We start from the raw sequence: 72089 nt of genomic DNA on the forward strand, positions 1-72089 counted from the left end.
TAGCTCCTACCCCATTTTAAAAGAGATTATTTGGTTTTTTAATACTAGTTTCTTTTTTAGTTATTTATATTTGTTGAATTTTAAAGATATGGTGATAAAATATAGAGTTGGTAAAAATCCTTTTTTTCACTCCGTGGTGATGTTTTGTCCTACTAATGTTGTATTATGAGATCCCTTGTATTAATTTTTGATCATACTACCTGAATTATTGGTATTTGTTCAGGAAGTTGTCTCCTATGCCCATGCATCGGGCTATTTCCTACTCTCTTCCATCAGGTTCAGTCAGTGTCTTGTTCTTTGTTGAGGTTTTTGATCCACCTGGACATGAGTGTTCTGCAAGATAGCAAATAAGTATATATTGTATTTTTCTACCTTATCAAAAGTCATGTGTCCATAGGTGTATCAATTTATATCTGAACCTTCCATTTGATTCCATGGCCAATGAATTCATTTTCATGAAAGCACTATGTGTTTTTATTGCTAAAGCTCTTTAGAACCGCTTGAATTCAGGAATACCTCCAGTTGTTTTCCTATATAAGATTATTTTAGCTATTCTGGGTTTTTTATGTTTGTTTTGGTTCACTTTTTTTTCTTATCAAGTTGAATATTGTTATTGTAAGGTTTATAAAGAATTGTGTTGTGTGTTTTGATGGACCCTTTATATTATGAAGGGTATCGTTTCCCTAATTTCTTACTCGGCTTGTTTCTCTTTTGTGTAGAGGAAGGCTACTTATTTATTTGAGTTAATTTTATACCCAGTCACTTTGCTGAAGGTGTTTATCAGGTTTAGTAGTTCTCTAGTGGAACTTTTGGGGTCACTTAAATGTACTATCATATCATCTGCAAATAGTGATATTCTGACTTCTTCTTTTCCAAACTGTATCCCCTTGATCTCCTTTTGTTGTCTGATGGCTCTGGCAAGAACTTTAAGAACTATATTGAATAAGTAGGGAGAGAGTGGACAGCCTTGTCTAGTCCCTGATTTTACAGGGATTGCTTCAAGTTTCTCTCCATTTAGTTTAATGTTAGGTACTTGTTTGCTGTATATGGCTTTTACTATGTTTAGGTATGGGCCTTGAATTCCTATTCTGTCCAGGACTTTTATCATGAAGGGGTGTTGAATTTTGTCAAATGCTTTCTCAGCATCTAATGAAATGATCATGTGGTTTTGTTCTTTCAGTTTGTTGATATAATGGATTATGCTGATGGTTTTCTGTATATTAAACCATCCCTGCATGCCTGGGATAAAGCCTACTTGATCATGGTGGATGATTGTTTTGATGTGCTCTTGGATTCGGTTTGCCAGAATTTTATTGAGTATTTTTGTGTTGATATTGATAAGGGAAATTGGTCTGAAGTTCTCTTTCTTTGTTGGGTCTTTGTGTTGTTTAGGTCTAAGAGGGCATCATAGAAGGAATTCGTTAACACTCTGCCTGTTTCAATTATGTGGAATAATTTGGATAGTATTGGTATGAAGTCTTCTATGAAGGTCTGATAGAATTCTCTACTGAACCCATCTCAACTTGGGCTCCTTTTGGTTGGGAGACATTTAATGACTGCTTTTATTTGTTTAGGATTTATGGGGTTATTTAAATGGTTTATCTGTTCCTGATTTAACTTTGGTACCTGGTATCTGTTTAGGAAATTGTCCTTTTCATGCAGATTTTCAAGTTTTGTTGAATATAGGCTTTTATAGTAAGATCTGATGATTTTTTTAATTTCCTCTGATTCTGTAGTTATGTCTCCCTTTTCATTTCTGATTTTGTTAATTTGGACACACTCTCCATGTCCTCTCGTTAGTCTGGCTAAGGGTTTAATCTATCTTGTTGATTTTCTCAAAGAATCAACTTTTGGTTTTGTTGATTCTTTGTATGGTCCTTTTTGTTTCTACTTGGTTGATTTCAGCTCTGAGTTTGATTATTTCCTGCCTTCTACTCCTCCTAGTGTATTTGCTTCTTTTTATTCTAGAGCTTTTAGGTGTGCTGTCAAGCTGCTGATGCTCTCTCCTGTTTCTTTCTGCAGGCACTCAGAACTATGAGTTTTCCTCTTAGCACAGCTTTCATTGTGTCCCATAAGTTTGGGTATGTTGTACCTTCATTTTCATTAAATTCTAAGAAATCTTTAATTTCTTTCTTTATTTCATCCTTGACCAGGTTATCATTGAATAGAGCATTGTTTAACTTCCATGTATATGTGGGTGTTCTTCCCTTATTGTTATTGAAGACCAGCTATAGCCTGTGGCCGTCTGATAGGATGCATGGGATCATTTCTATCTTTCTGTATCTGTTGAAGCCTGTGTTATGAACAATTATAAGGTCAATTTTGGAGAAAGTACCATGAGGTGGTGAGAAGAAGATGTATCCTTTTGCTTTAAGATAGAATGTTCTATGAATATCTGTTAAGTCCATTTGGTTCATGACTTCTCTTAGTCTGTCTATGTCTCTGTTTAATTTCTGTTTCCAATATCTGTCCATTGATGAGAGTGGGGTGTTGAAATCTTCTACTATTATTGTGTGAGGTACAATGTGTGCTTTTTGCTTTAGTAAGGTTTCTTTTATGTATGTAGGTACCCTTGTATTTGGACCATAGATATTTAGGATTGAGGGTTCATCATGGTGGATTTTTCCTTTGATGAATATGAAGTGTCCTTCCTTATCTTTTTTGATGACTTTTAGTTGAAAGTCGATTTTATTCGATATTATAATGGCTACTCAAGCTTGCTTCTTCAGACCATTTGCTTGGAAAGTTGTTTTCCAGCCTTTCACTCTGAGGTAGTGTCTGTCTTCGTCTCTGAGGTGTGTTTCCTGTAGGCAGCAGAATGCAGGGTCCTCATTGCATATCTAGTTTTTTAATCTATGTCTTTTTTTGGGGGGGGAGGAGTTGACACCATTGATGTTGAGAGATATTAAAGAATAGTGATTATTGCTTCCTGTCATATTCATATTTGGACATGAGATTATGTTTGTATGCTTTTCTTCTCTTTGTTTTGTTGTCAAGATGATTAGTTTCTTGCTTTTTCTAGGGTGTAGCTTGCCTCCTTATGTTGGGCTTTACCATTTATTAACCTATGTAGGACTGGATTTGTAGAAAGATATTGTATAAATTTGGTTTTATCATGGAATATCTTGGTTTCTCCATCTATGGTAATTGAGAGTTTTGCTGGATACAGTAGCCTGGGCTGGCATTTGTGTTCTCTTTGGGTCTGTATGACATTTGTCCAGGATCTTCTGGCTTTCATAGTCTCTGGTAAGAAGTCTTGTGTGAGTCTGATAGGTCTGCCTTTATATGTTATTTGACCTTTTTCCCTTACTGCTTTTAATATTCTTTCTTTCTTTATGCATTTGATGTTTTGACTATTATGTGATGGGAGGATTTTCTTTTCTGGTCCCATCTATTTTGAGTTCTGTAGACTTCTTGTATTTTTATGGGCATCTCTTTCTTTATGTTAGGGAAGTTTTCTTCTATGATTTTGATGAAGATACTGGTCCTTTGAGCTGGGAGTCTTCACTCTCTTCTATATCTATTATCCTTAGGTTTGATCTTCTCATTGAGTCCTGAATTTCCTGTATGTTTTGGACCAGTAGCTTTTTCCGTTTTACCTTATCTTTGACCGTTGTGTTGATGATTTCTATGGAATCATCTGCTCCTGAGATTCTCTCTTCTTTCTCTTGTATTCTGTTGGTGATACTCTTATCTCTGGCTCCTTGTCTCTTCCTTTGGTTTTCTATATCCAGGGTTGTTTCTCTTTTTGCTTTCTATTTCCATTTTTAATTCCTTCACCTGTTTGATTGTGTTTTCCTGGAATTCTTTCAGGGAATTTTGTAATTCCTCTCTATAGGCTTCTACTTGTTTATTTATGTTTTCCTCCATTTCTCTAAGGGAGTTCTTCATGTCTTTCTTGAACTCCTCCAGCATTATGATCAATTGTGATTTTAAATCTTGATCTTGCTTTTCTGGCGTGTTTGGATATTCGGTGTTTGCTTTGGTGGGAGTATTGGGCTCCAATGATGCCATATATTCTTGATTTCTGTTGCTTGGGTTCCTGTGCTTGCCTCTCACCATCAGGTTGTCTCTGGTCTTACCTTGTTCTGCTATTTCTGACAGTGGCTAGACCATCCTATAGGCCTGTGTGTCAGGAGTGCTGTAGACCTGTTTTCCTGTTTTCTTTCAGCCAGTTATGGGAACAGAGTGTTCTGCTTTCGGGCATGTAGTCTTTCCTGTCTACTGGTCTTGAGCTGTTCCTGTGGGCCTGTGTCCTGAGTCCACCAGGCAGGTCCCTTGGAGCAGAAAATTTGGTCTTACCTGTGGTCCTGCGGCTCAAGTTGCTCGTGGGGGGCTGCTTTTGAGCTCTCTGTGAGGCAGCAACCAGGAGAGCCTGCACCGCCTTTTCCTTGAGCCCCTGTGCACCAGGGTCCCAGATGGTGTTAGGTGTTTTCTTCTGGAGTTAGAAATGTTGGCAGAGTTTAGTCTTTTCTGGCTTCCCAGGCATGTCTGCCCCTCTGAAGGTTTAGCTCTCCCTCCCATGGGATTTGGGTGCAGAGAACTGTTGACTAGGTCCCTTCCCCTCCAGGCGGTGTCTGTAGTGCAGGGGACTGAATTACAGTCTTACAGACTGTAAAAATGCACAAATGTCAGCCAAGACTACTTATACCAACAACTTTCAGTCACCATAGATAGGGAAATCATGTTTTTCTGTGACAATCAGATTTTTTTTTTTCGGAGCTGGGGACCGAACCCAGGGCCTTGTGCTTGCTAGGTAAGTGCACTACCACTGAGCTAAATCCCCAACCCTGTGACAATCAAATTTAAACAATATATTTTCATTAATGCAACCCTAGAAAGAATACTAGGAGGAAAACACAAACATAAGGAAGATAACCATACCTATTGAAGCACAAATTTCCACCAGCAAAACCAAAAGAAGAGAAACAGTTTCTCTCTCTCTCTCTCTCTCTCTCTCTCTCTCTCTCTCTCTCTCTCTCTGTCTCTCTCTCTGTCTCTCTCTCTCTCTCTCTCTCTCTCTCTCCCTCACACACACACACACACACACACACACACACACTACCTCCATGAAATCAAAAATTCAATAATTAACAATAGTCATTAATATCTCTCAACATCAATGGACTAAATTCCTCACTAAAAAGACAGGTTAACAGAATGGATGTATAAAGAGGATCCATCATTGTGCTGCACCCAAGAAACACAGCTCAGAAACAAAATGCCTCAGATATTGCCTCAGAGTAAAGTGCTGGAAAAAGTATTTCCAAGCAAACAGAACCAAGCAACAAGCTACTATCTAATAAAATAGTCTTTCAACCAAAAGTAATTAAAGCAGAAGGGGAAGGATACTATACTTATTAAAGGAAAAGCCCACCACAATGACATGTCAATTAAGAACATCTATGCAAGAGCACTCACGTGGTGAAACATTACTAGTCTTTAGGGGGACTCCCTCTATCAAATCTGATTCATATAGTTCTGGAAGATATACAGAGCCTAATCACATTTTCTTATATATTTGGTTGTGAGACTAGCCTTTAATGGCTGAGCCATCTCTCTAGCCCCTAATCACATTTTCTAAAATGCAAAGACAAAACCTCTCCAAAAAATAGCATGTCCCTGAGCCAGTAACCAAATAATCTTTTAGCTTGACTTCTCTCCCAGAGGAATAATATAACCACAAAACACAAAATCACACCCATTTTGAAAATTAAAACAGTCCAAAATGAATGAAGTAAACTAAAATACTGTATGAGCCTATGCTTAGGCTTTTTCCATTTTGTCATGCCAAGAAATTAACCCAAAATTCCCAGGGAACCCACGATCAAAGAATATAAGTTTCCTGCAGATTGTATTATACCATTATTCTGTTATTCTTTCTACCTGGAGCCACAAACGTCGATTCATTAATACCTGTACATAGCAGGCAATTATCACTGCTCTGTACTTGTAGTCAGGGACTAATTTTCTATAACCTAGTTCTGAACTGCAGGTGAAATTCCCCACATGATTTGGACAAAATAACTATATAAATCTGTCATAAAAGCAAATAAACCATCATTTGAATTAAATTATATTCCAATCAACATCTTCTAAGGAAGCAGGCAGCTTCCATTTTCTGGTATTCTGAGCAGCCATCTTGTCTCTATTCATAGCAGGGGAACTCAGAGCCACTTTCTTTATTTCAAGATTCCTGTGATAAGCCATCACATGACCTGACTCTGCCCTACTTCCCAAACCTCCAAATTTCTAACTCAATTTCTAACTATAGGTTAAGAATCTTAAATTTCTAGTTGATTCTTGCCTAATACATTGGACATCATCATCTATAGGGGCAAGTACTAAAAATTGCAACATCCCACATTAACACCTACTCCCCTTGTCCCCTGCAGTACCACTGCTTCCATGGCTAGCCCCATGTAGCAACCACCCATCTCATGGTTCTCTTGTATGGATTCTACTCACATTCCCAGCCATCTGCCCTTTGTGGTTAGCAGTCACAAATCCCTGTGTCCCAGTAAGATCAAAACTCCAGAGGTTTGTGATTTATCAGTCAGATTTGTATCAGTAAATTCTCACCCCACAAACATCCACACAATAAACTCAGAGCCAATTGATATAAACTGTTCACCTAGATAAGACAGACTGTCTTGTAATTATCTATCCCTTATAAGATAATCATAGTTACCTGTGAGTATTTAAAGTCGTGTGGGATCTGGATCATCTTTCTATTCCTCTGTCTTCCTTCCTTCCTCTCTCCCTCTGATTTCTCCTGCCTCTCCAAAACTCTCAACCCACCCTTCTTTTCTTCTGTCCAATCACAGTCTGTAGCCTTGTCTTTCACCTGCAGTCACCTGTTTACAGATAGCAATCTACATGATAAAAATAATCAATGAAACCAAAAACTAATTCTTTGAAAAACTATGAAGATAGGCAAACCCTTAGCCAAATTAACTAAAAGGATTAGAGACAATACTCAAATTAACAAAATCAGAATTGGAAGAGAGGATGAAGCAACAAACATTGAGGTAATTCAAATATATTAGATCTTACTTCAAATGCCTATTCTTCAGAAAATCAAAAAATCTAAATAAAATGGATGATTTTTGGATAAGTCCAAATAACCAAACTTAAAAAGATCAGGTAAACTGTTTAAATATTCCTATACTCCCTAAGGAAAGAAGCAGTCATTAAAAATTTTCCAACAAGTAAGTGCCCAGGGCTAGACCCGATGGTTTTATTGCAGAATTCTACCAACCTTTCACAGAATTGTTAATACCAACACACCTAAAACTATCTCACAAAATGGAAACAGAGGGTACATTGCCAAACTCAGTTTTTGAGGCTACATCAAAAACTAATACCCTGATACCTAAATCACACAAAGACACAACAACAAAAAGGAGACTTTTAAACCAATTTCCTTTATGAACAATAATGCAAAAATAATCCAAGAAGACATCAAAACATCATCCCCCATATTGAAGTATTATTTATCCCAGGCAGGCAGGATTTGATCAATATATGAAAATCCATCAATGCAATCCACAATATAAAATATGAAAAGAAAAGTCACATAATCATCTCCTTAGATGGTATAAAAGCCCTTGATGAAATCCAAAACTCCTTCATACTAAAAGACTTGGAGAGATCATGGATAGAAGGTGCATACTTAAAAATTATAAGGGCACTATATAGCAAGCAAATAGTCAACATCAAATAAATGGAGAGAAACATAAAGCAATTACACTAAAATCTGAGACAAGCAAGGCTGAGCACTCTGTCCATATCTCTACAATATAGCACTCAAGGTTCTAGCTAGAGCAATAAGATAACTACTGGAGATTAAAGAAATAAATATTAGAAAGGAAGAAGTGAAAGCTTCACTATTCACAGATGATGTGAAAGTATACATAAAGACCCAAAAATTCTACCATAGAACTTCTACAACTGATTAATACCTTCAGCAAAGTGGCTGGTTACAAAATTAACTCAAAGAAATCAGTAAGCCTCTTTTATAGAAATGATAAACAAAGAAAGAAATCAAGAAAATAACACCCTTTGCAATAGCTATGAATAATGTCAAATATGTTGGTGTAATTTGAACTAAGGAAAAGATCTATAAGAAAAGAACTTCAAGTACCTGAAGAAAGAAATTGAAGAAGATATCAGAATACAGAGAGATCAGCCATGCTCATGGATGGTAGAATTAGCATAGTAAAATGGATATTTTACCCAAAGCAATCTTCAGATTCAAGTCAATTTCAATCATCATTCCAACACAATTTTTCATAGACCTTGAAAGAACAATTCTCGAGTCTCCTATAAAGAAACAAACACCTCCAGTATGTAGACAGGGCCCCAAGTTGAGGGATGGAATTCCTGAACCACTTTCAAAATTTCCAACCCAGAATTGTTCCTGTCTAAAAGTAATGCAGGAACAAAAATGAAGCAGAGACTTAAGGAAAGGCTGTCAAGTGGCTAGCCCAACTTGGGTTCCATTTCACTGGGGAAGTGAGCATCAGTGTCTGACACTATTACTGATGATATAATCTGCTGACAGACATGAGCCTAGCATGACTGTCCTCTAAGAGGCCCTATCAGCTGCTGAATGAGACAGATGCAGATACTTACTGCCAATCCTTAGCCTGAAGTCAGGACATCTATGGAAAAAAAATAGGGGAATGACTGAAAGAGCTAAAAGGTTTGGTAACCCCATATGGAGAACAATATTCTCAACTACCTCTGACCTGTGGGAGTTCCCAGAGATTAAGTCATTAAACAAAGGGCATTCAGGGGCTGTTCTGAGGACCAGGGAATATATATAGCAGAGGACTACCTACTTTGGCCTCAGTAGGAAAGGATGCGCCTATTCCTGTAGAGACTTGAGATCCCAGGGAAGGGACATTCCCAGTGGGGAAGTGCCTTCTTAGAGGCAAAGAAGGAGGGTTAGGATAAATAAATTTGGGAAGTGAGTCCAGAGGGGGCACAACATCTTGAAAGTAAATAAATAAAATAATTAAAAAACAAATATAGAAAAAGCCAACAACAAAACCAGGATAACTAAACCACTCCTGTACAAGAAAATAACTTCTGGAGGTTCTCCATCTAACATACCTGATTTCAAGCTGTACTGCAGAGCAATAATAATAAACATTTTATGTTATAGAAACAGACAGGTTGAACAACAGAATTGAATTAAAGATCCAGAAATAGATCCACACATATATGGACACTTGGTTTTTTGACAAAGAAGCCAAAAACACACAGTGAAAAAAAAAAGAAATCATCTTCAACAAATGGGGCTGGTCTCACTGCATGTCTGCATGCTGAGGAATGTAAATCGATTCATATCCACCTGTAGGGAGCTGCGAGGTGCCACGCCTCAAAGATGGCGCTGGTTTCTGCCTTCCACCCTCCCAATGGTGAGCGCTCCTTGTAGTAAACAAGTCCTTATATGGCTATTCCTGCCTGGCCTGCTAGCTTCCGCATAGTGACAGCCTATCTGCATGACCCACGTGGCTTGCTAGGATTGGCCAGTGCTAGCTATTTAAGTGTGGTACGGGGGCTCCCCGGGGTCAGAAGATTGAATCAAGGTTCCTGAGTAAAACTGCTTGAAGAAGATCTTTGCTGGTCGTGTCTTCCTTTCTGGTCGAGGTTGGGAGCGGCAAGTCGTGGCCCGTATGGGGACCTCCTGAGATCAGAACTTCTTGCAGTCAGGGCAGAGCTGGAAAGTTCCCAAGGTAAGGTGGGACCATAAGGACCGCAGGAAATAAGCAGCTATAAAGTCTCAGGGTAGTGAGCAAGTAAAGTTCGCGGTAGCAGCGAATCGAAAGTAAAGTTCGCGGCAGCAGCGAACCAAAAGTATCAAGACACGTGGTGAATTTAGCCGTAGCAGCATAGAAAGTTTTTGTCATGGGGACCTCACAGTCTCGTCCAATTTTTCTGGCTCTTCAAGAGCTGTTTGAGCGAAAGAAACTAAAAATAAAAAGGAGCACCATAGAGAGATTTCTGAGCGAATGTGATGCCATTGCACCCTGGTTTGCAGTCTCTGGTAATCTCACGGTGGCAAGTTGGGAAAAATTAGGGAAAGACCTTGATTTTGCCTGAGAACAGGGGATTCTAAGACCTGAGGTCTGTTCAGTATGGCGCTTAGTGCGTAGTTGCCTTGAGGATCAAAAATGTTGTCAGGCAGCTATAGAGAAGGGGCAAGCTGCCCTAGAAATGCTTCAAGAGGAGAGGTCAGAAAAGCAGGGAAGCGCAAAGGAGACAGACTCAGAAAAGACAGATACAGAGGAGGAAACAGACGAAACAGATTCAGAAGAAGAGTTACAAGAGTTGATAGATCAAATACGGAAACAGTCTCTAAGGAATAGACAGAAGAAGAAAAGGAAAAAGCCTAAAATGGTGGAGGAATCTCCTGGGCGGTTCCCCTCAGCTCCTCTTCCCTGCAATGTTGTAGAGGGAGGAAGTAGAGTTTCGGGTAGTATATTCTGCCCAGAAGTGTGGAAGGCAGTGCGCACAGAACTACATCTAGCCTATCCTGTTTATGTGGATTCTAATTAAGAAAGGTATCATGAGCCTTTAGACTTTAAGGTGATCAAGTCCCTGGAGGAATCAGTCAGGACATATGGCATTACGGCCTCATTTACCATAGCTCAGGTTGAGGCCTTACACAGATTTTGCATGACTCCTAGTGATTGGACTAACCTTGCTTGGGCCTGTCTTAGTCTGGGACAGTATTTGGACTGGAGAGCTTTTCTTATTGAGTTTGCCAATGAACAGGCTGCCGCTAACTTGGCAATCAGGGGCAGCCAGGCTGCCTGGGATAGGGATATGCTGCTGGATCAGGGACGCTTTGCAAGTGCTCAGACAGGGTATCCAGGACAGGTTTATCAGCAGAGTAATGAAGTTGCAACAAAGGCATGGAAATCCTTGCCTAATAAGGGAGAAGTGAGTGGAAACCTCACCAAGATCCTTCAAGGACCAATGGAGCCATTCTCTGACTTTGTAGCTTGATTAGTGGAAGGAGCGGGGAGAGTCTTTGGAGACCCTGATACTGCTATGCCCTTGATTTAACAGTTGGCCTATGAACAGTGCACAAAGGAATGTCAAGCCGCTATCACTCCTTACAAGAACAAGGGACTTGAAGCTTGGATGAAGGTCTGTAGAGAAATAGGGGGACATTTGACTAATGCTGGACTTGTGGCTGCTATTATGCAGATGACGCAGAGAAAAGGAGGAAGCTCAGGAGCATGTTTTAAGTGTGGTAAACAGGGGCACCTAAAAGGGCAATGTCCAGAAAGGAGAAGTCTAGTCAGTACAGGAAGTGGCCAATGCCCAAGGCAACCAGGGCTGTGCCCCAAGTGCAAAAAGGGGAACCACTGGGCTAATGAGTGCCGCTCGGTAAAAGACATCAATGGGCAGCCTCTTAGCTCGGGTTTTGATGGAGCATGTCCAAAAAATGTACAGCAGGGCCCATAACCCCAGGGCCCAAAAATATATGGGGCAGTCGAGAATCAGGATGTAGAACAGAGTCAGGAGAGATGGCCGTCCCTTCGCCATCCGAGGGGCCAAGGAGAGCCACTAAGGGCTCCGCAGGACTGGACCTCTGCTCTACCGCCAGACTCGTACTAACTCCTCGGGTGGGGGTCCAGTTGGTAGAAACTGATTTTAAAGGACCCCTTGAGCCTGGCACAGTAGAGTTACTTATAGGGAGATCATCTACAGCTTTAAGAGGACTACATGTCCATCCAGGAGTTGTTGACCCAGATACCGGGGTAGTCAAGATCATGGTAGAATCACTGAAAAGGATTACTGCCATTTCCCCTGGGGACAGAATAACCCAACTATTACTTTTGCCTAGCCTTCATGAAAGATTTGCAGCCCAGTTTAAAACTGCTTGAAGAAGATCTTTGCTGGTCGTGTCTTCCTTGCTGGTCGAGGTTGGGTGGGACATCTACCCTGCACAAAACTCACGTCCAATTTGATCAAGGACCTCAACATAAGATCAGACACATTACATCTAATAAAAGAGAAAGTGGCACAGGAGAAAAATTCCTATAAAGAATATTAATAGTTCAGTTACTAAGATCAAAAATTAATACATGTAATCTCATTAAATTTAGAAGACTCTGTAAGGCAAAGGATACCATCAATAGGATAAAAATGGTAGCCTTCAGAATGGTAAAAGTCTTTTAACAACCGTACATCCAAAAGAGAGCATCAGGTAGAGGGGATGAATGGAAAAAAGACTGGAAAAGAAGACTGGAATTTGGGGTGCCTTTCAGGCCAATGTAAAAAACCTAATGCAATGGAAACTCTATGGGATTTATGAGAGAAATCCTAGTTAAAATATCCTACAGACATGGAACCTGAATAACCATTATCTGTAACCAGGCAAAGGCACAAGCAGAGGGATTAGGATACAAACCTAGCCACAAAACCTTCGACCTACAGTTTGCCTTGCATGCTGAGTGTTCTGGGGCCACAGTCTCACATAATCATCATCAGAAAGATAAGAGAGACTTCATACAGCAACTGATGGGAACAAATGGATAATCCCATAACCAAATATTAAACTGATCATAGGGACTCCTGAAGAAGATAGTAGAAGATGGATTGGAAGAACCAGAGGACTACAGAATCAATTGACTGGTATTCATGGGGGCCTATGTTATGGTTGAGTAGCTTGGTGTTCTTGTAGAATACTCAACAGTGGGAGCAGTGGCTATTTCTGAATCCTTTGCCTGCATGCCTGACCTTTATTTTCCTTTTGTGTTCCTTGATGTGGTAGTACATACCTGGTTATGTAGTTTGTTGTAGGTATACAATATCCCTGAGAAGCCTGCTCTTCTTTTAAGTGATGTATATGGGGTGATTCATGGGAGAGGGGAGAGTCTAGAGAATGGGGAGAGGTCAGAAACTACAGTAACAATGTTATATACAAGAGAAGAATAGCAAAAGTATTGTATGTCACACATGACTTGAATTGAGGTAAAACTGTAAATCCTGGCTTAAAAAGGGTGTGCGTGAGAAAATGTGACTTCTTTTTAGTTTTCTCTAAAAATACCATTTGAAATGTAAGTAAAGAAATATATCTAATAAAAAAAATTAAAAAATAATGACCCTGTATCAGGGGTAATGACTGGTTAAAAAAATAGAAAGGGTGATGAAGCTTGAAAGCTATACTTATCTTTAGTTATAAGTTTAAGTATTTGGAATACTGTTAGAAATTGTGCCTGTTTATGAAAGTGATAGTAGTAGATTCTCTCAGTTTAAATAGATGTTTAGATTTATAGTACCAGGCATAAATTCTTTCTGATTAATTAGTTCTTAAGTCAATCTAGGCAGCTGTTAGCTAGCCTCAAGATATTAGTGCCAGTATTGAAATACTTGGATTATCTCATTGGGCTGGTTCATAGATTTTACAGCTGGTTAGGAGCATTGATTGCTTTTTCCTTTGGTATTTTTCATGGCACCGTCCAGTAATTCTATGGGAGCTAATCTTCAGAGAAGATGTTTTAGTCAAATCCAAGTCAATTTCTTCAGTTTCTGGACCGAAGATTGTCCCGTGTTTGGAAATAGAGTCTAATGGTAATGGTCTACAATGTGTTGGGAGTCTGTTTGACTTGTTGCCAGCTCCACCATCAACCAACAACTGTAAGAAATCCTTTTTATGCCTGGGGAGACTTGTTAGATAATCTATGGTTCATGGGTAGAGTATAAGCACCCCATATGTGGCATTAGACCATATGTGTGTGTGTGTGTGTGTGTGTGTGTGTGTGTGTATGTGTGTATGTGTATGTATGTTTTGTTGGTGTTGCTTTTCAAACATCCTCCTTTATTCCTGTCAATCTGCATTGATAGAGTATCCTTCTTTTCGTTATTGTAGCACTTGCATCTACTATGACACTCTCTAAAATATCTCTGTGACCTCATAGTTCTTTTTAATTTCCTGGCATCTGCAATTTCTTAGTTATAACTCAAATCTAAAGGTTCAGAACTGATATCTATAAATTAGAGGGAACATGTGGCATTTGTCTTGAGTCTGGGTTACCTCATTCAGTGTCATATTTTTTAGTTCTAGTCAATTACTACTTGCAATTTTCATGATTTCCTTTTTTTTACACCTAAATAGAAATCTGTTGTTTAGATGCACCACATTTGCATTATCCTTTCATCACATGAAGGACATCTAGGTTCTTTCCATTTGGTAGCTATTGTGAATGGAATGGCTTGTAACATGACTGAGTATATATCTAAAATGTTCCATTATCATTTAAACCTAAAGTCTTTATTGAATAAAAAATCATTGTTTAAAGTGAATATGATAATGCTCATCAATCCTTAGAATAAAACAACCTCATAGAAAATCTGTACATTGGTCCAGAAATCTTCCATTTCAAGGTCAGTTCATTAAAGTTTTCAAATAAATTGGGTTAAAGATTCCTAAATGCTATTTGATCAAACAATCCCATCACTGAATATTTATAGGCAAAAGGAATTAAATCAGTATTCTGAGGAAATATTTGTGCTTTCATGTTTATTAAATCTCTATTCATAATACCCACGGTATGCAGACAATGGAACTACCTATCATTTGAATGTACAAAGAAATTATTGTCCATATGTTGAAAAAAAAAGAAATCTCATTGTATGTAAATACATTAAACAAAACCAGAGTTAATCATACTAAAAATAAGTCAGGTTCCAAAAGATAGGCTTTTACTTGCATATGGGATATTCATAAATTTATTTCATAAATGGTGAGAGTTTAATGACATTTTTCCCTGGACAAAAGGGAAGAATTGAGGAAGACTAATCGTATACACTGACTAGCAATTATATAATAGTGAATCTGTTGTGCAAAAGGCTGACTGTAGATATCTTAATGTATTATACATTTCAGAAAGCTGGAACAAGAGACTTTCAGTAATTTTTATCCTAAAGAAGTGGTATATACCTTATTTCTAGAAATATTAGTCATTATTTAACTAGTAACAAACATGTGTGTGGATGAAAACATACATTACTAACATATCACAGAGAATGAAGCCTAAAGTTAGTGCATAGCAAGAAACATTTACTGGGTAATGTTTAGAAATGAGTGAGAAGAATGTTTTAACTGTTATCCTTCATAGACAAGATGATGATAATTATTTTCCATGTCATAGGAAGATATTATAATGCTATAAGAGTTAGGTGAAATATACTGTTTTAAAGAAGGATAAACTGAACATTAAACATTAAATCATTGTAGTTGATAACTCTTTTTTCTTGGCTGTATTCAGGTCTTTGTTTTGCTGGTTGATTATTGTAATTGAAATTACATTCAAGGTTTTCTTTATCTTTTCTTTCATTTTCTTAATTTAATTTATTTATTTAGATAAAGTCTCATTGAGTATAATTGGTGGGACTAGAACGTGCAATAGCTAACTAGGCTAGTACCAAACTCATTCATATATATATATATATATATATATATATATATATATATATATATATAATCTGACTCTAGAGTACTTGGCTTAAAGGCATGCACAACAAAACCTGTCAAATAGGATAAGAAATAGTTGAGTATTTTAATCATTACTTTTCCTCATTTCAAAAGAGGAGAATATACTTTAATTTGCTTTCTTTTACGTGCAGCTGCCCATTTAGACCAGCACCATTTCTTGAAGATGCTTTCCTCCCCAACTTCCCCCATTGTAGAGTTTTTTTACTCTCTCAGAAATGAAACATCCATGGGTATGTAGGTTTATTTCTGGGTCTTCTATTTGATTCCATAGATAAGCCTGTCTGTTTCACGCTAATATCATAGTTGTTTTTATTACTATTGCTTTGTAGTACATTTTGAAATCAAGGAATGCGATATGTCTAGACATTCTATTATTGTACAGGATTGCTTTAGCTATACTAGATTTCCTGTTGTTTTATATGAAGTTGAGTATTAATAATTCAAAGTCTGAAAAGAGATGCATTAGAATTTTGATTGATATTGCATAGAATCTGTAGATTGATTATGGTGAGATGACCATTTTGACTATGTTAATCCTTCCAATCCATGAGCATGAGAGATCATTTTACCTCCTGATATCTTCTTCTATTTCTTTCTCCAAATTCTTGCCGTATAGATAGATCAAGATATTATATATTATTTGTGACTATTATGAAATGTGTTGTTTCACTAATTGCTTTCTCAGTCCATTTATAGTTTAATATAAAGGAAGACTATTGATTTTTTTAGAGTTAATTTTATATGTAGGATTTTGCTAACGGTGTTTAGTAGCGCTAGGAGTTCTCTGAGAGAAACTTAAGGTTCCTTAAGGATACTATCATATGATCTATTAATAGCAATACTTTGACTTCTTCTTTAATTTGTATCCCCTTGATCTTTATTAGTAGAATGCAAATAGGTATATGTTTGTCAACCTGCATAAAACTCATGTCTAAGAACTCAAGACATTAGACATCAACAAATCAACTTAACAAATAACCCAATTTAAAAACGGGGTAAAGGTCTAAACAGAGAATTCCCAAGAGTGAGGAAACGAATAGGTTCAGTTAAGAAAATGCTCCCCAGTCTTAGTCTTCAGAGAAATGCAAATAGAAATGACTCTGAGATTCCATCTGAGACCTGACAAAATAGCTAAAATCAAAAATTTAAGTGGCAGCTCTTGTTAGCAAGGATGCGGAACAAGGGCAACACTCCTCCACTGCTGCTGAGAGTGTAAACTTCCACAACCACTTTGAAATTCTATTTGAATTTTTCTCAGAAAATTGGGGATATTTCTACCTCAAGACCCAACTATAACACTCCTGGGCATATGCTCAAAAGAATATTCACCATATCACAAGGACACTTGTTCAACAATGTTTATGTCAGAATTATTCCAAATACTCAGTAACTGGAAACAATCCAGATGCCCCTCAGCTGAAGAATGGTTAAATGAATCATGGTACATTTATATACTAAAACATCATTCAGCTGTGAAAAATAAGGCATCATGAAATTTTCAGGCAAATGGATAGAACTAGACAATATCACCCTGATTGAAGTAACCCATGGATAACCTATGTGGATATTAGTCATAAAGTTCAGGATAACAATGATATAATCCACAGACCCAAAGAAGCTAAGAAACAAGGAGGACCCAAAGGAGGATGTTAAGATCCCACCAAGAAGGGAAAATAAAATAGCCATCAAGGGTGGATAACTGGAGGAAGAGAACTGAATGAGAAAGAGGTGATGGGAAGGCTAACAGGAGAGACCAATGGTGGAGAGAAAAGTTGGGAGGAAGGGAGAAATGGGAGAGAGAACTAGGATTGGGGTGGGCATCTCTGGGATGAACTAGACACCTAGGACAAGTTAAACTCTGTGAAACGTATGATGGTTCCTTGCATGATGGAGTCTTAGCTAAGCCTCTTAGCAATAGGGGTTTTGTAACCTGAAATGAGTGCCTTCTCTAACCAGGAAAGATTTCCAATGGAAGAATGGGGACACCAACCCAACCACAAAACCTTTGAGCCACAATTTTTCCTAACTGTAAGATGGGCAGGGATAAAGATAGAGCAGAAATTGAAGGAATGGCTGGCAAGTCACTGCCTTAGCTTGAGACCCATAGCATGAGAGAAATCTTAACCCTAATACTACTAATGATATTTTCCTATATTTGCAGACAGAAATCTCGCGTAAGGTTGAGAGGCTCCGCCCAACAGATGATGCACAGAGCCATAGTCAAACACTAGGCAGAGCTTAGGGAATTCTGTGGAAGAGGGAAAGAAAGGATTGCAGGAGCTATAGAGGTCAAGGCCACTGCAAGAAAACCCACAGAAGTGCTCACAGAAATGGAATAACCAATCAAAGAACATGAATAGGATACACTTAGGCCCCCTACACATATGTAACAAATATTCATATGGGTCCCCTAAGAACTGGAGAAGGAGCTCTTTCTATCTTTCCTACCTGCTTTTGGACCCTTTTTCCCTAATTGTGATGCTTTGTTAAGCCTCAGTAGGAGAAGATGCACCTAGTCCTACTGCAATCTGATATCCAAGGCAAGTTGATACTCATGGGAGGTCTCCCCTTATCTGAGGAGGAAGGCATGGGGATAAAGAGATGATTGGTAGTATCATGAGACTCAGAGAAGAAGAGATAGAGAAAGCTGCAATTGGAATGTAAAATTAATTGATTGGATAATTTAAAATCTCACAACATAACATTTTATCTGCACTAGGAAGTTGTCTCAGTTCCAAGAGTACTTGTTCTCCAGGTATTAGTGGCCATAATCACGTAACTTATGAAGATATTTGCACCCATAATCATATGGTAGCACCCATGCAACTATCAGAGCATGGCTGCACAGGTGGCTGGAACACTTTACTAGAAACTGTGAAGCGAAAAGAACGGTCAGGCCCTGTGAAGGCTCGAAGCTCCAGTGTAGAGGAATGCTAAGGTGGTGAGCTAGGAGTTGGAAGTGGGTGGGGGAGCACCCTCACAGAAGCATGGGGGAGGGAGGATGGGATAGGAGTGGTTGCAAAGGAGAAACCAGGAAAGGGGATAACATTGAAAATGTAAATATTAAAATGTCCAATTAAAAAAAGGAAAAAAGGAAGGGTCAGTTCCTGTGGTAGAACAGAACACCTATTGTACTTCTCCAGGCTTTAGGTGTTCACATACCTGCCATTCAAGCGCTGCTTCCATGGCCATAGTAGTGTGAGAGGCCCCTTATCATTATTGGCAAAACCTGAGAGAGGAAGTGAGTCTGAATGGGGAGGAGCTGAAGAGATCTCCAGGGAAAGGGAATATTCTCAGGGAACAGATTCAATGGGATAACTGTTTTGGTGAGGGAAACAAAGCCTACTTAATCTTTTGCAAGGTGATTAGGGGCTATCCTGGTGAGTGTACTCTTTGTCAAGGAGTATGTTGCTGAAGATGCTTCATTTGCATAAGGAGGAATCCCAGGTGCTGCTGGACATGACCTTAAAAGAGAAAAGAAATTATAACCTGGCTACCAGACTGTGTGACCTCCTCTTAGGGATGAAGGTGAGGACAGAGATCTAAGTTCACAGGGACATGCAGGCCTGAACCAGGAAGGGAAAAGGCAATTTTACTCTCCTGCCAATCTCAGGATGAGACATACCTAGACTCCATTTTTGTTTAGGGTTGGTATTCCCTGATCCACAGTCTCACAAAAGATCATTCATACGTACATATATTGCACAACATACATACATAGTGTTTCATACGTTTCTACTTTTCTATTTACAAATATCCATGATATTTATTTATATTTTACAAATAAAGACAGGCAAGTGATATGAAAGGCTGTTCCCTGGATTTTTCATGGCTTCTGCAATCATGGGCTCAAACAGCCGCATCAGGCCTATGCAAGATCAAAGCAGTCAAAATTTGAGCATAAGTGGAATAGATCATCTAGATCTCTAGGCCCCATCACACATGGAGGAACTATTGGGAAAGAATATTTGGTGGGATAAAAGGAAATCATCCTTCTTTGTGGATATGAACACCAACACATTTCCCATGCTTGATGGACCGCACCCCTGTGCACCCATTGCAGACATGGAAAATACTGATTGGACTTGCAGGTTATCAAAAGAAAATATTCTATTGTAAATCAGTATTAAGGGAGAATATGTGAAATATTAAAGAAGAAATAGATTGCATTCTTTATATAAATATGAAATTATTAAAATAAAAACACATGATAAAAGTTCCTTCTCTTGCAAAGTACAAATCTCTCATTTGTAATTAAATTGAAGCTTGATGAACAAATTGTATAACTCTTCCTCAGAATACTTTGAGCTGCTTGAATAAAACCTTTTATAAGAAAAGGGGTGAATATAGAGTCACTATTGAAATGGATGTTTTTACAGGTGTCTGTATATCAATCTGATCATATCATCATATAATTGATTTTTCATAAAGGAATATTTAAACAGCTTGCAAATAGAAAATAACAAAGACTCGGTATTCACTTTCATCCGTATAGTTATCCTAGCTCCTAGGAAAGTTTACATTTTTTGTTCACACAATAATTCATTGCTCCATAAAATTCAGACGATTTTGTTAAGGAAACAAAAAAGTTCAGTGTGAGAATTATCAATAACTCTCTCAATGACTAAGACAATACAATTTTGCAGAAAATGTCTAAACATAAGTATTTCAAATGTTTAAAGAAAGATATGCAGTTATGTGCAATAGTTATAAAATATTTTTAAAATAGTATGCAAATATAACAAGTAACCACACACTTTAAATATTATATTACATGTTGAAAATGGCGAAAGCAAATATATCCCTTTTTAAGAACAGGAGGATTTCCTCATCTCTGTCAAACTTTTGGCTGTGAGTTTCTTCATCTGTCTTATCAGTTGCTGGGGTAAAGTCTGATGACAATATGTGTACAAATGATGGGTATGGTAAAAATATCATTATGTATCAGTTCGTTGACTTTTTTGCCATTTATTTTTAGTTCTGTCCTAGATCTCTTGCATATCCAGGCTCTGAGTCCTTGCAGGCAGTAAAAATTGTAGCATGAAGGTTCTGTGGCTCTGTTCATGTATGAATATCTCCACTACAACCCCTGCTTGGTTATAATTTATGACTTGGCTCTAATGGTTCAGGTTCTATATTCCCCAATTACTATGTTTAGCTAGGGTTACCTTCGTAGATTCCTGGGAGTTTAAATTAAACTAGGTTTCTAGCTTATTCCTAAGATGTCCACTTAAGTCCAATTATCTTTTTCAGTACTTTCTCCTACAATTCTAAAGGAGAGGGGGAGTAAATGTTGTTGGAGCCAGATGCATCAAGGACGCCATAAGAAAAAAAAAACCCACACACACAAATCCAACAAGCCTGGCCTCCTAGGGGCTCACAAAGACTGAATTGACAACCAGGAATCCTGCTTGCTTCTTACAGATGCCATCTCTTCAACTGGCTTGCCTTATCCAGCCTTACTATGAAAGTGCTGAGGACCAACCCAGTCAGATACAGGGTCCCTGGGAGGAGGTTGCAGAGGCATAGATACGTGTATTAAAGGGTATGTCTAGTCTTATTGAAACATGTTTGTTTAATATCCAAAGAAAGCCCTGTCTTGTTCAAAAGATAAATGAAGGAGGAATGGATGAGGTGAAGAGAAGAGATGTGGGGATGAGTATTGAGAGAAGAGTGTGGAGGGGAACCTGTGTGGGTATAATATATGATAGAAGAAACCTCTGCATTCATAGTATTATCAAAACCACATAATTTATATGTGCTGTGTAATTTTATGGTCAAAAAGTTTTATGTACCACAGATATAGCAATTATGAAATATTATTTTAACAGAAAAATTTCTTTGATTCTAATTATGCACACATTTTTCTTGGAAAAAGAACCTTTAAACTCAAACATATTTTATGATGAGAAGAGATCTATAAACTGAAGGCTTTAATGCATATTTAAGTAATGCATTTGATGGAATCTCTGCATGTTATAAAATGAAAAAATTATACTGAACATTTTATATTCACTTATAAAATATTTAGAGACTGACTGTTATTTATAATGTTAGCATAGAGAATGCAAATGTTCTCTGAAAATTTAGGTCTAATGATTTTTATCAAAATGCTGCCATTTATTTTCAAAGTAAGCAAAAGTGTAATTTATGAAGAGTATAACTTTTATTATCACAAATTGCTAGTTTCAAGAAATAGGAAGATGCTGACTAAATCAAAACAGATTTCAACCTTCTAATAATCACTGACTTAGAAGATTTTGTGACCTCATCTTTCATACTCATAAACTGGGGCCATGGAGCCAAGATAATTTTTATAGTCAGTTGTCAATATAGTTAGAAATAGAATAATTAAAAATTTAAAATTCACATTTTAATGTCAGCAAAACTATTATTTTCCCATTGACATAAACAGATAACTTTATATATCTGACTTTTTATATTTTGATTTGTTAAGAAAATTAATTACACATACATTTTTCTTTCACTGAATTATTAAAGTACGAACTCATGACTGAGGTATTTATTAATGTATTTCAACCATGTCGCATATCATTCTATAGTCATCATAATTTTTAAACTTGCTGATCAACAAAGAATCTCTAAACTTCCAACACTGGATTAATGACCTTGTTAATAAACTAATCTAAATGCATGCCTCTGGGCATCTTGTAAAGAAGACAGTTTTGAGAAAGCTAGCAGAAGGAAAAAAAGAGCAGCTCTGAATAATACATGCGTTTGTTCCCTTCTATCTCCCAGCCTTCTGTTTGTAATGATATGTTTTGATAGTTGTAAATACCAGGGATTTGTGGATGAAAGATATTGCCTACCTGGAGGTATTTTACCAATCTTGAAATTTGACATATCATTAGATCAGCCCAGTAGCAAAATAAGTAAATTCTTTTCAACCTTAAGCTGAAAAATGGTAATGATTACATATTGGCTTTGGTAGAAATGATAAACATCTTGCCCAACTGTGATTGCATTAATAATTTTGAGCAACAACATGTTTCAGTGAGACATATGAGATCTGTGACGAATAGATAATAAATAACCATTAAATCTTAAATAGGACTGTAACATTTGCTAAAACATTCATGGTTTATGCTAGATACCTTGCAAATTTTGGCAATGTTTATTTTGTGATTTACCTAAGTCTTCAGATTTTGATTGCCCTCTATACCTTAGGGAAATGAATCATAATATTTATCTTAGGAGAGCCAAACAATGTTCAATGTCTTCAGTATGTGCTTGTAATATGATCACAACAAATTTAATTTTTTTCTAAAAAGTTATAGCTTCATAATTTTAGTGATGCCAATGTGTACCTTTTTTTTTCTTTTTCTTTTTTTTTTCTCGGAGCTGAGGACTGAACCCAGGGCCTTGTGCTTGCTAGGCAAGCGCTCTACCACTGAGCTAAATCCCCAACCCTCCAATGTGTACCTTATGTAAGTGTAGATCTCTCAAAGTATATACAAAGATTTCATCCATGTCATGAAGTTGTTGCTATGTCATAATATTTCTAGGGGGTGGAAATATATATGTTTATGCATCCCATCTAGGAAAACTAGAGCAAACCAAAGTAAGTCATTGAAAGTGAACTTGGTGAATCAGTGAGTTTTATTTGGATTTCTTATCTGAGTGTGGTTAAGTGTTAATGACAAGGAACAGAATGACTCAAAGACAGCTACATCAAAAAGCCTATCAGCATAAGTGAGAGCTCATGAAAGCTTAAACTAGATCTTACTGCATGAGGAGAATGTCCCTATAAGATCATCTGAATTTCCATCATGAATCATGGCCTCTCAAAATCTACCAAGGGGTTCATATGATCGATGGTGTCTTTCTGCAGTTCTTGCTGCAATTATGAAGTTTAGAAGACGGTGCCTACTAAATCGGGTCAGTTTCAGAGACTTCTTGACTGTATGAGTTATTTGCTTCCTGAGGTAAGGAGCTTCCTTGCAGGATGGAATGCTTCACCCCATTTATCATACCTTGAGCTTCTTTTCCAGATGATATATTTTATCTTATAGGAAATTTGTAGAAAATGTTGATTCATCTTTATATAAATGCTCTATTTTTCCACATATTGGTAGAATTTTTCCATAAGTTAGTAGAATAATCACAGTATAAAAAGCTGTTATTAAGTGCTACAATTCACCGACCGAGAAAGACTAGGTACCAAGGAAGGCTATAAGGAGGAAGACATAGAATAAATTGTGTAGGTTGACTGAAAGTAGGTGGGGATGGGAGCATGAGGGATCAAGTTTGTGTGTGAGAGGAATGGATGGAAAGGGTATTGGAAAATATGACTGGAATTTAAGGGTATTTGAGGGATGATATGGAAGCATAGTGCAGTTGAAACTTCCAGGATTCTAAGAAGGTGACCATAGCAAGAACTGCTTGTAATGGAGGAGGCCAACCTGAACCAGACAACTATCAGTGGTAATACTGAGAAATAAGTCCCACCAGAAAACCTTCATCCGACAAGCTACCTTGTCTATAAGGGGCTCTGGGGCAACAGAGGCACAGAACTTATGGGAGAAGCCAGTCAATATCTAGTCTATTTTGAAGTAGGCACTGTAATAGGGAACCTTTGAGCAGACCGAAGGCTGGATAGCCTAGAGGCCTAGGGTAGAAAAACTAAAAAGCAAACAATAAACAAAAAACATAATTGCATTGCTAATATGATATAATGCTATACTCATGAACTGGTACCTAGACTACTTGGCAACAGAGAGGCTTGTTCTGGCAGCCGGTGGGAGCAGACCGACAGTCCAAATGTTAAGAAGAGAGAGCCAAAATTGGAGATTTCCACACACTCCCAACTCCTAAAGCCTGGAAAACCTAGAAGAAAAGAGTGAAGAATTATAGCAGCCAAAGGGTTGAGATAACTAGGAGAACATGGCCCCAAGAATCAACTAAGTGGGGCTCACAGGGACTCACAGACTAAAGCTACAATCACAGAGGTTGCATGGGTCTGCACTAGGTCTTCTGCTTATACATTGTGTTTGTTAGTTGGGTGTTTTGTGGGACTCTGAACAGTGGCAATGGGATGTCTCTGAGTCTTTTGCTTGCTGATGGGACACTTTTTATTCTATTTTATTGCCTTGTCCAAGCTGGATAAGAGAATTTGTGCCTCGTCTTATCTCATCTTTTTTGGCTGTCTTAGGTTACCATTTCTGGAAGTCTTACTCTGTTCTGAAGGCAAATGGAGGAGCAGTGGATCTGGTGAAGACAGGAGGTACAGAAGAGGGGACTAGGAGGAGTGAAGGGAGGGGAACCTGCCAATAGGTTTACTGTCTGAGCAAAGAATAAACAAAAATTAAAAAATAATAAGTTGTTTTTAAGATTAAACGCCACATTATTGACATGGCAGTCATTATGTTCATTCAATTTGCCTGTGTTATCCATTTGGGTGCTACCTTCTGTTCAACTAATGCCATGGTGGTTAATCAGTGATTTGAAGCAGTAGATGGTATGCCTTCCTATTTCTGTGGATCTGAATCCCACAGCTTTCTTGGTTCAGACTTCTGTTTCAGCATTAAAGGTGAACTTGTCATTTCATGCTATTTGCTGTGGAGCTCCATAATTGTCCTATTTTTTGTGAGGGGGGATTCTGGAACCAAATGCCCTATTTTCTTTCTCATTGTTAATTGGAAGCCTACTCTCATGCTTTGGCACACAAACATTACAGTACTGCCACTAAAAAAAAAAAATCTATCATAAGAGGTGCTAGCTAGATTCTATTAAGCTATTTATTTTTACTATAAACAATGTTCCAGTACATTAGTTGTACTGTTTGTCATAGAAGCAAGCAACAGGTTCCCCCTGCATTATGCGTAAGCACACAGGCTGTTAGTAGGAGGAAGCAGAAATGATTGCGTGTACCTTTAGAGGATATTCAATCCAATTTTCCTATTGGAATGGGTAGAAAGTGAAAAGACATCTTCAATACAGCTACAGATAACATCATAGCTTTCAGTGCCTTGATCATTACAAAGTGTGTGATGTAAAGAACGTGGCTCCCAGGTCCTATCTGTCATTTCCAATAAGTTCTCCATTAATAAGGTATATTATATTACTTCCCACTAGGAACGATTTTTCTTTCATACCCCCTTTTACTTAAGATTAATACTCTTATCAATGGAATTCAATTCCTAAGAAATCCTTGCATAGAAAATTTATGCCCATTCCATAGCAATATGGGAACTAGTTTAGGTTCTTCCATAAAAAGTTGTTAACTCTGTCAGGATTTTAGTTATCATACTTGAATTTTTAATTAATTTGCCTCACATTTTTCAATTATATCTCATGTATTATAATATTTGTGGTGTTACGATTTTCTCCTCTGTTAACACAAGGTTTATTGTGCATTAGGATTGAATAAATATAATTCACTAAATTGATGAGATGATTCACAAACTTAGAACTAGAATTTGCTATTGATTTTCTACTCTATCTTTCTTATTGTTATTCATTTGTAAGACCTTGAAGTATTTCTTAGCAAACTCAATCTGTGCCTTTTCTTATTATGAAAAATTCGGACTTGTTTTTGTTTCTATGACCTCTGCTTCTCATTAACTGTGATTTCGCTCCAAGGCCTAAGTGAAAAACAAAAATTCTCCTCAGAAAAAAAATAATTTAACATTCTGAAAACATTCTCTCATTAAAATATTTTAGAAATATTATTCCTGTATATTCTTATGATCTATTGACTTTATAAAAGATATTTTAAGATGAGCAATATGAAATATATTTCTTCTCCATTAATATTTTAGTTTATTATGTGTCTATTCTACTCTTGTTAGGAAAAGAGAATTTGGGCACAGTGGTTGTCATGGAAACAAGAAAAACTTTGGATTTCGACTTAAACCTAGGTTAGTTACCAGGTAACTATATAAAGAATAGAAATAATTGCCATGAAAAATGATAAATATGAGAATAATCAGATAACAGTGTTGTCTTTAAGTTCCTTTAAATATAAACCACAAGCTTTTTTTTTTTTTTTTTGTCCTTCAGGTGAAAAGTTTGTTTTTTTTTATATATTTTTTTATTATTATTAACTTGAGTACTTCTTATATACATTTCGAGTGTTATTCCCTTTCCCAGTTTCCGGGCAAACATCCCCCTCCCCCCTCCCCTTTCTTATCGGTGTTCCCCACCACACCCTCCCCCCATTGTCCCCCTCCCCCCAACAGTCTAGTTCACTGGGGGTTCAGTCTTAGCAGGACCCAGGGCTTCCCCTTCCACTGATGATCTTACTAGGATATCCATTGCTATCTATGAGGTCAGAGTCCAGGGTCAGTCCATGTATAGTCTTTAGGTAGTGGCTTAGTCCCTGGAAGCTCTGGTTGCTTGGCATTGTTGTACATATGGGGTCTCGAGCCCCTTCAAGCTCTTCCAGTTCTTTCTCTGATTCCTTCAACGGGGGTCCTATTCTCAGTTCAGTGGTTTGCTGCTGGCATTCGCCTCTGTATTTGCTGTATTCTGGCTGTGTCTCTCAGGAGCGATCTACATCCGGCTCCTGTCGGTCTGCACTTCTTTGCTTCATCCATCTTGTCTAATTGGATGGCTGTATATGCATGGGCCACATGTGGGGCAGACTCTGAATGGGTGTTCCTTCAGTCTCTGTTTTAATCTTTGCCTCTCTCTTCCCTGCCAAGGGTATTCTTGTTCCCCTTTTAAAGAAGGAGTGAACCATTCACATTTTGATCATCTGTCTTGAGTTTCATTTGTTCTAGGCATTTAGGGTAATTCAAGCATTTGGGCTAATAGCCACTTATCAGTGAGTGCATACCATGTATGTCTTTCTGTGTTTGGGTTAGCTCACTCAGGATGATATTTTCCAGTTCCAGCCATTTGCCTACGAATTTCATAAAGTCGTTGTTTTTGATAGCTGAGTAATATTCCATTGTGTAGATGTACCACATTTTCTGTATCCATTCCTCTGTTGAAGGGCATCTGGGTTCTTTCCAGCTTCTGGCTATTATAAATAAGGCTGCAATGAACATAGTGGAGCACGTGTCTTTTTTATATGTTGGGGCATCTTTTGGGTATATGCCCAAGAGAGGTATAGCTGGATCCTCAGGCAGTTCAATGACCAATTTTCTGAGGATCCTCCAGACTGATTTCCAGAATGGTTGTACCAGTTTGTAATCCCACCAACAATGGAGGAGTGTTCCTCTTTCTCCACATCCTCGCCAGCATCTGTTGTCCCCTGAGTTTTTGATCTTAGCCATTCTCACTGGTGTGAGGTGAAATCTCAGGGGTGTTTTGATTTGCATTTCCCTTATGACTAAAGATGTTGAACATTTCTTTAGGTGTTTCTCCGCCATTCGGCATTCCTCAGCTGTGAATTCTTTGTTTAGCTCTGAGCCCCATTTTTTAATAGGGTTATTTGTTTCCCTGTGGTCTAACTTCTTGAGTTCTTTGTATATTTTGGATATAAGGCCTCTATCTGTTGTAGGATTGGTAAAGATCTTTTCCCAATCTGTTGGTTGCCGTTTTGTCCTAACCACAGTGTCCTTTGCCTTACAGAAGCTTTGCAGTTTTATGAGATCCCATTTGTCAATTCTTGATCTTAGAGCATAAGCCATTGGTGTTTTGTTCAGGAAATTTTTTCCAGTGCCCATGTGTTCCAGATGCTTCCCTAGTTTTTCTTCTATTAGTTTGAGTGTGTCTGGTTTGATGTGGAGGTCCTTGATCCACTTGGACTTAAGCTTTGTACAGGGTGATAAGGATGGATCGATCTGCATTCTTCTACATGTTGCCCTCCAGTTGAACCAGCACCATTTGCTGAAAATGCTATCTTTTTTCCATTGGATGGTTTTGGCTCCTTTGTCAAAAATCAAGTGACCATATGTGTGTGGGTTCATTTCTGGGTCTTCAATTCTATTCCATTGGTCTATCTGTCTGTCTCTGTACCAATACCATGCAGTTTTTATCACTATTGCTCTGTAATACTGCTTGAGTTCAGGGATAATGATTCCCCCTGAAGTCCTTTCATTGTTGAGGATAGCTTTAGCTATCCTGGGTTTTTTGTTATTCCAGATAAATTTGCAAATTGTTCTGTCTAACTCTTTGAAGAATTGGATTGGTATTTTGATGGGGATTGCATTGAATCTGTAGATTGCTTTTGGTAAAATTGCCATTTTTACTATATTAATCCTGCCAATCCATGAGCATGGGAGATCTTTCCATCTTCTGAGGTCTTCTTCAATTTCCTTCTTCAGTGTCTTGAAGTTCTTATTCTACTGATCATTTACTTGCTTTGTTAAAGTCACTCCGAGGTACTTTATATTATTTGGGTCTATTATGAAGGGTGTCGTTTCCCTAATTTCTTTCTCGGCTTGTTTCTCTTTTGTATAGAGGAAGGCAACTGATTTATTTGAGTTAATTTTATACCCAGCCACTTTGCTGAAGTTGTTTATCAGCTTTAGTAGTTTTTTGGTGGAAGTTTTGGGATCACTTAAATATACTATCATGTCATCTGCAAATAGTGATATTTTGACCTCTTCTTTTCCGATCTGTATCCCCTTGACATCCTTTTGTTGTCTGATTGCTCTGGCTAGAACTTCAAGAACTATATTGAATAAGTAGGGAGAGAGTGGGCAGCCTTGTCTAGTCCCTGATTTTAGTGGGATTGCTTCAAGTTTCTCTCCATTTAGTTTAATGTTAGCAACTGGTTTGCTGTATATGGCTTTTACCATGTTCAGGTATGGGCCTTGAATTCCTATTCTTTCCAGGACTTTTATCATGAAGGGGTGTTGAATTTTGTCAAATGCTTTCTCAGCATCTAATGAAATGATCATGTGGTTTTGTTCTTTCAGTTTGTTTATATAATGGATCACGTTGATGGTTTTCCGTATATTAAACCATCCCTGCATGCCTGGGATGAAGCCTACTTGATCATGGTGGATGATTGTTTTGATGTGCTCTTGGATTCGGTTTGCCAGAATTTTGTTGAGTATTTTTGCGTCGATATTCATAAGGGAAATTGGTCTGAAGTTCTCTTTCTTTGTTCTGTCTTTGTGTGGTTTAGGTATAAGAGTAATTGTGGCTTCGTAGAAGGTATTCGGTAGTGATCCATCTGTTTCAATTTTGTGGAATAGTTTGGATAATATTGGTATGAGGTCTTCTATGAAGGTTTGATAGAATTCTGCACTAAACCCGTCTGGACCTGGGCTCTTTTTGGTTGGGAGACCTTTAATGACTGCTTCTATTTCCTTAGGAGTTATGGGGTTGTTTAACTGGTTTATCTGTTCCTGATTTAACTTCGGTACCTGGTATCTGTCTAGGAAATTGTCCATTTCCTGAAGATTTTCAAGTTTTGTTGAATATAGGTTTTTATAGTAAGATCTGATGATTTTTTGAATTTCCTCTGAATCTGTTGTTATGTCTCCCTTTTCATTTCTGATTTTGTTAATTTGGACGCACTCTCTGTGTCCTCCCGTTAGTCTGGCTAAGGGTTTATCTATCTTGTTGATTTTCTCAAAGAACCAACTTTTGGTTCTGTTGATTCTTTCTATGGTCCTTTTTGTTTCTACTTGGTTGATTTCAGCTCTGAGTTTGATTATTTCCTGCCTTCTACTCCTCATGGGTGTATTTGCTTCTTTTTGTTCTAGAGCTTTTAGGTGTGCTGTCAAGCTGCTGACATATGCTCTTTCCTGTTTCTTTCTGCAGGCACTCAGCGCTATGAGTTTTCCTCTTAGCACAGCTTTCATTGTGTCCCATAAGTTTGGGTATGTTGTACCTTCATTTTCATTAAATTCTAAAAAGTTTTTAATTTCTTTCTTTATTTCTTCCTTGACCAGGTTATCATTGAGTAGAGCATTGTTCAATTTCCACGTATATGTGGGCATTCTTCCCTTATTTTTATTGAAGACCAGTTTTAGGCCGTGGTGGTCCAAAGCACGCATGAGATTATTTCTATCTTTCTGTACCTGTTGAGGCCCGTTTTTTGACCAATTATATGGTCAATTTTGGAGAAAGTAACATGAGGAGCTGAGAAGAAGGTATGTCCTTTTGCTTTAGGATAGAATGTTCTATAAATATCTGTTAGGTCCATTTGGCTCATGACTTCTCTTAGTCTGTCTACATCTCTGTTTAATTTCTGTTTCCATGATCTGTCCATTGATGGGAGTGGGGTGTTGAAATCTCCCACTATTATTGTGTGAGGTCCAATGTGTGTTTTGAGGTTTAGTAAGGTTTCTTTTACATATGTAGGTGCCTTTGTATTTGGGGCATAGATATTTAGGATTGAGAGTTCATCTTGATGGATTTTTCCTTTGATGAATATGAAGTGTCCTTCCTTATCTTTTTTTGATGACTTTTATTTGAAAATTGATTTTATTTGATATTAGAATGGCTACTCCAGCTTGCTTCTTCTGACCATTTGCTTGGAAAGTTGTTTTCCAGCCTTTCACTCTGAGGTAGTGTCTGTCTTGTCTCTGAGGTGTGTTTCCTGTAGGCAGCAGAATGCAGGGTCCTCGTTGCGTATCCAGTTTGTTAATCTATTTCTTTTTATTGGGGAGTTGAGGCCATTGATGTTGAGAGATATTAAGGAATAGTGGTTATTGCTTCCCGTTATATTCATATTTGGATGTGAGGTTATGTTTGTGTGCTTTCATTCTCTTTGTTTTGTTGCCAAGACGATTAGTTTCTTGCTTCTTCTAGGGTATAGCTTGCCTCCTTATGTTGGGCTTTACCATTTATTATCCTTTGTAGTGCTGGATTTGTAGAAAGATATTATGTAAATTTGGTTTTGTCATGGAATATCTTGGTTTCTCCATCTATGTTAATTGAGAGTTTTGCAGGATACAGTAACCTGGGCTGGCATTTGTGTTCTCTTAGGGTCTATATGACATCAGTCCAGGATCTTCTGGCCTTCATAGTTTCTGGCGAGAAGTCTGGTGTGATTCTGATAGGTCTGCCTTTATATGTTACTTGACCTTTCCCCCTTACTGCTTTTAATATTCTTTCTTTATTTTGTGCATTTGGTGTTTTGACTATTATGTGACGGGAGGTGTTTCTTTTCTGGTCCAATCTATTTGGAGTTCTGTAGGCATCTTGTATGCCTATGGGTATCTCTTTTTTTAGGTTAGGGAAGTTTTCTTCTATGATTTTGTTGAAGATATTTACTGGTCCTTTGAGCTGGGAGTCTTCACTCTCTTCTATACCTATTATTCTTAGGTTTGATCTTCTCATTGAGTCCTGGATTTTCTGTATGTTTTGGACCAGTAGCTTTTTCCGCTTTACATTATCTTTGACAGTTGAGTCAATGATTTCTATGGAATCTTCTGCTCCTGAGATTCTCTCTTCCATCTCTTGAATTCTGTTGGTGTGGCTTGTATCTACAGCTCCTTGTCTCTTCTTTTGGTTTTCTATATCCAGGGTTGTTTCCATGTGTTCTTTCTTGATTGCTTCTATTTCCATTTTTAATTCCTTCAACTGTTTGATTGTGTTATCCTGGAATTCTTTCAGGGATTTTTGCGATTCCTCTCTGTAGGCTTCTACTTGTTTATTAATGTTTTCCTGTGTTTCCCTAAGTGTGTTCATGTCTTTCTTGAAGTCCTCCAGCATCATGATCAAATATGATTTTGAAACTAGATCTTGCTTTTCTGGTCTGTTTGGATATTCCATGTTTGTTTTGGTGGGAGAATTGGGCTCCGATGAAGGCATGTAGTCTTGGTTTCTGTTGCTTGGGTTCCTGCGCTTGCCTCTCGCCATCAGATTATCTCTAGTGTTACTTTGTTCTGCTATTTCTGACAGTGGCTAGACTGTCCTATAAGCCTGTGTGTCAGGAGTGCTGTAGACCTGTTTTCCTCTCTTTCAGTCAGTTATGGGGACAGAGTGTTCTGCTTTCGGGCGTGTAGTTTTTCCTCTCTACAGGTCTTCAGCTGTTCCTGTGGGCCTGTGTCTTGAGTTCACCAGGCAGCTTTCTTGCAGCAGAAAAGTTGGTCTTACCTGTGGTCCCGAGGCTCAAGTTTGCTCGCGGGGTGCTGCCCAAGGGCTCTCTGCGGCGGCAGCAACCAGGAAGACCTGTGCCGCCCCTTCCGGGAGCTTCAGTGCACCAGGGTTCCAGATGGTCTTTTGCTTTTTCCTCTGGTGTCCGATATGTGTGCGCAGAGAGCAGTCTCTTCTGGTTTCCCAGGCTTGTCTGCCTCTCTGAATGTTCAGCACTCCCTCCCACGGGATTTGGGTGCAGAGAACTGTTTATCCGGTCTGTTTCCCTCAGGTTCTGGAGGTGTCTCAGGCAGGGGTCCTGCTGCTCCTGGGCCCTCCCCCACGGGAGCCCAGAGGCCTTATACAATTTCCTCTTGGGCCAGGGATGTGGGCAGGGGTGGGCAGTGTTGGTGGTCTCTTCTGCTCTGCGGCCTCAGGAGTGCCCACCTGATCAGGAGGTGAGGTGTCTTTCCCATAGGGTCTGGGAGCAGAGAGCTGCTGCGGGCCCGGGATCCGCGGGCGTGGGACCTCAGGCAAACACAGGACTTGCCTGGTCCTAGATGAACTCTGCCTCTGTGTGTCCTGATCTCACCAGGCAGCTCTCTTGCAGCAGACAAGTTGGTCTTACCTGTGGTCCCGAGGCTCAAGTTTGCTCGCGGGGTGCTGCCCAAGAAGCTTTTTTTTAATAATAAATGAAGAAGCTATACTCACCCACAATAATCACAGGTCAAAAAAGGTTATTGAAAGATTCAAAGAAAAGTTAAGGTACTGAAGATTAAAAATGACAAATTTTTCATTAAGAAGTCTTTCAGTCAAATGTTGCAGAATCTATCATAGAGACCAACAAATGATGAACATCTCAGTACATATAGACTAGGGTTTAAGGAGTAAGTTTTGGACTTTAGAGAAGTCCCTCCCACCTTATACTCTCAATGCAAAGTATACCTGCATGAGCTTATTTTATTCCAAATAAATACATTCTTTCAAAAAGTAGTATATTAACATAAAAATTTAACTAGATAAATTCTTGGAATGAAAGCAAAACAGGGAAAAATTTTATTACATGCTAAAACCTCACTGTATTTATCAATTGATGTTCTTAGATACTGAGCCATTGGTGTTCAGGAAATTGTCTCCTGTACTGATGAGTTCAAGACTATTTTCCTATTTCTCCTCTATGAAATTCAGTTTATCCAGTTTTATGTTAAAGTCCTTGATCTGCTTGGATTTGAGCTTTGTGCAAGGTGATAAATATGAATCTATTTGCGTTCTGGAAATGCAGATATCCAGTTAGAACAGAACCACTTGTTGAAGATGCTTTCTTTTTTTCCCATTGTATGGTTTTGCCTTGTTCATAAAAAAATCAAGTGTTCATAGGTTTATGGCTTTATTTCTGGGTCTTCAATTTGATTCCATTGATCAAACAGTCTGGTTCCATATTAATACCATGCAGTTTTTATTAATATTGCTCTTTAGTACACCTTGATATCAGGAATGGTGATTCCTCCAGAGGCTCTTGAATTGTTCAGGATTGCTTTGGCTATCTTGGATTTTTGGCTTTTTTATGCAGTTGAGAATTGCTCTTTCGAGGCCTATAAAAGAATTGTGTTGGAAGTTTGATTGAGACTACCTTGAGTCTGTAGATTGCTTTTGGTAAGATGGCTATTTTCCTGTATTAATCATAGTTATCCATGAGCATGGGAAATTTTTCCATGTTCTGATATCTTTTTCAATTTCTTTCTTCAGGGATGTGACATTTTTGTCATACATTTCATTTACGTACTTGGTTAGAGTTACACCAATATAGTTTATATTTTTGTGGCTATTGTGAAGGATATTGTTCCATAATTTCTTTCTCTGCTAGTTTGTTATATGTATAAAGGAAGACTATTGATTGGTTTGAGTTAATTTTATATTCAGCCACTTTGCTGTAGTAGTTTATCAGCTGTCAGAGTTCTTTGGTAGAATTTTCAGGATCCCATAAATATACTATCATATAATCTCTGAGTAGAGAAACCTTTACTTCCCTTCATTTTAGTATCCCTTTGATCTCTTTTTCTTGTCTTATTGCTCTAGCTAGAACTTCAAATACTATATTAAATAGATAGGGAAGGAGTGGGTGGTAGACTTGTTTTGTTTCTGATTTTAATGAGATTGCTTCCAGTTTCTCTCCATTCAATTTGATATTGGATATATGCATTACTATGTACATCGCTTTCATCATGTTTAGGCATGTAATTTAAATCTCTGATCTTCCCAAGACTTTTAACATGAAGAGGAGAGGTGTTAGTTTTTTTTTTTTAAGAAGGCCCTTTCAGCATCTAGTGACATGATTCTGTGATTTTTTTCAGTTTGTTTATATAGTGGATTGCCCTGATGGGTTTTGGTATATTTAACCATCCCTACATCGCTGGGACAGAGCCTACTGGATCATGGTCAACCATGTTTTGATGTGTTCCTGGATTGGATTTGCAAGATTTTTAGCGAGTATTTTTGCATTGATGTTCATAAGCATAATTGATCTCATGTTTCTTTTTTCTTGAGTATTTGTGTGGTCTGGGTATCAGGGTTACTGTAGCCTCATAGAATGAATTAGGCAGTGTTTCTTCTGTTTCTGTTTTGTGGAATAGTTTGGGAAGTATCAGTATGTCTTCTTTTTGAAAGTCTGGTAGAATTCTGCACTAAAGTCATCTTGTCCTGGACTAGTTTTTTTCTTTTTTCATTTTTGGAAGATGTTTTAATAACTATTTCTATTTCTTTAGGGGTTATAGGACTCTTTGAAGACAGGAGCCTAGAATAATTGTCCTCTGGGAGGCTCTCCACAGAAGTTGAATGAAACAGATTCAGAAACCCATAGTCAAACATTGGACTGAAGTCGAGAACTCTTATGGAAGAGTTTGGGGAATGATAAAGGCCCTGAAGGGGATGGGAACCTAACAGGTGGAGCAACAGAGTCAACAAAACTGGTCCTCTGCATGTTTCAGAGACTGAGCCTCCACCCAAAAAAATACACAAGTCTCTCAGCACATTTGTAGCAGATGAACAGTTCACTCTCCACATGTTAACCCCACAATAGCTGGATCAGAGGCTATCCTTAAAGCTGTATAAAGCTACATCCTGTCTGTTTTCTCTGTTCCCCAGCAAGACTGCCTTGTCTTGCTTCCCTGGGAAAGGATGGGCCTACTCTGTCAGAGACTTAATGCAACAGGGTTGGGAATACCTGGACAGGGGGGCACCCTTTCAGAGGAGAAAGGGAGGGAAAATGGCAGGAGAGTGCCTGGGAAGGGTATGGCGAAGGGGCAGTGTTTGGTAAATAAATAAATAAATAAATAAATAAATAAATAAATAAATAAATACTTTAAAATATTTCACTGAACTCATTCATCAGGTAACAGATACATCCAGACTTGCCCATTATCATAGACAATGAAATCTGAACTCTGAGGTTATATAAGTTGACTTCAAATATTTGTACTTTTAATGTGATTTAAATATTCTTTATCAACTTCATGGAAATAAGAAATAGTAAAATAAACATGTCAAATTATTTTAAATATTTACACTTGAAACTCTATCGTCCTTGGATCGAAGTAAAGAGAAGAATATTAGACTTCTGTTCTTACCCTGGTGCCTCAAGGGTATGATGCACTGACTGACTTCCTTACATGAGAGTACAGTAATACTTCCTTACCTTGAAGACTCATCAGACTCTTCAATGACCCCCAAACTCACATGTAAACTTGTCTCAGAAATTTAATATGCTTTAAGTCTTTCACTAGTGAGACCATTTTCAGTATCTAATTCTAGTCCAGTTTTAGTAGAATGGCCTGGAAAATCAATCATTTCTTGAGACTTATATGTGATTTCTATAAAACCTAAACAGAAGGATGTACTACTTTAATTTATTATGTGTTTTATATTATTGTTTTATTCTTATTAAAATGTATTTATTCTGTAATTTAAGTAATCGGTGATAATCGAGTATTTGTTTAAGACTACAGTTACTAAAATTCAATTTAAAAATAATATTCAAACATCCCTGCATGGTCCCAGCTAAAACTTTTGTATTGAGTCGTTATTAAAAGAATAATGTAAAAAATTTTAATGGGATAACTGGAAGCCTGAGTTCATGGAAAAAGAAAGATTTATGTTCCATCAAAATGATGATTTGACCAGTATTTTATAAAATCTAGTTATGAATCACCAGTAGTATTGCAGTAAAAGTGGGTTCCTGGAACACATGTTTTGTAACTAAGTGTTGCTACTTTTTTATGATACAGTAAGATATAAAGTGATTTAGGAGTACTGCGTTTGGCAGTGAAGGACCACATCCCACAAAGGAAAAACAGGATATGAACACCATGAAAAATCTTCATGTGCACTGACTCAACCACATATGAATGTCAATGATACCTCTTAAGTAATTATTCTGAGTTATCATAACTTATAAGTATGTGGTTCACTAGTTGGTACCTTCGAGGCTGATCATCTGGTTTAATCTTCAGGCACACATGGTTTATGGAGGGGCATGACACCTTCAAGTTGGCCTCTGAGTCTCGCATGAATGCAGTGTTATGACCATCCCCATTCCACGCACAGAAAGATTAATCATTTAAATATTTTTAAATACATATTTGTGGAACAATTTTGAGGATACTGAAGATCATGACTTTGCCACCTATAAAATAATTAATTACACATACACACTACCTAGTTATATAATCTGTAAACTATACCAGTACCTTGTGACAGAGAGTCTACTTTTAAGGTATTAGCCAGTTAAAGACATTTCATAGAAATGGAACTATGCAATATGTGGGTATTCTCTCTGAGTTCTTTTACTCATAATGCTTTTTGGGGTCAGTCATGTTATAGCAATCATTCTTTCCTCATAATTCTATTTGGTGATGAAAGTTCATTCATTAGAATTGTATACATTTCTTATCCATTTGTAGGTTCATATATATATTTCCACTTTAGCATATCCACATATGGGGAATAATTCTGATCAGAAATTTTTTCGTAAGTAAGTGTCAAATAACACACACACACACACACACACACACACACACACACACACACCTATAATTTGCTTTGCAGCGTTAGTGTTTAATGAAATGGCTTCAAGTATACACCAGCAGCAAACCAGAATTTTCATTCTGAACCATGTTGTTTCTTATTTATTCTAGAATCAGTGGGACCTAGGAGAATGGAGGCAGTAAATGAGGCAGACAATAGTCTCATGCAGTAGCTGACCTATTTAGAGAAGCAGACAATTTATACTCTGAGGATTAAGAAGAATCTGAGGAGTAAGGTTTTAAGATGAAATATCAATGCACATGTGGTAGGAACATATTTTTCTATAGAAGACTATGAATAACAACAGTAAACTCACTACTATCCATGTCATTTGGGAGGAGCACAAAAACATATATAAAGAACTATACTGTGTTTTGAAAAAATTCAGGTCACAAAACTCATGGAATTTTTCTCCCAAGCTCTCAGAATTCTCATATGACTCCATTCTTGGATGGTGTTCTGACATAACGCCAGGTACAAATATCTATAGGATATAATTAAATAGATAATATACAAAAAATAAATAGATGACACACAGATTGATGAATGTATGATAAGTGTACATATATCTGTGCATGTTATTATGTGTATGGTTTTATTTATCTAATCAGTACTAAAAAATTTATATAGATAAATATGCCTGCTATTATTTTAATTCTTTTTTTCAGTACTCTAGGGATTTTTGCTCTTTCCCACTAGATACTATAGAATTATAATTTAGCCTTTTAATTGCAATAGGAAAGTTCATATTATTACTTAATATTTCTTGTATAAGTAAAATTGTCTCCTATGTAACGCTCCCTCCTCTTTTGCACTATCTTATAAATGGCATGCTTATATAATACAAATGAATACAAAAGTTTGGGAATCTAAATTATTATGTTTCAGCCACTTTTACTAGTTGCTGATAAGCATAAGTATTCATGTGTCACATCCATTGAGGGGCTGTTATACTACGCACATCCTGGTTCTTTTCTACTACTGATATGAAAATGGATACAATTCTCAGTCATTCTCTACCTTGTGCTTTATCATTAAAAACAGAAAAACAATTCCTACAATCTGAGTTCAAGGCAAATATATTGACCTGGCAGATATAAAAGATAAATCTCACATAATGGTTGCTTCATATGTTCTGTACTCTACTGTACGCAAGAAAAATTTAAAAATTATTTTTCTTTTATCCATTCATGACAAGTGACTGTTAGATAAAAATGCCATGTATCATTTCTCATATTAATATTTTCAAAAACTATCAAATTAATTAACAAACAGTTGCCATTGGAATTTATTTTTAAATTCTCACATTTCTTGTGAATGACTTTCCTACTTGGAAAAGAGAATATCATTAAATTCCAACATAGCCAGACAACATCACACTTTTTAAATTGGAGCGTCTGAGATTTCTTTTGGAGATCAGGCTCCTACAAAGGGCAGCTTCATTATCCCCCTGTGGTAAGCAAGGACTAAGAGAGAGACGCGAGGGCAACTGTTAAAGCTGTGATCAATTACATTCTTTAGACTTTAGAAACACAAGCAGACAAGTTCTAACCAGTGTGTTTGTGGAGGCAGACTTTTGTGTCTAACCACACAACACCACACTTCCACAACTGATAGACATGAAGTGAACTTTTGCTCGTGTGGAAATAATTTGTGAGCATTGTCTTTCCTTTGCAATACTCATCAGGTCAACCATGTTGTCCTCTACATTCTGTGTAGGCAGCAATACTCCCAGTACTTTTGGAACATCATTTGAAATCTCACAAATTGGACCCTGACTGTCACATATTTCCAAGTTGTCACTAGAGTTGGCACCAAGGAAACCTTCTATTTTAACTCATGTATTTCTTAAAAGTAACACTTTCACTTTGGAATGAATATATAAAATTCATTATAACCTAATTCTTTTTCACCTTTGAATTTGGCATTTGAGTTTGGAGAGTTAGGAAGTAACTCTTGAAGATTCTTTCTGGTGATCTCCAAAATACTTTGAATTTATTAATTCTATATATGATCTAAACAAATTCCATAACTTACTTAAAGGTGACTCTAATAACTGTATATATTTTGGAACTATGGTGAATTTCAAGGAAAACTACAAACAACAGTGGATGTTGTCTTCTTCTGCCCTCTGGTTTTCCTTTCCAAAGAAGATACTGGGGAATCTTCTTTGAATACAATTTTGACAATGAGAAAGGAGGAATAAGGAGGAAAAGATAGTCTACAATAAGCATCCTGGGGCTTCTAGGGAAAGGCCATTCAGGGTATTTTACACAGCTACATATTATTATGGATGACTTCTAATCAGTCAAATCAATTTATTTGGCATAAAAATCAGAGCCAAACACCAAGTCCACAAGAAAATAAACAGGTAGAAACAGAGAAGTCACCGAGACCCAAGACAAACTAGAAGAGACAAGTGGGACAAGACTTCAAAACTGTCAAGTCTACGTCGTCCAGTCCAAGAGCACATGATGCTCACATGCTAGTCACTGGCTTTGAGGGAAGGACATCAGAACAGGAAGGGCAAGAATGAAATCACTCACTAGGGTAAATATGGGGATCAGAAATGAGGCTCTGGGTTATAGACAGTAAGTATAGAGTTAAATAAAAAGAAAAAGAAAATAGAAAAGAAGTTTTGATATGAAAAGATTTAAAGACTTGTGAAAGGAGGGGCTGGAGAGGTAGCTCAGTGGTTAGGAGAACTGGCTGCTATTACAGAGGACCCATCCCCCCCTCTCTTTACATCTTTATTAGCTTGAGTATTTCTTATTTACATTTCAATTGTTATTCCCTTTTCCGGTTTCCTGGCCAACATCTCCCTAGCCCCTCCCCTCCCCTTCCTTATGGGTGTTCCCCTCCCCATCCTCCACCCATTACTGCCCTGCTCCCAACAATCACGTTCACTGGGGGTTCAGTCTTGGCAGGACCAAGGGCTTCCCCTTCTACTGGTGCTCTTACTAGGCTATTCATTGCTACCTATGAGGTCAGAGCCCAGGGTCAGTCCATGTATAGTCTTTGGGTAGTGGCTTAGTCCCTGGAAGCTCTGGTTGCTTGGCATTGTTGTTTATATGGGGTCTCGAGTCTCTTCAAGCTCTTCCAGTCCTTTCTCTGATTCCTTCAACGGGGGTCCCGTTCTCAGTTCCGTGGTTTGCTGCTGGCATTCGCCTCTGTATTTGCTGCATTCTGGCTGTATCTCTCAGGAAAGATCTACATCCAGTTCCTGTCAGCCTGCACTTCTTTGCTTCATCTGTCTTATCTAGTTTGGTGGCTGTATATGTATGGGCCACATGTGGGGCAGGCTCTGAATGGGTGTTCCTTCTGCCTCTGTTCTAAACTTTGCCTCCCTAATCCCTCCCAAGGGTATTCTTTTCCCCTTTTAAAGAAGGAGTGAAGCATTCACATTTTGGTCATCCTTCTTGAGTTTCATGTGTTCTGTGCATCTAGGGTAATTCAAGCATTTGGGCTAATAGCCACTTATCAATGAGTGCATACCATGTGTGTTTTTCTGTGATTGGGTTACCTCACTCAGGATAATATTTTCCAGTTCCCTCCATTTGCCTATGAATTTCATAAAGTCATTGTTTTTGATAGCTGAGTAGTATTCCATTGTGTAGATGTACCACATTTTCTGTATCCATTCCTCTGTTGAAGAGCCTCTGGGTTCTTTCCAGCTTCTGGCTATTATAAATAAGGCTGCTGTGAACATAGTGGAGCACGTGTCTTTGTTGTATGTTGGAGCATCTTTTGAGTATATGCCCAAGAGAGGTATAGCTGGGTCCTCAGGTAGTTCAATGTCCAATTTTCTGAGGAACCTCCAGACTGATTTCCAGAATGGTTTTACCAGTCTGCAATCCCACCAACAATGGAGGAGTGTTCCTCTTTCTCCACATCCTTGCCAGCATCTGCTGTCACCTGAGTTTTTGATCTTAGCCATTCTCACTGGTGTGGCATGGTGGCTCACAGCCATCAGTAACTCCAGTCCCAGGGCATTTGATGCCATCTTTTGGCCTCCTTGGGCATTGCATATGCTTGGTGCACAGACACCCACACGCATAAAATAAAATGGGGAAAAAATCAGATTATTTACTCTGCCATTTATTATTGAGCTACACTGACAGTATGTAGAAAGTCACACGTCTTCCTACTAATGTAGACAACAGGGTATTATGAACTGTAACTTTAGATTTGGGAGAAACCACAATGCACTTTGTAGGATAAAAGACAAGCTTTCATATGTCTCTTTTCTACTTGTTGAATCTTCAGATACTTTTGTATCCTCTGAGATTTGTGAGTGACAGAAAGAAAAGATATTTTTCTTTCTTTTTTAATTTTTACATAAATAGATTATCACAATTTAAAGAAATGTATAGAACAAGAATGTGAAAATATAGATTGTTAAAACTAGCATTCCAAAGAGTTTTAAGAATGATTGTACTGTTTTTAACCTAATATCTTAGTGATTATTTAATTACAGAAAGAACATGAATATTTTTAGAGAGTAAATTACTCGTGCTACTTTTTTCAATTATTCCAGTGCTCTTAGATATTTTTCTTGTGCTAATTTTGCACAATATCATCAAAACGAAAGGAATTGTCAAATTTCATAGAGCTAATTAACATTTGAGTTTAGATTGGACATCATGTCTGTTGGAACTGTAGATTAGTGCCAGATTCTAGAAGCAATGTGTTACAATTCCTAGATTTGGCTGGCCCACAATCAGGAGGGGACACACTTAAAAATACATTCAGGAAGATGAGTACCATAAGGAATGGTTGCCTAGTCAATGGCCCAATGCATCTACAAGGCTTGTGAAAGTTCTGGCTCACAATTAGGAGTTCAGCAACTGATCTTGAGAAGTGAGTAAATGAATAAACAAACAGGTCTTTGTTTCTAATTATACAGAATAATTGTAATAACTTCTGAACCTATCTTGTAACTTCATTCCATCTATTGCTTACAGTTTCATTTAGGCATGACAACATTTTTTGCCACTTGCATGTAAAATATGTATGTAGGATATTTCTATGAAATAATGCATAGTAGTAATGTCACACTCTATCTCTGATATTGACATGTGTGTTTAAAAAAAAACAAATTTGTATCAATCCATTTCTGTCATTCCATCATTCATAGAAGAAAACCATTCAGAACTACTTTCTGTTTATCAGTTCAGTTTATAGGCCTGGGTGGTTTTTGTACTAAATAGTTAGTTGGAAAGCGAATGAGATAAGGAAAATAATGTCAGCCACTGTACATGATGCCCTTTATAAAATAAATTGCCTGTTTTTGTGACCTAGGTCACAAGTGAAGTAAAATAGTCCAAGCTGTGTTCAAATATAATCACCTAAAACATAGACTGAGTCAAAACTGCGATGCCAATACTTACCTGCTATTTTGCACAGGTCAACAACCATGTAAAATGCCTGTGTTCTTAACTGCTACATGACACGGCAGCAATAACTGTATTTTAGAAAGAATTTTGTTACCCAGAAGTGATTTATGCATCAGCCCTCTCACACATTTTGCTAAAATGTTAGCATTTCCTTCCAGAGTTGTATAAAGGGGAAAATAATTAACTATGTCTCAAAGAATGACTAGCAGGTTTACACAAACATAGTCATTCCATGAAGATTTCATAGCACAAAGAAGTGCATTCTAGAATTCTAAGCAATGAATTTTCTTCTCTAGCCTTTTTTTTTTTGGAGACAAAAGAGAACTCAAGTGGGTAGGTTTAAGCTAAAAGTGACTTTAAATATGGCACTTTGTTGAATAATTTTGGGGGATGTCAGTTTTCTCTACTTCTTAACTTAAACCTCAAGAAGAGGATTCATGGACAGAAGTCTCTTGATATTTGTATCTGTAGTTTTTAAAACTTGGTAGAGAAAACTGAAAGTTATTCCCTAATTAATTAATCTTTATGTGTAATATGAAATCTTGCACCATTTATGAATACCAAGCAGTATATAATCTACAAATTCGTAATTTTATACCAACCTTTACTGAATTACTTGCTTCACCAGGAATCACTCAGAACATATCAGTTTCTGCAATAAAAATAATTTCAGTTAAAAGATTTAAGTATACTATGCTTAATAATGTAATTTTGCACAGTCTCCTTTTAGTTAGGGAGCTCACTATAGAGTGAGTTTAAAGATTCCAATCTTTCCTTATAAAGTATAAAATATATGATAGCATTTGATAATAAAATATAACATTGCTATTGTGACTAATTGCCTAAAAATGGTAGCTGGAATGGGAGAGTTTAAGTTTTATCTGTGCAAGTTTCTAAATTAATGATTCATTATTAGGTAAGAACTTAGATTTCAGTATGAGCTCTCAGTTGTCAACTGAACTGGATCTGGAATCAACTAGAAGGCAATTCCCTGGGTTTTCCTCTGAGATACTATTGTTATTAGATTACTTGAATTGAGAAAAATCACAATGAATGTAACATTATGATAGCAGCCCACTTAAGTTGCACGAAGGAAGGAGAGCTTTCCATTTGTCTCTTTGACTCAATCTTGAGGCGAATTTATTCTATCCTGTTCCTGCTGTTGCTGATCCATTAACTGGTATAAGAACCACATTCTTTGTGCTCCCAACATGAACTGAGACCATCAGCTACTCATGAATATCCAGCTCTTGACTGCAAAATTGGGTCCTTGAATCTTTTCATCTTGTGGATTAGGGAGTATTGGCTTCCGCAACTCATACAGCATGATATATGATAGCTACTGAGGGACTAGTCAGACCATATCATCTAAGCCAATCTAATAAAGGCTCTAAATCTATTTGTCCCTATATCATCTATCAGTTTGTCTGTCTGTCCATGGATCTATCTTCTATCTTCTATCAGTTATCAGTTCTGTTCCTAAAGAATCCTAATAATATACCTATTATAGCTCCTTTGAAAAATATTGACATTAAATTATTGTTTTTCTAGCAATTTCTAAGATTGAGGAAACAAAGTTAAAGCAACTAGCAATGTGTGATAGAGAACTGAAGCTTGGCAATATTACTATCATTTTTCTTCTGCCAATGTACTCCTTACTAAATGAACTATTCATGATTAGTATGTTGCTTGATGATATTGACTTTAAATTGAATATTCTATTTGCCACCCAAACAACATCAAGGACAAACATTCTATGTTTTCCTTCTGTTACTATTCTGGGGTCATTGGCTGATATTTACGAGGACTTTATTGTGTATTTGAATTTTCAGAACACTCTCAGATTCACTTATTTTTCACTGTGAGCTTCAGGTTGGTATTATCATTTTGACTAGATGTCTTATTCCTTGAAAAATACCTGGACTTCTATAACAACAAAACACCTACACTAAACATTACTGCTTCTTTACCAGGGTGCAGACAATTATATAATAACTTCCCATCTTTAAAAACCAGTAAAGGGATACAAACATAGAGAACTTAATGACTGATATTTAATTCCAAATTTGAAATACTTATAAAATAGAAATTTCAAAATATTGTATGACAAAAATATATCAAGAAAATATAGTTATTGTAATTTTATATTTAAATTGCATTTAATAAGGTGCCTTACAATGACGGAGCCTAATAGTAATTAGAATTACAAAGCTTGTTCAAGTACAAATAGTCAAATATATGTTTTGATATTACATTTGTTTGACCATTAATTTTATTTACTACAGTATAAGACAATTACATTATAAATTAATGCCATGTACTATTTGATTTGAAAAAATGAGTAATCATTTAGTAGTAAAATAATGACACTTGTTTTTTTAAGTTTGAAAATTAATTAGTATAAAGGCCAACTTAATATAATTTTTAAGGATGGACCATGGGTGTGACTACATTGCCTCCTAATAAAACTCTTAATAGGAAGGTAATTGTTATAATTAAATCTCTTGACAAGCATGGGAAAGGTAGATTTTTTTTTAAAGCAGACAAAATAAAGAGCATCAGAATTTCCTTCTGCTGTAGAAACTCTACAACTGAACATTTTGTTAAAGATTGAGAGATATATTTAAGCACTGTATTTCTTGGGAAAATAAACTGCTTCAGAGATCTTCTCTGCCTTCTAGTACTAACTATGCTTTATAACTCCACAGGGCACCCTTCACTGGGAAAAGCTAGCACTTCTGAAGAAGATGCTTCTTCTATACTTAGAATTTATTTATGAATAGACAGTGTGTAGTGCTCCAAGTACATTTCTGTCAATTAAGTTCTTTGCTATGTTCTCATCACCTGCGTGTACTTATGATCCTACACGTAAATAAAATATAATTCGTATTTATGATGCCTTAGCAGTGATCTAGTATTCTCTTGATATAGAACGGGCTGTACCAGCAGGCAGAGGAACCCTCAACAGATATTTAGAGTCCATGATGTACTATCCATTGTGGGTTATAAGCCAGAGAAATGAGGCATGCCCCTGTACTCTCAGCTGAAGTTTCCTCAGGAGACATGACCACATATAATCACAGCCTGAGTTAGACATAAAAGGAGCTTTGACAGAAGTATAAATAATGCTTGTTATAAATGTGAAGGAAAAAAGAGTAAAGACATGTCTCCAGAGGGAAAAGCAAAGAAATTTTACCCAAGGTTTCTAAGCAAGACTTTGCAGAGATTGCAATTGGAAGGAATCTCATATGACAAATAACATTTTCCTGCCCTGGATGACTGCATTTCAAAATTTTAAAACCACATTTGATTCAATCCTAGATGCCTGGATCAAGTGCCATGGGAGGATTTTTCTAAAAAATCCTGGGAATTCCCTCAGGCTCTCCTGCAGCAGGAAACTCCTGTCTTACTACCATATTCTCCCTGGGTCTTCACGGTATTTCAGGTTAGCTGCACTTTATACTACTTTCTTGTTACATGTCGGGTTCACACACCAGCACATTTTTAATCACGAACTACTATTAAGTAAACAAAACTACATATGTTCTACACAAAAAAATTATCTGTTTCTTTATTTCATTAGCACAAATACATCATTTGAGGGTAATAAATACTTTGATATCCAAGTAGCTGCAAATTACTTTTATTTAGTGAACAAATCTTTTTCCTCGGTTTAGTTTTAAAATGTCCATATGAAGCTATGATATCCCTTAATGGGGCTAGCCTAGTACACTAATGCAAGTAAAAATATTTCCTTTTGTTCATTAGCAGAGAACTGTAGAAAGTTTAACTCATTATTCCTAACTGTATTAGGATAAAGTAGCAGCTACTGAAGTAAATATATGACATGTAAACTCCATTATTTTTAACTTCATATTACATATCATCACAAAAAACACAAGTTAATAATATTCAATATACTAGGCTTGATAACTGATGAAGCATTGTCTTTAGTTTATTATTTAATAGGGGAACATGACAGTAGTTAGCTTTTCCCCAATAATGCCATATTCTGCCCATCTAGGAATGAATATTCCCCATTTCCATGGACTTTACATACATGGAAGAAAATCCAGGATGATTTATTTAAAAGGAATGTCTCCCTAAGTTCACTCTATCTTTCTTACTGTTACAGAAACCAGCAGCATTTGAGATGGTTTGGACTCATATACACAGAGCCTAATAACCATAGGCAACTGGCTTAAAAATTATCAACATTTATTGGGACAATTTTGTAAATGTTATAATGATACAGACTATATTATTCTTCCAGATATAAATACTGCCATAAAGAAGACAATGTAGGGTTTTTGACCTGAAGTATCTCATATAAAATTATTAGTTTGTAATGTTTTCTCCTATTTATACACTCTCAATTCTACTGATAGTTTCTCTTGTTATGTAAAAACTTTTTAACTCATATAATCTCATTTGTCTATTATTGTTTTTCAATGCTTGGGGGAGATATATACAAAATAATATTTCTATACTAATGTCCTCAAATGACTTTTTAATATTTTCCATACTAGTCTTACAGCATCAGCTGTTGTGTGAAATCCTTTAGTCCCTTTTTAGTTTATTTTTTGTAAGCTAAGATCTTATGAACCACAATATGGTATTGAACTCACCATATACCATGGATAGTCTTAGATTTTTATATTATTTGCTCTTATGACTTAAGTTCTGGGATTACAGGAATGTGATACTATGTTTGCTTATAAGTTATTGAGAATCAATATCATGGTCATTTACATGGCAATCAAGCACTCTATCAACAGGCTATACTCCTAGTTGCCATAATTTATTGGAATTCACATTTCAAATGAACAAAGTAATATAGATTTGAAAAGATATTTCAAAGATATACAAAGCAATATAAAGAAAATCAAATTTAGAACTTCTCACTCCAAATTTTATATGCTTGCTCACATAGTAAAAATTATATATATATATATATATATATATACTTATATTCAACTATGATGCTTTGAAACTTGAGTATATTATGTTTATGTATATGTATATATAATCAAGCATCATACATACAAACACACACACACACACACACACATATATATATATATATATATATTTCTAGATTCCCTGATAATATTGGCCCCAAAATGAACATTTAAGGCAACATTGATTATTAAAGGAGAAAAGGAAAGTGAATGTTGCAACCAAGGAATGTTCATTTAATTGACTAGTTTTAGTTCTGTAGGTCTTTGGCTGATGAAACAATGTAAATATCATGTTTTAAAAGCAATTTATCCAAGTGGTCACTGTGAAAAATTTCCTAAACAGAATACCAATAGCTTATGCCCTAAGAACAAGAATCTACAAATGGAACCTCTTAAAATTGCAAAGCTTCTGTAAGGAAAAGGACACTGTCATTACACAAAATGACAACCAACCAATTGAAAATATCTTTCCCAATCCTACATCTGATAGAGGGCTAATATCCAATATTTAGAAAGAAATTAGAATCCAGAGAATCAAATAACTTTATTAAAATGGGGTACAGAGCTAAACAAAGAATTCTCAGCTGAGGAATATCGAATGGCTGAGAGGCACCTAAGGAAATGTTCAACATCCTTAGTCATCAGGGAAATGCAAAACAAAACAACCCTGAGATTCCACCTCACACCAGTTAGAATGGCTAAGATCAAAACCTCAGGTGACAACAGATACTGAGGAGGATGTGAAGAAAGAGGAACAGGCTTCCCTTGTTGGTGGGATTGCAAGCTGGTACAACCACTTTGGAAATCAGTCTGGGGATTCCTCAGAAAATTGAACATAATACTGCCTGAGGACATAGCTATACCACTCCTGAACATATACCCAAAAGATGTTCCAGCATATAACACGGACACATGCTCCACTAGGTTCACAGTAGCCTTATTTATAATAGCCAGAGGCTGGAAAGAACCCAGATGTCCTTCAACAGAAGAATGGAGACAGAAAATGTGGTACATCTACACAATGAAGTACTACTCAGCTATTAAAAACAATGACTTCATGAAATTCTTAGGCAAATTGATGGAACTAGAAAATATCATCTTGAGTGAGGTAACCCAATCACAAAAAAACACACAGGGTATGAACTCACTGATAAGTGGATATTAACCCAAAAGCTCAGGTTACACAAGATACAATCCACAGACTACATGAAGTTCAAGAAGAAGGATGACCAAAGTGTGGATGCTTCAGTCCTTCTTAGAAGCGAGAACAAAAATATTCATAGGAGAAGGTATGGAGACAAAATTTGGAGCAGAAAGTGACAGAATGGCAATCAGAGCCTGCCCTAACTAGGGATCCAGCCCATATACATACAGTCCCCAAACCAAAAAAATATTGCTGATGCCAAGAAGTACATGCTGACAGGAGCCTGATATAGATCTCTCCCAAAAGGCTCTGCCAGAGCATGACAAACACAGAGGTGAATGCTTGAAGCCAACCATTGAACTGAGAATGGGGTCCCAATTGGAGGAGTTAGAGAAAGGATCAAAAGAGTTGAAGGAGCTCACAACCCCATAAGAACAATACCAACCAACCAGAGCTCCCAGCTCCTAAACCACCATCCAGAGACTACACATGGACAAACCCATGGTTCTAGGTGCATACGTAGCAGAAGATGGCCTTGTTGGACACCAAAGGGAGGAGAAGCCCTTGGACCTGCCAAGCCTGGATCCCCCGACCCCGACCCCTGTGTAGGGGAATGTCAGGGCCGAGAGGCGGGAAGGGATCAGTTCTTTGGTGGGAGAAAGGGAATAGAATTTGAAATGTAAATAAAAAATATCCAATTAAAAAATAAAGTAAATAAAATGAAATTAACTTATCTAGTTACATAAACATGATTTATTTTGATAAAATTCACCTCCAATTCTTTTCTTAAATTCCCTTTTCTTTTTTCCATATCAGGTAATTTAAATTCTTATGGATTATATTAATGATACCATTTGGCATGTTTGTGATGGGGTTTGGATATATAGAAAACCAAGATTAATAGTAGTGAACCACTAAACTAAATGATATAGTAATATTGTGCTACATCAGCAATGCCAAATTATAAGTGTGTTTCTAATGCTACATTGAAGTTTGGTTTTATCACCATTTCTTCAGTATATTTACCAGTAAATAGAAATAATTTCATACACGTATTTATGCCCTGTACTGAACTGTCTTAACCATTTGGTAGGCAGATGAACAGATGGTTAATAAACTTTATTAAATCAGGTATTACATCAAATATTATTGGGAGACAAAGTTAATAGAAGGATTCAATGGAGTGAATTTTAAAGCTGAAGGAAATAATGGGGGCCAGGTGGACATTTGTCTTAGACCCCAGTGCAATAAACTAGAACCATAGATTGGTTTGAATATACAACCTATTTGCCTACCCTTTGAATGCAGAATTATGGTAGTAGGAGATGTCAGTAAGAGGGATGAGCTATCTAAAATACTAATCATTAAATTTATTCAAATCTTTCATTTTTCTAAATATAATCTGTACATTGTTTTTTTTTTTTTTTTTTTTTTGGTTTGGCTTTAAAACTGACAGTTTGGATAAAGCCATATTATCCATGTCCCTTTTTTTCCTTTAACACTGTAACTGTGATTGTATGGCTTTTCTTCCCATGATGCAAAGGTGTAACCATATCAGTGTATAAATTTTAGCTTAGTTTTATGATACGTAACTTTTTGGTGGTTGATTTTTTTTTTGCATGACCTGTTATCAGTTATTTAGTAAAGGCAGAGTAAGAGAAGCCTGTAAATTTCCAAATAAATATTGTACATTAATAATTTTAACATATTTGCATGCCACTGTTTTGTAATGAAGAAATTTTATGAGCAGAAAATGACAGAAAATAGCTGAAGTGAGTGGATTTTCTTTTTGACTTTGGTATGTTGTACTAATTTCTATTATTTAGAATTTATTAAGTACTTTGTGTTTGGACAGAGTTTATAGGCAGCAATTAACCACTTACCTGAGATAATTGAGGCCATTACTCTCACTATAATATGCTTGTAAATTTTAACAAGCAAAATTATCTGCTTTAAGTTTATCTACATGTGTGTAGGTATATGAATGTGCACAGGAAAGTACGTGTTTATATTGGGACACTTCAGGTTTCTGATGAAATACTGTATAGCTTTTATAATGTCATAATGTATTATAAATAAAATTTTGTTATGAATGATAATATATGAGGCACTTTGAATATCATATCTTGGTTACTTTCATAAAAACTATATTGAAATGAGAGAAATTTGATGAACAAGTAATGTCTGACTTATATGACATGCTTTATTTAGACAACAGTAACCGTTTCCGTAATGTGTTAAAAATTCACGGTGACCTACTCCATCTGAGGGGGTGACCTTTAAGGCTGTCCCCTTCACTAGCCATGTGACGTTTTCCCCTTAGGATTTCTGCCAATGAAATAATGTTTTGCTGTATCTATATGTTACAGAGGAGAAAGATTCTTTCCCTTCTTAGAACACAGTCATAAATAATTGAATTTAAGAATTAAAAGTTCAGTCAGTGCTTTGGGGATGTTATATGAAAAAATAATTATCCATTGACTATAGAATCACACATAGCATTTTTAAATGATCTAATATATTTTTTGTGGATAAACATTCTTTTTCTAACTTTGACACTACTAATTCATTCACTTCTCAAACTACCTACTCAGATAGAAACTAGGTAGAATGTATATTTTAATTGGCGCCATGAGGCCCAGAGGAACATTCCATTTAGTACTGAGTGTTCTAAGGTATCACTCTCAGTGTTTTCTTCAGTTGTGGGTCTCTGTATTTGTTCCTATCTCCTAACATCAGAAGCTTCTCTGATGGCTGAGGAAGACACTGACCCAGGAGTACAATAGAATGCCATTAGGAGTCATTTTATAGTTACCGAGTTTATTTCTAAAACATAGTACTTAGTTACCTAGCTATCTAGTTTCAGGCTCTTGCACAGCTGAGCTATGTAACACATGGGCTCTGTCTCATGCAGTGGACTATAATCTCAATCAGATATCAGTTGGTCGCTTCCAGAACTTTTGTACCACTTTTGCTCCAAAATATCTTCAAGGTAGAACATCACTGTAAGTAGCTGGATTGCTATTTGACTATTTGGTAGTGTGCAAAGTACTTTTAGTACTATGAACCTAATCAATAGGAGTGATATATTTTCATAAGAATTACAGAAAAATACTTTATAAACCTAAATATTACAGGATAAAATAAGTTATTACCTGGAAAAATTAATAATACTACTCAGAGTGATTTTTAGATATGAAAATAACCCTTTCAAAATAAAGTACCAGTACTTGGGACTGGAGAGATGGCTCAGTGTCAAAGACGACTGGCTAATTTTCAAGGGAACATAGATCAGATTACTTGCACACACATTGTGGCATACAGCCATCATTAGTGACCTAATAACCTACTCTGGCTTCCACTAATGTCACGCATGTACAATTTGCATATGCATGCATGTAAAGCAAAATACTCATACACATTATAAACAAACAAACAAACAAAACACCACCAGTATTGTTCACCAAATCGTAGGGGAGGGGATCTAATTTTAAATTACATCTAAAATTTGACATAATCTTTAAAGACCACAAACAACTGAACAAATGCTGAAAAAAGAATAAGGATAAGGCAATGGAGTATCTGCTCTCCAGACTTATGGTAAGAAAATATCGCTGGCACTGGCATTAAAAAGAGCACAGGAAAAGGGATAACATTTGAAATGTAAATAAATGAAATATCCAATTAAAACATGAGTACAGGGGAATGGAGCTGAACACAAGAACCAGGAATAAATAAAACTATGAAGTCAGAAACACAAATGATGCTATTTGGAGAACAGTGTCTTTAATAAGTGGGCTGCATATGCTGATTACCCATTACAAACACATGAAACTAGATACATGCATCTCACTTATGTGGCTTGTAAACACCTGTAAGCTCAATGCCAAAGAATATGATGATGTCTTCAGACCCCTCTAGGCATGAAGCACATGTGTGTGTGTCTCACACTCACACACACACACATGCACACACACACACGCAAACGCACACCCACACACACAAACACATACACACGGGGGGGGGGAGGGAGGGAGAGAGAGAGAAAGAGAAACTACATACCTAAAGTAATAAAATAAAATATAATTAAATCAAAATTTAAATTATTGTGATAGTTACACTAAAATATACTCTATTAAACTGATTACTTTCTTGGGCTGAAGATATGACTCATCAGTAAAAGAGGATACTACTCTAGAAGTTCTAAGGTTGGATCCCAGAACCTATATCAGGTAACTCAAAACCACCTGCAACTCCAATTCTTCTGTATCTAACACCTACTTTTGTTCTCCAGGGCCACCCCACTCATGTGAGCAACAGGCTCCTCCCCCTGGCACATATAAATACCTAATTGAAAACAAATATATTGAAAAACAAGTACTCCATATTGTGGATTTGCTTCCCCCAAATTTGCACAATAATCTGCATATAAGATACTGAGGTACCCAGCAACTAGTTGGTTTTGATTGGTAAATAAAGTTTCCAGTAACCAATGGCTGGGCAGAGAGAAAGTGGGCTGAGTGATGTGGGACAGAGAACATAGCTGTGTTGTAGGTGCAGGGAAACTCAACCCAAGAGGGCTGTTTGTCTGGGTCCAAGACAGCCAAAACGGAATGTAGGTTTTAGTAACTAATAACTCTGGAAAACTGAAGGGGAGAGTGTTAGCCACGGGAACGTTTGGAGGTGACCCAGGCATTGAGCTGTTTAAGGCATATTAAAATATAAGACTGCCTGTGTGTATTCTTTATTGAGGAACCCAGGGCATTGGGGTTGGTAGAGAGGAGCACAACCAACACCATGGTCAGGACAAATTGAGTATAATTATTTGGGTTCAGCAATGCTTCACTTAACTATTTATTTTAAACATTAATATCTTTTGAGATATTTTTACAATTTGACCATGAACAAATTTTTAATTCAGGAAGCACATTTATGAAAAGACAGATTTTCTTTAAAATTTCTTTTTACATACATTTATGTGTGTGATACTACATGTATATGTGTTTGTGTGGTGTGTGTGTGTTTGTGTGTGTTGTTTGTATGTATAACTGTATAAATAGATGTGCGTGTGTATGTATGTGTTTTTGTGTGTGTATTGGTCTGTATGTGCTTTTCTTTGCTGTTTGTGTACATGTGCATATGGAAGCATGTGTAAGCATGTGTGTATATATGTATATCCAAGTGCACATTGCTGCATGTGCTTGCATGTAATGTGTATGTATGGCATGTGCATATGTGTATATATGTATATACTCATTTGCACATGCATGCATTTTTGCATCGGTGTATATCCATATGAAGATGTAAAGAAAACATTTGCAGTCAGTTTTCATTCTGCCATCACCATGTGTGTTTCAGCAGGTTTAGTGGCAAGTGCCTCTGCCCGCTTAACCATCTCCAGCCACTCAGATTGATGCTCAACTATGTAATTCCAAATGTGTTCCGTGTTGGCTCAGCAGGCTCAGTGTCATCTAGACACTTGGAGGAGCATATACCTGTGTTCCTTCCTGGGTATTCTATGAAAGAATGACACAAATCTGTTTTTCTGGGAACTCTAGAAGCTGTGACAAAGATTAAGTATTGAGTAGCATTGATTTAAATAGCAAAATAATTGGTATATACTTAGGATTGCTGCAAGCAAATGTGAAATCTAAGCAATGATCTCCCAGGGCCTCGAGAGTCCTCCTAAAGGTTTATATATCACAGGGTCTTCATCACAAATACTGATGGTTCCTGTTGAAATATAAAGGCTGCCATAGAAAATGCAGTAACAATCCAGATTACTATGTTTCACCAAATGCATATTTAATTATAAAACAGAAAACTGGCTATGTTTTGCTAATTCTGAGCTTCATTACGCTTTCGCAGTAACTTATGAGCTAGCCAACTGACAGATTAACATTGTTGCCTCTTCCCAAAGCACACATGCCAGAGCGCTCACCTTCAGTTGCAGTAATAGTTAGCTGTGAGTGTTGTTGGGTTGTAATTAGGCTTGGATGAGTTTGTGAAGATAAATCCCTTGTGAAGGGATTAGTTGCAATCCAAGGAGTCAGACAGATCTCTCAATCTTTCCAGCCACACTCTCTGAGGAAAGGCAAGGCTGCATGAATATAGAGCACAAATGTGACTACCCATCAGCCAGAAAAAGGACCTTGAACAGGAATCCCATTTACTGACACCTTGATCTCAGATTTGCAGGTTGCAAGTCTGTGGGAAATAAATATCCGTTAGTTAAGCCACCTGGTATATGACATTTTGATATCAGGACCTAAATTGACTATGACAACTCTATACACTTCTCTGGTATCTGAGGTCAAAGTCGAAACTCTGCACCAAGCAGTTCCCAATATATGAATTCAGGGACGGTTTCTTTCTCTTCTTCCCAGACAATGTTCCTTTGGACTATTTGATGAGTATTCGGTGTATTACACAGTCTGTTAACTAATCATTAATGACTTTACCATATTATAGGTTTGCTTTATAGAATTAATCATAATAATACTCAAATTAAAAGACTTTGATATAATGAGTCCTGTCAAAATAGTGCTAAAATAATTTTCACTCAACAAATTTAATAAGTCAATTTTTTCTGTTTAGTGAGAAAAGGCAACTCCTGGGTTGTTTTTCTCCTTTTCCTATAAAAGGAACAATGAATTATAAAATAGTTCTAATTATAAAAAATAAAATCGGGAGCCTCCCACTACCTGCTCTCAAATGACAGCTGTCAAGATGAGGAGCGGGCTCCCACCATAGTATACTAGCACTGCTACAAGCAACATCTCTGACATTTCAGAAGAGGAAATGCCAGTGTTAATTTATCAACAAGCATATTTTAACATTCACTCCAGTTTCTCAAGATTTGAGCTGGTTCCTAGAAATAAAAAAAATCAACGACCCTTTTCCATGTATCATCCATACCTACTTTAATATGGCAAGTGAACGCGGATGACTGGCACCTTAGTCCTGGAGGTGGCCCTACTCAGAAGAGATTCTCCAAAATGTTCATTACATAAAATTAAGTCTCTGGCTCAATGTGAACAGAAGCCACACTTGAATTGGGTAAGGGGCAATACAGGCATTGCTTTGGAAGAATTTTTCACGCTTTTTTCTATTAAGTATGGAATCATACACATATTAATAATAACAGTAGATATAGAATCTCATTAAACCAATGCTGTACAGTCACATTTCTCATTTCATCCTTTCCCTCAAAATATTCACACAAAAAATGAGAATCTCTGAATTTACAAATGGCATGATACACTGGGCATGCCAACATATGAATAATAGTTGTAATATTCAATGGTTAAGTATGTTCAGATAACAAATGAGAACCTCAATACACCTTATCAGAGGTAGCATGAATGTTTTTAAAAGTGGTAATGATTGAATAATACATAATTCCTGGCATATCAACATTAGTCTAAGCACCAAAGAAATTTCAGTGAATAAAATACAATATTTTAAAACCAAATAAATTGCTACAGCTTTATGATAAATATATTTTAAGCAGCTGGTAAAATAGATGATATACCAATTAAATATATCAAGAACTAAATTATGCACAGTGTTTGAAGTGGGTCTGTAGTGTTGGAAAACAGCCAAAAGCAGGAATTGAAGAAATACATTTCAAATAGGGCACGGATTAGTCACATCTAAATATGACATCAGCATTAACAAGTAGAATAAATGGCAAAAGACAATGAATTGTTTGATTTTTATTATTGGTATTATAAAAAAAACATATAATGGTCACATACACATAATAAGAATTCATTTCTCACACTTCAAAGACTTGGATTTCCACTCCTATGTTTGGTACCAACAGAGTCTGTATTTCCTTCTTGTTGCTATGTACATCCAAGAAATACATCTTCACAAAGCAAAGGAGAGAGAATGGTCAGATGTCTCCTCTGCAGGGTTCAATTATTATTCATAAGAACAGTGATTCCCTGAATAATGCTTTCCAAAATTTCCTCACTATCACTGTATGGTCATAAATACAATTTGAATTTTAAAGGGATACAGACATTCGAAGCAATGCACTCATGTCACCCTATATTGAATAATTATGCCATTTTATGGAATTAAGAACACCGTAAAAGTATATTTCAGGTAGAGGTAACAGAAATACAAAGATTAATAGTCATAATTTAATGGCCAAGGTACTAACGTGCTGAGATCAGAGATCACATTGTTTCCTTAAAGTAAGATGTGATGGTAAGACATAGTTCTGATGAAGAGAACAACAAAGTGGTTCATCATTGCATACGTTCCTCCTGAACATGTGATTCATTATAGCATTCTTTACAACTCTCCTATATAGAGACTTTTGAATAGTAGAGAAAGAATTACTCAGCCTAGAGGAAGAAGACAGGATAGGATTCACCTGGAAGGCTTGCAGGCCTGAAGATTCCCTTTCGATTACTGTTAGCAGACCTGTGGTAAACATAAGCATATTAACAAGTAGCAAAGGAATTGGAAAAAAAGCATATGGTTTGGATGCTGAATTGAAATAGGATCTCTGGTACATTAAAGTTAGATGGTTCTATCTGTACAGTCTGTAGTACATGTAAACTGGACCTCTTTTTTTCCCCTTTGTATTCTGACAAAAACAATATAGATTAGAGAAACCTGGTGCAATGTGAACTCAGACCCCATGGGACTTTTGTAGCAATCAAACTTTATTATGTTACACAGTTAGGGCATCTTGATTTAACACTGGAATCATAAACCTGACTATGATCATAAACCACACAATAGAATGTGGGGTTGGTCCTAAAATAATTTATCCCGTAGATCAAATTTCTGGGTCAATAAATAAAAGTGTTTATTGTGACAGAGTGAGTCTGTGCTTGGCCATATAGACATTTATTTATATCCTGAGCTCACCCTAAACAAAATTAGTAATTTAGATCATGATTTTTAGTCCCTTAAGGTAATTAATTTTTTTATTGAACTAATAGATTAAGTTTCACATCTTATGTATTTATTACTTTCTTTTCATAGGAAAGTCAATTTCACTGATTAGAAGTAATTGGCAATAAAAGTCTGGTGTGGACATTCATTCAATCCCTTATTTAGAGACAAGACATTATTTTATATATGCTATAAAGACTAAGGGGACAGTTTGTGATTATATATTGTGATTCTAAATTGAACTTTGGAGGTGACTTCTGAACAATCTTTTAAAGGAAGTGAATTATAACAAACCTAACCTAGAAAAGTGTATTCTAGACAAAAAAAAAAAAAAAAAAAAGCTCTCGCTTTATGACAACAAACTATCACTACTTGAGTGTAATGAATTCTGCAATAAAGGGAAGACATAGTGGTGGACTGCCCTGAGAGGATTTTGTGAATGGTGGTTGCATTATATTTACATATAAGAACTTATAAATTAGAACACAATGCAACCATGTAATACAAATAATGAGAATAGTTATTCACAATCAAATTCAAAACAGGAATTTACAGGTATTAACATCTTTATAGCAGCTTATATAGGTCAGTATTCATCACATTGGAAGTAACAGTGGTTTAAAAAATACATTTTTTAAATTTACTTTTTCACTTATTCACTTTCCATCCCACTCATTGATCCTCATCCTGATCACATCCCCCACCCCACCCCACACACAATCCTATCTCCATCCCCCTTGTCTTTTTCCTCTTATCGGGTAAGATTTCATGGGTACCTTCCCTCCCACCCCTCCCACCCCTGCCACCCCTGCACTTCAAGTCTCTGCAAGGCTGGGCACTTCCTCTCCCACTGAGGGCAGACACGGCAGCCTAGCTAATAGAACATATCCCACATTCAGGCAACAGCTTTTGGGATAGCCCCCACTCCAGTTGTTCAGGACCCTCATGAAGGCCAAGCTATACATCTGCTATATATGCGCAGGAAATCTCGTTACAGCCAGTATATGTTCTTTGGTTTGTGGTTAGTTGACTCTATTGGTCTTACTGTGGAGTTCACATCACCTTCATTCCACAATGTTTTCTCTTATTTTCTCATAAGAGTACCCAAGCTCCATCCACTGTTTGGCTCTAATGTGTATATCTGTCTGAGTCAGCTGCTGGGTGGAGCATCTCAGAGGACAACATGCTCCTATCTATAAGCATAACAGAGTATTTGTGGTAGCCAGAAGCTGGAAACAACCTGGATGGCCCACAATAGAAGGACGGATACAGAAAATGTGGTTCATTTACACAATGGAATACTACTCAGCTATTAAGAACTAGGGCATTTTAAGATTTGCAGACAAATGGATGGAAAAAGAAAATATCATCCTGAATAAGTTAACTCAGACACTGTATGTTCCCTCTAATAAGCAGATATTAGCAAAACAAAAGTACAGAATGCCCATGATAGAGTCCAGAGACCTCAAAAAGGTCAACAAGCTGAATGACCCAAGTGAGGATGCTGCAGTTCCACTTGGGAGGGAGAAGAAAGCAACTACAAGGGGGAAGGAGGAAGGGAGGAACAGAGGAGAGAAAGGAGATGGATTTAGGAAAGGAAAGGGGTGGGGGTAGAGGAACATGATCTGGTATCTGGTGGGGGGAAAAGGACTTAAGCCCTGAGGGCCAGCAGAAAGAATTAAAACAGGCAACTTTGGGAAGAAGGAGGTTATGAGGACCCTCCAAAATGCACCAGACACCTGGGAAGTGAGATACTCTCAGGACTCAAACTGGAGGGGGTTAGATGAAATGCTCTACAGTGGAGAGAGTAGAGAGAGAACTTGTTGAGCCCACCTCCAACAGAAAGACCGGGCATCAACTGTGGGGGTTGCTCTCCCTCAGTCAAAACTCTGACTCATAATTCTTTCTATCTGAAAGAAATGCAGGGATGGACATGAAAACGAACCTGAGGAAAAGAAGTTCCAGAGACAGTCCAAAAGGGGATCAAGCTGAAGGGGAGGCCCAAGGCCTGACACCATTACTGAGGACATGGATCACTCACAAAAAGTGATCTATCATGATTGCCCTCCAAAAAAACCAACAAGCAGCTAAAGAATCAGATGCAGATATGTGCACCCAACCAATGAACAGAAGCTGCTGACCTCTCTTGTTGAATTAGGAAAAAGCTGGAGGAAGCTGAGGAGGAGGACAATCCTGTAAGAGGACCAGCAATCTCAATTAACCTGTCCCCAAGGTCTCTCAGACACTGGATCACCAACCAGGAAGCATATACCAGCTGAGATCAGACCCCGAACTCATATACATCAGAGGACTCCCAGGTCTGGGATCAATCAGAGAAAATGCACATAACCTTCAAGACACTGGAGGCCTCAGGAAGTTTAGAGGTCTGGTAGGGTGGGTGGGATGGGGACATCCTCATGGAAACAGGGGTAGGGTAGGGAGTACGTATGGGATGTGGAACAGTCGGACCGGGATGGGAAAAAGTCTGGAGTATAAAAAAATAAATAAATAATTAAGCTCTGTAAAAAAATTGTGATAGTGATTGCTGCTTGCTTCTGGGATCTGCCTCAAGGTGTGTCAGTTGTTGCTTGGCCAGGCCCTCAGTCTCTGCTCCACCCCCTGTGCTTGTATTTCTTATAGTCAGGATAAATTTGCAGTTAAAAGTTTTGTGGGTGGTTGTGTCTCTGTTGCTCCACTGGGGTTCCATTCTAACATCTAATAAAATAGCTGTTCAACCAAAATTAATCAAAAGAGACAGGGAAGAACACTTCATACTCATCCATGGAAAAATCTACCAAGATGATATCTCAATTCTGAAAATCTATGCCCTAAACACAAGAGCATCTGCATTTGTAAAAGAAATATTGCTAAGGCTAAAACTCCCACACCAAACTCCACAAATTAATAGTGAGAGACTTCAACACCTTGTTCTTACTAATTGACAGGACATCCAGACAAAAATTAAACAGAGAAATAAAGTAACAGTCATTTTGAATCCAATGAGCCTAATAGACATTTATAGAATATTTCACCCAAACACAAAATGATATACTTTCCTCTTAGCACCTCATGGATCCTTCTCCAAAATTGACCATGTAGTCATTCACAAAGCAAGCCTTAACAAATATGAGAAAACTGAAATAATGTTGTGTATCATATTAGACCGCCATGGATTAAAGCTGAACTCCAACCATCATCACAAGAACACGGGATTGCCTATGTACTCATGGAAATTGAACAACTCTCTACTCAATATGTTGTTCCTCATATGCGAGCACCAAAAGACCACCAAGAAATCGATTCAACTCTGGTGCAATTTCACTAAGGTCTCTTTATTTCAAGCTGGATTTTGGACCACTTTGCTGTCTCTGATGCAGCAGAGTTGGAGGGTGAAGCCCTGAGCTCTCAACAGGACAAAGTTTTATAGAGAATGGTAAGCAAATAAGGGGGTTTCTAGCCTGGCACACATCTGACTGGTGGCCATTAGAGAATTTTGTTTGCCTTTTAACATAAATGACTGATGCTAAGAGTCAAACAATAAACTTAACTTCTGCTTTCATCCTGATTGGTGGTTGTTAGGAAGTGAAGTTCTAGGGGCAACCTGGAGATGTACGTTTGTTGGAGAGTAGCCTTGAAAGTGGTACTAGACACTGACTTGCCAGTTAACTCAAGTTCACACTTAGGTCAGATTCTCTAAGATGGTGTCTGAACCTAAGATCTAGTCTCTCAAATGATATCTGGGTCAGGAAAGAAATAAAAAACACTTTCTAGGATTCAATGAAAACCCAGATTTATGGGACACAATAAAAGCAGTGCTAAGAGGACAAGTTCATAACACTACATGACTCCGTAAAGAAATTAGAAAAGAGTTTTCACATCAGCAATTAAAAGGTACACCTGAAAGCTCTAGAAAGAAAAAGAAGTAAGCACACCAAAGAGGAGTAGAATGCACGAAATAATCAAAATTAGGGCTGAAATCAATGAGTTAGAAACACAGAAAACAGCACAAGAATCAAGAAAACCAAATGCTGGTTCTTGAAGAAAATCAAAAAAATAGACAAACCCGGAGCCAAACTAACCACAAGACAGAGGCAATCCGATAAACAAAACCAGTAATGAAAAGGGAGACATAACAATTGACACTGAGGAAATTCAAGAATCATTAGGTCTTGCTTAAAAAGCCTATATTCCACGAAGTTGGAAAATCTTAATGAAATGAGATTTTTCTAGACAGATACCAGTTCCCAAAGTTAAATCAAGTTGAATTAATTAAGCAGTCCAATAACCCCTAAAGAAATAGAAGCAGTCTATTAAAAGTACAGAATTCTACCAGAATTTCAAAGAGATTACACCAATACTCCTCACCTCAAACTCTTCCACAAAATAGAAACAGAAGGAATACTGTCAAACTCATAAGGCCAACAATCACTCTGATACCTAACCACACAACCACTCAACAAAGACGGAGAATTTCAGATCAATTTCTCTTTTGAACAATGATGCAAAAAATACTCAACAAAATACTCACAAACTGAATCCAGGGACACATCAGAGATATAATCCATCAACATCAAGTACGCTTCATCACAGTGATATAGGGATGATTCAATACATATAAAAAATCAATATAATCCACCATATAAACAACTGAGTGAAAAAAAAAAACACATGATCATCTCATTAGACACTGAAAAGCCTTTGATAAAACCCAACACACAGACTAAGCTCCCATGTCTACACGGTTAGTGAAAAATAAAGTGAAGTGAAAATTCACGGTCATCATCTATTTCTTCTCTGTGAATCACACTGTCTTGAAAATGCACCTTTAGATGAAATATACAGAGTTTAAATTATTAAAGACACATGTGGAGTCTGCACTTTTGAGAAATGCTCGGTAAAAAATTCAAAAAGAATGAGAAACTTATTTTTCTTAATTAGACATACTCTTAAATCTGAGGTGCCTGAGGAATTATCAGAAAAAAATAGGACACATGGAGTGATTTCTCAAAATACAAGATATATGTAAAAAAAATTTTAGTGATTTCTGTTTTGAGTACTGAGAGTTCTGAGTGCACTCAGACATTTTACGTGACAGGATTTTATTAATGTTTTTAAATGGGATCAACAAATCCATCTTTCATATAATTTGCATAAGTGGTTACTGATATCATTAAGAAAAACCAACTTCAACGAAATCATGACTTATTGATGTCCTTTCTGTGATATAGTTAGTCATTTTTATGATGTGGGCTATAAAATGGTTTTTATTCCTTTTTTTCTCTTTTCTATAACAAGATGCCGTTTTACCTGGTATTACTTATATAGTCCCTAATGTCTTTATGACATCAATTTATTAGTCAGCAAATGACTTGGTATTCTTTTTATTTTTTTACTAATTAATTATTTTATTTATTTACATCCCAAATGTTTCCCCCCTTCTGGTAACCCCTTCCAGAGTTTTTCCACCCATTCTCCTCTCTTTCAGCTCTGAGAGGGTGTCCCACATCCCAGGCATCTCCCCGCACTGGGGTATCAAGTCTCTACAGTATTAGGCACATCCCCTCCCATTGAGGCCTGACAAGGCAACCCTGAACTACATATGTGCCTGGAGCCTCAGGCCAGCCAGTGTATTCTCTTTGGTTGCTGGATTAGTCTATGGGAACTTCCAATGGTCCAAGATAGTTGACACTGTTCTTCTTCCCATGGTCTCCTCATGCCTTTAAGTTCCCCAGTCTTTCCCCTCACTCTCCCATATGGGTCCTGACCTCAGTCCAATGCTTGGCAGTGAGTATCTGTACATGTCTCAGTCAGCTGTAGTATGCTTCTCAGAGTTCTTGGCATATCAAATGTGTAGAGTCAAGGAAGAGAGTGATCTCCCTTCATCCTTTGAATTGTTGTCTCCTCAGCAACTTTAGTACTGTGTTGTCCAATATCCAATATCCATATCTTTTAAAAATTCATTTTTAGGATCAAAGCAGACTCTGATAACTTTTTAATCCTAGTATGAAGAATATTAAATAAATACATGTGTTATAAATACGTGTGAGTGTGTGTGTGTCCATGCGTGTGTATACTCTAACACAAAAACAGCCCACTAGCATACTTGTTCTTTCATGTGTGATAAACTCTTTTTTTAAGTTTGCAACATTTAGTAACATTTTTTTCTCATGCAACTCTTTGGAGATCAAATACAGTGTTACATGACCTTTTTTTCTCATTTAATAAAGCTGTTTTCCATGAGATTATAGTTTAAATTCCCTTATTTTTCTGGCATTTTTCTCAAAAAATATTTTCAATGTTCAAATATATTGTCATCACTATATTTCCAGAAAGACAGTCTTGTATTTTTGTTGACAGACAACTTCAGTTTGATTTACACTTTGTCAGCACAATAAATTGGTGTTTATCTATGAAATTATTGTGTCAGACATTTTGTCTAATAAAGATACAGTGTGACAGCCACTATTTCTTACAGTTAGCAATTCTCAAAGTCTAATCATAGCCCTACAACCAGTTTGCATATTTAGAGGCAGTCTCAAAACTCTGAGGAACTCAATTTCCTTTATCTAGAGACTTTGGGTAACAGTAGCTCCTTTTCAAAGGACTTAAGAATAGTTAGTTGAAAGTGACAGACATATGGCAGGTGCACATTGAGTGACAGCTATTTAGTGCTTTGTATTCTGATGAGATTTCTCCTGGTTTACCTTTATTATGTTTGAATTTCACTGCTGTACATTATTTTTTCTATTGTATTATTTTTTTAAAACTTGAGTTCTTTGCAAATTTAAAGTAAGTAGAAAAATGAAAATGAATAATGTTTTATTTGTGGTCAACTAAATTAAGTTCGTCTTTCATGAAAATGGTAGACATTTCTGCTTTTATTTGCTCTTTTTCTGAAAAATACTGCACTGAATTATTTTTAAGAACATAATTCTGAACAAATACATTATGGAATAAAAGGTAAAAACTGTAGAAATGCCTCCACCATTAAAAGCTTGACATACATACACACACACACACACACACACACACACACACACACACACACACACAAACCCCACAAAATAATACATCAAAAGTTTCTTATTGTATTACCTTTATATTGATGATGTTCATCCTGATGATTATGAATAAGTATCAGTTTTGTAATTCTATATTGACTAAACCAGAGAAATATAAACTTGAATCTTTTCATAGTAATCAGTGCCTTTATTCCATTCATACAAAAGTAGTTGGAATATTCCATGAGCATTCTAATATATCTTGGTAAGAATAGCATGACAAGCCAACACAAAACTATACATCAACATCATTGATCATTGACATCTACAGCTCAGAAAAGTTTAAAAGGTTGTGGAAATATTGCATGAACCAAAATGCCAGGACTTCTGCTGTACAAAAGAGTCTTCCTAGAAATTTCAGTAAAACAAGGCTGATATACTACACTAATCAACATATATGTTATCATGAAAGGAGAGAAATTCTTCAGGCATCTACAGGAAAAAAATGACAGCATGGAAAAGGAAAATTAAATTTCCAGGGATGACTCCCTTATATCCCGTACTGAATCCTAAAACTATATACAGATTAAAAAAGGGGGGGACTGAGAAGGTCATGTGTGCGTACGTACACACAAACATATGTGTAAGTGTGTGTGTGTGTGTGTGTGTGTGTGTGTGTGTGTGTGCACATGCTCACATGCATACGTGCATGTGTACAAGTATACATCCAGAAGTCAGAGGAAATGCCAGAAGTTTTTCACTATCACACTGTCTTTTTTTGGTTGGAAAAAATGTCTCTCAGCAAACCTGATGCTAAATTTTTTAAGCAATCCCAGGATTTTTGCCTCCTTCCCTTAACTCTGACCCTCGATTCTGAGGTGACTGACAAGCAAGACAATGCCCATTTTTGGTTGGATGCTGGGAATTCAGGTTCATGTTCTCATGCTAAAACACAGAAAATGTTCCTCTCTGTTTAATTGTCTCACACATTTTATGTTTATATTCTTTCCTTTTTATAAGAACTCATATTCGTCTATATGCATACATAAAGATATGCATGTACATATACTCATGTCTAGAGAGTCTTGGTTCAAATAATTCCAACTGCAACAGAGAAAACCTTGGTTCACTGATCTATTTCTAATTTTTATTAAAACTGGAAATTATTCTCATAGTAAACAGACACTTCTTTACATTTTCCTTATTACTTTTCATTATTCAGAACCACTGCACCAGATTCCTGGTGATTCCAAGCTATGTAGTGACTGCGTAATCAATTCTAGATATGGCAGGAACCTTCCATAGTATTGGCAGCTTGGATCACTGCCTATGGTGCCTACTGTAAACTCCCTTTAATATAACTTTGCATAGCACACCCTCACTGAACATGTATCTAAATAATCTTACTCTAGTCTAGAATACAATTTCTTTAAATCAGTGGTAGTGTCTTCCTACTCCTTGTCATTTCAAGTGGTACATTAAATGAATAAAATAAAAGAAAGGTGAAAGACAGACAGACAGACAGACAGACAAATACCAAAAAAATCCAAGTTTAGTTAGTGTTAACTTTAACTAAATAGTAAAAAGGAATTGTTTCCAATCAAATATGTGTATCTATACATATTCATTTGTAAAAATAAATATCAGATTCTAGTATGCTGCGGGATGCATGCAAAAGTTCATATTTAATCCCTTATATAACTCTTATTCATGTAGACTACAGGGATGGTCAGTATTTTCTTAACATTTGTAACATGTTGGCTTTGTCTCAGTGTACTATTCAAAGCAAGAAATGTAGGTAGACTAGAATCCTGAAAATGGCATTGCAGACTTGTCTTTTTGAAAATTGAAAATTCTCCTTTGTCCCTTCAGCTGTTATTTTGATAAGGATTGCTCGGTTGATCCAGTGTCCTTTTCTATTTACATGTTATAATTTTAAAAGTTGATAAGTTATATAGAAAAATCTTCAGTGATTGAAATCTTCAAGAAAATTTGAAAAACTTATTGCACAGCAAATCCCTAAGAATTCCAATGAATCAAAGAGCAAAAAACATATGCTTCAAATCCAAATAAACTTTAATGCCCTTCACCTGTCTAGAAATAGCCACAGCAAATGATTTCTTTGTATATAATCCCAGTTTTATTATCTGAACATATTAAAGAGTTTACAGATTTACATACTGAAGCCTCAGCCTAAGGCTTTTGTGACTTATTGCTGTCATGGCTCATATCCCTTCTTTAATTCTGTGTTTCCTGGAGATACAGCCAATCAAGTCATGAGCTATATGTCACTCTGCTGTCTCCACTCAAGGGTCGGGTTTGCTCTTCAAGGACTTCTGCTATGAACAGGTCTCCAACGCATCATTAATCACTTCTTGTTTTTAGAGACTTTTTGTTATAACTTTCCAATAGACATTACATAATTTTTCTTCATAATGAGATATTATTTCTGTCAAGCTTGCTTATCAGTAGCAATAGTCTACCACCTAGATAGTTTTTATACCTGAAAATTAGAAATGTCTTTAAAATCAAATTCTTCTCTGTCTCTCTGTCTCTGTCTCTGTCTCCCTCCTTCACCCTCTCCCTCCCTCTCCCTCTCCCTCTCCCTCTCCCTCTCCCTCTCTCTCTCTCTCTCTCTCTCTCTCTCTCTCTCTCTCTCTCTCTCTCTCTGAATAATAATTATAGGGGAGGAAATAATTTACAGAAAGAGTGAAGGCAAATGAGAAATTACAAAGATAGAATGGTAGTTTAGAAATTATTTAAATAGAGCATTCATGTATTTCTCCCGTGCAACATATATATGTACTGTTGCTAAAAGTAAGTCCATGGGGCTAAACTCTGACTTTCCTCACTTATATTTTTCTCTGTTTCCATGTTGCACACATTAGAGCAACAAGAAACATCTTTAAAATAGGATTGCAGATTATTCATAGGCCCTAAAAAGTACCAATACTAATTCACTTTTAAATGAAAAATTGATCTTTTTCCAAAAAAAAATTAGCCTGTGCTAAAAAAAAATAGGTAAGTTTGGATTAATAATATAGTGCTGTTCCTAAAATTAACAAACTTTTTCCTGATTAACAAAATTTTTCTGAGAAAAAAATTTATTACAGAGTCAAACCTGAAAAACTTTTACAACTTTGCAAATACTTCCAAGTAGAACTGATCTTAATATGATGCAGCATCAAGTGCAAAGTTGTCATCTTTGGTCATTTTCTTAATTTACCTTTACATTACTTTTATTTATTCGTTTTCTTATTTATTAATTATTTTTCATATAATGTGTTTTGATCATGTACTTCCCCTTCCATAACTCCTCACAGACTATTCCCCACAAAATTTTATGTTCAATATCCCAGTGGAGTCTGGTACTTTCTTTTGGATCAAGCTGCTGCTGTAGACTCATTTTTGTGTTTGGCACGTGGACTGAATTGCCACTGCTGATTCCTGTTTGGTGTCCTGCTATTGGACTGGACTGCTGACAACAATGACTGGAATTGCCTCAAAGAAGTATTCCTAAACAGGTCTGCAACCCCTGTTTCCTATTAACATTTATTTCCTCCTACCTCTGGTGCAGGGTGGATTACAAGGGAAGTTGAAGCAGTAAAGAACCATAATTAAAATAGGTTTTGAAAAAAATCTAAGCCTACAACTGTACAATGGGAAAAAAGAAAGCATTTTCAACAAATGGTACCTGTGTAACTGGATGTCTGTATCTAGAAGAATGCAAATAGATCCATCTCTATCATCCTACACAAAACTCAAGTCCAGGTATAGCAAAGACCTCAAAGTAAAACCGGATACACTAAAATTGATGGAACAGAAAGAGGGGAATAGCCTTGAACTCATCAATACGGGAGACAACATTCTGAATAGAACACCAGTGGCAAAGGTTCTAAGATCAACAATGGGTAAATGGGAGTTCATGAAACTAAAAACCTGTGAGGCAAAGGACACTGTCAATAGGACAAAATGGCACCCTACAGATTGGGAAAGGAGCTTCATCAACCCTATATCTGACAGAAGGCTAATATCCATAATTTACAAAGGACTCAAGAAGTTAAAGACCAACAACCCAAATAACCCAAACGGGGTACAGATCTAAACAGGGAACTCTCAACAGAGGAATCTTGAATGGCTGAGAAGAACTTAAAGAATGGTTCGCAGTCATTAGTCATCAGGGAAATGCAAATCAAAATGACTCTGTGATTACATCTTACCCCTGTCAGAATGGCTAAGATCAAAATCCCAAGTGTAGCACACGCTGGCAAGGAACACTCCTCAGCTGCTAGTGTAAGTGCAAACTTGTACTACCACTTTGAAAATCAATTTGATGATTTACCAGAAAACTAAAAAAAGTGCTCTACCTCAAGACACAGCTATGCTATTCCTGGACATATACCCAAAAAATTCCCCAGTAAACAACAGGGACACATGCTCCACTATTTACATAGCAGCTTTATTTATAATAGCCAGAAACTGAAAACAACCTAGATGTCCTTCAACTCAAGAATAGATAAAGAAATATGGTACATCTACACACTATTCGGCTATTAAAAACAAGTCATCATAAATTTTGCAGGCAAATGAATGGAACTTGAGAATATCATCTTCAGTGAACTAACCCAGATCCAAAAGGATATGCATGGTATGTACTCCTTATAAATGGTTATTGGTTATAAAGTAGGTGATACCCATGCTACACTCCGCTGACCCAAAGAAAGTAAATTAGAAGGAAGTCCCAAGTGAAGTAGCTTGAATCTCACTTATTAGGCGGAATAAACGATATTTAAAATTTAAAAATGGCTAATCCTTCATTGCATTTAAAGATAAGTACTTTTTGGCAAGTATTACAAACAACCATACTTCTCCAAATACTGGGAGCAGATAATTTGTTAGTAACTTCAGAGAATTATCTTTAATATTAGGTGAGTCAATATATAATGGAATAAAAATAAAATGACTACATATTTCTTGAGTCAAATCCTCAGAGAAAATAAGTATAATGCCATGATGACTTAAGTAATGTATGTTAAGTATAATAGATAAAATTTAGTATATCTTATAATTGTTAAAGCCTATGAATTAAAATGTATTAAAAATAGAATTTCCAAGTGAGCACATAAAATAAAAATACACGAGCAAAACCTATAAGACAAAAATGTCCCAATAAAATGATGTAAAATACCCATGAACAAAACAAAACACCAAATGAATAAACAAAACCATGGAATTATTTTGGTTAAGCCAACTACTCCTGGGCATGGAACCTGCCATAGAGTGTGCTTGACAAACCCACTGACTTTCTTTAGAGAAAACTGATTGTTCCTTCTGCAGAGAGGCAAATCTATTGAAAATATTTTCTGGGTTAGAGGTGGGATCTATTCCCCTCACCTTCCTCTCAGTGCTGGGATCTCAACTAACTTGAATCTGTAAGAGGTTCAGTGTGCTCTCACAATCTCTCTGAGTTCATTTGTGCATCCATCCTGTTGGTTCTGGAAGAAACCGTTCCTTAGAGTCTTCCATCAGTTCTTGCTCTTACAATCATTCTACCCCTTCATCTGCATAGATTCTGAATCTGGAGAGGATGGGTTTGATAAAGACATCCTGTTTAGGATTAACAATCCAAAGACTCACACTCTGAATATGGTCCAGTTGTGAGTCTGTGTGTTAATTCCATCTACTACAAGAAGAAACTTCTCCGGTAAGAGCTGAGTATAGCAGTACGTTTTTTAGAGTCATCGAATTGCTATATTCCTCTAGCAAAATCAAAGTACTTCCCCCTAGACCAAGGAATCATGGAATTATTGTGCAGTTTATATGTAGAGAGGACAGTGAAAGCTTCGACTCCATGATATCATATAGTGAGAACTTAACCAATGACTGCTATCTTACTTTGACAGTTTCAATTTTAGTTAATTTTGACTTGTTAGTAAAAATATTGACATTCTCATGACATGCTCATTTTTCAAGGGTAAAAAGAAAAAATGTCTTTCATCACACAGAGTACTTTAATATAAAACATTTGGTTCTCCTAGTTCAGACCTCTGCACTGTAGTTTCATATATGAACCGACTAAATATCACATTCAATTATTGTGTTTTCCTTTCCTATGGAACACAGAGAAAGGAATCTAAAAGTTTTACAGAGGAGGAATTCATAACAAGTACAGTAACATGCCTGAGGCTGTTGAAAAAACAGCTGAAAGTCAGTATGATATAATACACTTTTTTCTGACTCCAAATTCTATTATCTTAACAGTTATGCTGAATTACCTCTCCACCTCAGTTGCAGAGTTCAGTGTTCCAGGGCTGAACTGTTCTACCTGAGAAAGTTGCAATGTGATGACCTCATTGTATAGCACTTGAAGAGAGTACTTTCTCACTAATTAAGGAAAGATCTTTTGGCAAGAGCATCCACTATTGTAATGAAAGCATGGTATTGTTCTGCAACTTAATCTGGATGCTTTCAGCTTTGTGGGCACAGAGAGAGGCATCTCTGTGCCATTACTTAATGCCATGCTCAGGCTCTGCTGCAATTACCTAACACAGATAGTCACGTTCTTAAGCCTGGCTGCCAGAATATAAGTAGTGGATCGATTGTTCATCTGCTAATAGTAACTTCCAAACACTATTTATAGCTTTGGATCTACCATGGAGGTCAGGAAAGGTCTGATTGTGTTTTTATTACTATCAAGCAAAAAGGAAAACTGTCCAAGTATTCACCTGGTAGCTTAATGGATAAATGAAGATATCAGGTGTCAAAACATCCCCATGACATCTGCTGCTGCTACTTGTGCTACAGATGCTAACAGGTAATATAACCAAAAGGTTTATAATAGTGTCATTCATGTGATGTCACCCTATTAACATTAATTGTAGTGAATGTATTTGACAGAAGTGTTCAGTGAAACCCAAGTTATTTAGTGAAAGCCAGGAAGGTTCCTGACTTTCTAGGACAAAAGTAAGAATTGAGGTTAAAAAATCTTATCTGTTTTGGCTTTGATATTTTTCATTTCTGTGACAGAAAATGTCTAGCATGGGCTATTAGTATTTAATTAGTATATGTAATAAATAGCTTTTTATTTCATTCATTCCCTACTATATCCTGAGGAATCCA

General features: G+C 36.9%; 1 protein-coding gene across 20 annotated transcripts; it reads left to right on the forward strand.

Annotated features, from left to right (window-relative positions):
• Positions 1–9579: 9579 nt before the first annotated feature.
• Positions 9580–60358, forward strand: LOC147995597 (uncharacterized). Of its 20 annotated transcripts, none has more exons than XM_087654942.1 (10): positions 9580–9746; positions 11086–11166; positions 12595–12660; positions 13492–13665; positions 20948–21068; positions 22886–22971; positions 24696–24767; positions 26335–26403; positions 46267–46390; positions 59887–60358. In XM_087654942.1, the coding sequence occupies exons 6-10, from the start codon at positions 22959–22961 to the stop codon at positions 60017–60019; spliced, it is 411 nt and encodes a 136-aa protein (XP_087511068.1). In that variant the 5' UTR covers positions 9580–9746; positions 11086–11166; positions 12595–12660; positions 13492–13665; positions 20948–21068; positions 22886–22958; the 3' UTR covers positions 60020–60358. The 20 variants fall into 20 exon arrangements, 5 of the variants coding, with proteins under 5 accessions (XP_087511068.1, XP_087511066.1, XP_087511065.1 ...); XM_087654940.1 differs by lacking the exon at positions 11086–11166 and adding an exon at positions 15655–15753; XR_015683675.1 differs by lacking the exons at positions 11086–11166; positions 46267–46390 and adding an exon at positions 23376–23469.
• The last annotated feature ends 11731 nt before the right edge of the window (positions 60359–72089 follow it).

The sequence above is a fragment of the Rattus norvegicus genome, chromosome 3, assembly GCF_021556685.1.
Source record: "Rattus norvegicus strain SHRSP/BbbUtx chromosome 3, alternate assembly SHRSP_T2T, whole genome shotgun sequence".
NCBI classification, from domain to species: domain Eukaryota; kingdom Metazoa; phylum Chordata; class Mammalia; order Rodentia; family Muridae; genus Rattus; species Rattus norvegicus.

Coding starts and splice junctions, on each gene's coding strand:
- LOC147995597 (XM_087654942.1), top strand. Junction 24,768..26,334: donor GGATCTGGTGAAGACAGGAG/GTACAGAAGAGG, acceptor TACTCTTGTTAG/GAAAAGAGAATTTGGGCACA. Junction 46,391..59,886: donor GGGTCTTCACGGTATTTCAG/GTTAGCTGCACT, acceptor TCTATCTGAAAG/AAATGCAGGGATGGACATGA.